A 72,089-nucleotide genomic window follows, 5' to 3' on the forward strand; every position below is an offset into this window, starting at 1 on the left:
TGTGACGGTACCGAGTGTAGGCTCATATAATATCAGACTTGACCAACACTGCTTCAGATACAGATACTGTACATTCTGGAGCCAGTACTTACCAACAGTGTACAAGAGACGTGACCGACCGCTCAAACAGTGGCTAACAGGTTAACCAATCAGTGATCGTCCATCCAGGCGGTGACTATAGAACACATTTGTTTGCTGCTCTGTAAAAGATGATAAAAACGTGGTATGATAATGTGCGTGTGTAGTGTAAGTATTAATGTGTACTATAGATACGTCAGGTTATGATAAAAAGACAATAACAAAATTACATGTGTGTAATTTCGGTCACCTTCAAAAGTCCTGTAGCCTGTTTTGCTGTCCCACGAACCCAGAGATTCAGACTCGTGAACCCAAGGCAGTAGACAAAGATGAATTATTCTGTCCGTAATTGCTACGGCTTTATGAGTCTCAATTTCGGGGTTTATTTGTTCAGGAGGAGAGGCGACTGGATTTTCACTCTCGACTGTACATTCGATTTTATAATACTTAATAATATAACAATAAAAATTTAATAGCAGGGGCCTCTACCTGTTGTTTGCCCAGGGTCCCCACAACTCTAAATCCGTCCCTGTTTACTGTGTCGCTATCTTTCGCATAAACAAAACAAACACCTGGCCTTCCACACAAACCACACAACAGAGTTAACCCAAACACCTTCTGGGAGATCCTGTGAAGTTGTTATACAGTATCCAGAAGCAAAACAGATTCATTGATCCTCCACAGTAAAAATAAACCACATTAGTTTTTTCACAAGTTGCTGCAGCGGCATCTTGTAATAAGTCCCACGTAGCTCACATCTTGTCCAGTGAAATAAATGATTGGCGCGGAATTTAAACACAAAAAACGAGAGGTTGATGGGTGATGAAGGCTGTTTATACTGAGTTAAGTAGCCCAAGTAAAGATGTTGTGGAAGGTTATTACCTGAATCTACCTGACGCCTTCACCCATTATCACGAGGCACCTTTGTTATGTTTCGCTACAAAAAGGGACGCTAGTTATGTAAGGTTAGGTGAAGTAAGGGTGAGTTTGGTTAGGTTAAGTATTGTGAGGTTAGATGAGATAAAAGGTGGATTAGGTTAGGTTAGGTTTCTTTGGTTAGGTTAAGTGTATTATTGTGGCTAAGTAAACTATTTTCATTTCAGGTATTGAGGAGGCGAGTCTCGGGTCTGGTCTAGCGGTTTTTTTACTCACAAGTGAAGGCCGTCTGTTATTGCCAAGCCTTCGTGAACATACTAACATTCCTGACTCCAAAACAGACCATCTTGGGTAAGTGTTGAGCGAGAGATGACGCTTGGTTAGGTTGAGTGGATATTCGTTTATGTTTGCCTCAAGGAGTATGGGTATATGCACTTGCACTATATATATATATAATATGCCCGACACATAAGTTCTTTCACAAGGATACATGAATATTGTACACACACACACACACACACACACACAAACGCGCGCGCGCGCGCGAGCGACAGTACACGTCAGACCTGTGTTACAAGGAGCCATGGTAATATAACACGGATATGGGCGTTCGGAGCTGACTATACCGGTCCCTGAGTTGTTATGCCACACTCACTCACCACGCCCACCACACCACGCCCACCACACCATCACAGCCACACATCCACGCCCACCACAGGGTTCTGTACAGATCAGTTTACTTTTTTTAGAGAGAGAAAGAAAAAACGAGGAAGAAGATCAGTGGTTGAGGAAGTTAGGACAAGTCCATAAATTGAAGAACTTGTGAAGGAACAGTACTAGTTCGTGGGCTTGACCTTGCTAAACTAATATGGTTGGACGGGTGTACTGGGCAGGCTATTGTAGGACCTTAGATTTGGTTGTCAGACGAACTGCCCACAATGGCGGCTCTGGCAGTAGGCAACCAATCCTACCCCATATTCAGGGGTTTTAAGGACGCGTTTCGTATTCCGTCGACCCTACTGGCGGATGCTGGTCTAGGGAGGTTGTCTATTGCCTGGCCGTAAAGACCGGGGGTGGTAATGGACTTTTTGAGGTTTGGGAACTTTAGGAACCATCTATGGTTGTTGTCGTTGTCTGGTGAGAGTCTTTGTAGGAGTTCTTGCTCTGGCCAGGGTGTGTAGCTGCTGGTTGATGGGTCTCACTCCCAAGTCTCTGTATGACTCGACTGTGGTTAGATTATTATAGGCTTTGTTCTGGACCACCTGCAGTTTTAACATTTGAGTGGTGGTGGTGGTGGTGTTGAGGCATTACTAGACAAGTTAGGATTGGTATAATGAATGTATTACCGGGCGTAGTTCAACTCTTTTTTTTTTCTTCTTTTTTTGCCGTTTCCCTTCTGGTGTTGACAGGGAAGGAGTAGCCCGCAATATAAGGTTTACTGTTGTAGCACCGCCCTCACCAAGTCACTGTCCTTCGAAGACACGTAAGATGTTTTTTTTTTCCTTTGTCGTAAGTGAGGATCAAGAAGGTATCATTTAGTTTCAGTATAGCCTCGGTGTTGTTTTTGCCGCCGTTTTAGTGATCATCATTGTGCAGTGTCTAGTATCAGTGGCTTGGTAGGACGCTGAGGGGTGGAGGTGAGATGAGTTGGTTAGAGTAAGGTGATGACTCTCTCTCTACCTTCCTCCCTACCTCCATTCATCCCTTCCTCCCTCCCTACTGCCTTCCCCCTCCCTCCTTCCTTCCTTCCTTCCTTCCTCTTACCCTCACTCCCTCCTTCCTTCCCCCCCTCCCTCCTTCCTTCCTTCCATTCATCCCTCCATCCATCCATCCATCCATCTTCCTTCCCTTCCTCCTTCTCTTCCTCTTCCTCCTATCCTTTAATATAATGAAGGGGGGGATGAGGCAATACTGGTGATGCACCATAGGGAAGGTGATGACCCCCCCCCCCTCCCTCACTCCCTCCCTCCCCTCCTCCTGCTACCTTGACGAGTGAATGGGGGAGGAAGGGAGGAAGGGAGGGAGGGAAGGTAGTGTTCCTCCTCTAGGTCTCACGCCATCTAGTGAGGAGTTAAAAAGTTGTTTACCTTCTGTTGAAAAGTGAATCCTCGACTTCCCGATACTCACATATATACCTGTAGAGCCTTGTACTGTAGAGCTGTAGATCTGTGTAGAGCTGTAGATCAATGTAAAGCTGTAGATCCGCGAAGAGCTGTGGATCCTTGTAGACCTGTAGATCATTGTAGAGCTGTAGATCCTTGTAGACCTGAAGAGCCTTGTAGAGCTGTGGAGCCTTGTAGGCCTGTAGAGCATTGTAGACCTGTAGATCCTTGTAGCGCTGTAGATCCTTGTAGACCTGAAGAGCCTTGTAGAGCTGTAGATCCTTGTAGAGCTGTGGAGCCTTGTAGAGCTGTAGATCCTTGTAGAGCTGTGGAGCCTTGTAGGCCTGTAGAGCATTGTAGACCTGTAGATCCTTGTAGCGCTGTAGATCCTTGTAGACCTGAAGAGCCTTGTCACATATATAGCCTTGTAGAGAGCCTTGTAGAGCTGTAGAGCTGTAGATCTGTGTAGAGCTGTAGATCAATGTAAAGCTGTAGATCCGCGAAGAGCTGTGGATCCTTGTAGAGCTATAGATCCTTTTAGAGCTGTAGATCCTTGTAGAACTGGAGAGCCTTGTAGAGCTGTGGATCCTTGTAGAGCTATAGATCCTTTTAGAGCTGTAGATCCTTGTAGAACTGGAGAGCCTTGTAGAGCTGTAGATCCTTGTAGAGCTGTGGAGCCTTATAGATCTGCAGAGTCTTTTAGACCTGTAGATCATTGTAGAGCTGTAGATCCTTGTAGAACTGGAGAGCCTTGTAGAGCTGTAGATCCTTGTAGAACTGGAGAGCCTTGTAGAGCTGTAGATCCGTGTAGAGCTGTGGAGCCTTGTAGGCCTGTAGAGCATTGTAGACCTGTAGATCATTGTAGACCTGAAGAGCCTTGTAGAACTGGAGAGCCTTGTAGAGCTGTAGAACCTTGTAGAACTGTAGAGCCTTGTATACCTGTAGAGACTTGTAGAGCTGTAGATTCTTGTAGAGCTGTAGATCCTTGGAGAGCTGTAGAGTCTTGTAGACCTGTAGAGCCTTGTAGAACTGTAGAGTCTTGTAGACCTGTAGAGCCTCGTATATCTGTGGAGCCTTGTAGAGCTCTGGGTGATTAAACATTGATATTACTGTGTTTCCCTTTCATAAATTCTAGTATAATTCTCACACGTACAGGAACCAAGAGTTTAAATTCCCGTATTCAATGGGTCCAATCGTTCACATTTCGGTCCATGTGACTAAATTCTAGAGTTAACAAAAAGTTAAAGAAATACGTTGAGAAGTGTAAGTGGTCGAGGTGCAGTCTTAGGTAAACACACCTCTCTTTCTCACCGTCCGTTATAACTCCTCCTCACCTCCCTCCCTCTCCCTCCCAACACACGATCATGACCTCTAACACCTCAGACATCTCCAAATACTTGATAACACACGACTCATGAATTTTAATACACACATCACCTCGGGATTAAGTTTTACGTAAGAGGATTAGAGGATTTTGGTTAAAATGTTTTGTCCCCCTTCACGATGGACGGCGCTACAAGTATCCCAGCAACAGTGAGTCGTAATGTATTTAACCTTGTTGCGTCACCACCAGACCTTAGTTGGACCCATCATCTGCCTCCTTCCCTCCCTGCATCCCTCCCTGCATCCCTCCCTCTCTCCCTCCCTCCCACATCAGGAGAAAAAACAGGTTCGCTTCCTCCCTCCTTCCTTCCTCTAATTTTTAATTCAAAACACCCTTTATAAGATCAGATAAGTTCGTAAAGCTCAGCTTTGTAGAGACTGGCAGGAAAGAAGCTCTTCAGGGATAGCCAGACAATGCCCCCCCCCCAAAAAAAAATGGAACCGCGAACATCAAGTATCAAAAGTGAACCTTGTGAAAGGGTGTGTCCAGGACATATAGGGTGTCCAGGACATGTAGGGCGTGTCTAGGTGAGGGTGTGTCCAGGAAGGTGGGAAGGAGGGAAGGAGGAACGAAGGGACCATTTGTTGGTATATGGGGGAGAGGGGGTGAGGGAAGGTCATAAGAAGCCATCATTCTGGAGTGTGTAGGGGGGGGGGGGCAGGTGGAGGTACCATACAAGGAGGTTGACTCAGGTCAGCACAACAACAACAAAAAACGAAAGTCGAGGAAGAGTGGAGGCTGCCCACCTGTCCTCGCCTCACCAGGGGTCGACTACTCAAAGACTTACAGGTTCTCATCTTAACTGTAAGATGCCAAACAACGTATATAATTACCTTATTAACTTATCCACTTCCCCACCTGACAGTTTACATGCCATTCGGTCAACCAGTCAGTTATCTGTTGCACACTACTGGGTGTGTACTGTACGGGCTCTTGAGTGAACTATACCTGAACATGTACCACTGTTGGTCTAGCCAGGACTTACTTTTGATCATTAATTAGCGATATTTATTTACAATCATTCAAAAGAAAATAGATATAAAAGGTTAATAGTTAAAGTATATATTATATAGGGATAATGAGTAGTGTTGTGAGGTGTGTTTGGGGTGATGCCTAAACTAATTGAGAACCCATGGGACCTAACCTAACCTAAGCTGGCATAACATAATATAACTTGACCTAACCTAACCTAACCTAACCTAACCTAACCTAAGCTGGCATAACATAATATAACTTGACCTAACAAAATGTCACCTAACCTAACCTACCCAAAACTTAATTTAACCCCCAAGGTAGCATTAGGGTGGTTAATCTTCAAGTGAAATAAACTGGGGTGTCTAATCATCAGGTGATCCAAAGAGCTTATTGTAGGGTGAAATGGGGAATTATCTTAACCCGATTTGGAAAGCAATTGTGATCGTCTCTTGCTTTGGGTGTCAAGTACAGATTTTAAGGAATATTTTGTCACGAAGCAGAAGTAGAATTTTTATCACTTTACAGACTATCATTGTACACTACTCTTAGCTAAAGGATATGGCGAAAAACTATGAAGATTTTTATCTCAGGAAACAAAATTAAGATTTCCAACACCAATGCAGAAGACAAGACTAAATTTTTCTTTGTCTCAACTCACAATGTCCAGGAAAAAACACTTGGGGGAGTCATAATCCACACAGTAAAACAGAAGAAGAATCCTCCCCTCAACACATCGAGCTATCAAGGACACTTCTACCCTTGAGTGACCACATAGACAAAAGGCATCGTAGAGCTCAATCACCTATGAGTAACACTTAAGATTTTCCACTGTGTGTTAGAACCAGAAGCTGAGGCCTTGTTTGACACACATGACCAGGTAAAGGGAAGTCCCCGTGTTTGGTTCTTACATCACGCTGGGTGGTTGAGTGTGTTGACTGTTTCCTGGACGTGTCTTTGTCGGTTGACTCTAGTTTGCTTTAGTTTACCCTATAATACTCTCTATTTTTTCCTTTGTGACTATAACGTGTGTGTGTGTGTGTGTGTGTGTGTGTGTGTGTGCACCTGTTCATAGCCTCCTCCTCCTCCTCCTGTCTTCCTCCTCCTATTGCCACCATTCATTTTCCTCCTCCCACTACCACCACCACCTAACCTAACCCACCCATTAGAATCAGGACATAGTTGTAATTGACCCCAGTACCAATTTATTAGGTTAGGTTACGTTGGGACTGGTTAAGTTAGGCTTGGTTAAGTTAGGTTTGGTTAAGTTAGGTTTGGTTTGGTTTGGTTTGGTTAAGTTATAGGTTAGGTTAGGTTAGGTTAGGTTAGCGTTGGGATGGTTGGCCATAAGGTGAAATAAGATGGGGTACCTAATCCTCAGATGATACTAAACATCTATGTACAGAAACTTACTGAGCCTCACCAGAAGTAAAATAAATTCCGAATCTTCACTTACAGTTTTTGTTTCTCATATTTTTGTGTGTGATCACTACACAATAACGTCGCCATCTCCTTCACGGACACACCCACACACCGTACAGCTTCGCCAGACGTAAATCTCAATTACCTTATCATAGAGGTAAGGTTAACGGAAAGCCAGGCGTAGATGATCACTCGTTGATGCTTTCTCCACAGCTTTCGGTGAGGAACTAGTGATCCTCACCAACACCCAGAGACCCGTTGAGGGAGAAGGGAGGGAGGGGGAGAGAAGGAGGGAGGGAGGTAAGGAGGGAGAGTTCAAACTAGCTATAGGACAAGTGTTGGGTTTTTCCTAGAAACATCCACAGCTCGCCATCCAGGGCAGTGTCTCACTCACAACACGACTAGAGTTAGCTTGAGTTGTGTTCGTCCTCCACCAGTACTGAGGTCCTCCTTCAAGTGTGATGTACCTTAGTGTGTGTTTTATCTCACGTGTGTCAACCTCTCTCTCTCTCTCTCTCTCTCTCTCTCTCTCTCTCCATTCTCCCTTATTCCCTCCATTCATCTCTCCTACACTCTTTCTCACTCCATCATTCTCTCCCTCGGTCCCTTTCTCCTTCCTCCCCTCCGACCTTTCCTCTCTCCATCCTTCCCTCCTTTCCTCCCTTTATTAAATTAGTCTAGGATTTAATATAGCATAAGGTTAAGGTTACTGAATAAATTAGAGGAGTTATTACATTGCAATCTCTCTGTCTCTCTCCCTCTCTCTTTCTCTCTTTTCTTACCTATAAGTTGAGTAAATTTCACCAACGGACTCCTGACTATTGTGAAAGATATATTTTTTTGCCTCCGTTACAAGGACTCCGGCGGCAGTCATCTGTTTCCCGTTGCGTTTGTTCTTGGTCAATATTCCTGTTATATCGTCCTCTAATCTTCTCTTTTCGACTGAGAACACAAGCGAACGTTGTCATTTTTCCAGATTTTGTTACTGTTTTGGAAGATTTTATTTTCGGTGTTGTGTGTTCCTTTAGCTTTTGTTTCGTTTAAGACGGATTGTGTTTCACGAGTGTAAACATTACTGGTGACGTCGATCTTTTATTGTTGGAGGGGGGGGGGATTTTCCCGTGTTTTTTTCATTATCCTCTGTTGATATAATGCCCCTAAAGCCTTATTATTATCCTGAAAAGTTTATTTCTTTATCTATTTTCAATATGCAACAAGAGATAGCATAATTTTCTTTAGTATTTAATTTCTTTCTTTAGATTGTTGTTGTTGACGTCGTCGTGTTTCTTCCTCTACTCTCAAGATGGATTTCGCTCACAAACGTCAACACTAAGCGCCGCTCGTTCCTTCCTCCACTTTCAAGATGTTATTTTCTGAATGTGACATATAATAATAGGTGGATACTGATCAAGCTGATATGTTTATACCTTATCAGTCATTTAATGCTCAAAGGTTCGAGTCCTTTAATGCTCAAAGATTCACATTAATATATATATATATATATATATATATATATATATATATATATATATATATATATATATATATATATATATATATATATATATATATATATATATATAAACACGGACAAACTAGATCGACTTTACCGAATTTAATTGACGGGGAATAAGAAAACACATTACGTCTCGGTCATCTTGTGCTTGGGGGGATACCGTCTTCACCACGACATTGTTAAGCAACAGATATTATCCCACTGCGGAACGATAGCGTCATGAGGGATCACTGAAAGTCACGGGGCCCCACAGGGGTCATCGAAGGTCACGGTGGGCCACAGGGGTCACTGTAGGTCACGGAAAGCCACGGGGGTCATTAAAAGCCACGAGAGGTCACGGCAACGCAAATCACTCATTCCTGAGGGTTTTTTATTAATGTTTATTTCTAATTCCACGAGAGAGAGAGAGAGAGAGAGAGAGAGAGAGAGAGAGGCGTGTTTTTCGGCTACAAGATCACAAGAGCCGCACAACTGGACCCAAATTCACAGACTAGAACCTAGGTAGTTCTCGAGACGCTGGTTAAGGATCTGTGGTGATTAAATTTTTTTAATTACTTCTTCTAATGACCATTGCAGTAATATAATTAGCCACCTTTTAGACCCATAGACTCTGGTAAGAAAATTATCGTAAGACAGCCATAGGGGAGGGATCGAACCGAGGTCATCTGGCGCATGTTTGAGATCACTTTGTACATTGTCTTCAACACCCTGGTATGTCGACCTTGGCTCATGAGGCGCCCGTGGGACAGATAGACAGACAGACAGATAGACAAAGAAAAGACAGACAAACAGAAAGACACAGATAGACAGACAGACGGACAGACAGACAGATAAATAAACAGACACTGACAGATAGACAAACACAGAAAGACAGAGACAGACAGACAGACGGACAGACAGACAGATAAATAAACAGACACTGACAGATAGACAAACACAGAAAGACAGAGACAGACAGACAGACAGACAAAAAAGACAAACAAAACAGAAAAAAAGGCAGATAGCCACTTAGACAGAGACATATTTTTCCTCATAAAACTAAAGGCATTGACTTAGTGCGTGGGCGTCATAAATGGGCGTAGGCGTTGTAGTAAGACCGGGGGGACCTTGTTGTTTTTTGTGTGTAAACTCCCCGAGGGTGACCAGTACGTGCCGCCTTCCTGTACTCCTCTCTCTCTCTCTCTCTCTCTCTCTCTCTCTCTCTCTCTCTCTCTCTCTCTCTCGTATCTTGTCACTATCTGTCTCTTCGTTTTTGTTCATGGTCTGATCGTAAGGTCCATTAGAAGTGGGAGCTATTAGGACTGGGCCCATTAATTCACAATCACTCGTGTACAACAACATAGGTGCGCTGATCTAAACAGGTGTGTATGTACAGGTAGAGTCAAAGAGGGGGAGAGCAGATGGAGGGAGAGTAGGGGAGAGGGAGGGAGGGAGGGAGATGGGAAAGGAGGAGTAGAGAAAGAGGGAGGACGTGGGAGCAGTGAAAGATGAGGGAGAAAGAGTGGGAAAGGGAGTAGGGAGGGAAGGAGGGAGGGTGAGTGGGGAAGAAGGGAGAGAGGGAGTAGGAATGGAGGGATGGTGAAAAGGGGAAGGGGAGAGGGGGATAAGGGAAGTAGGGAGAGTGCGAGGAAGGGGGAGTGGGGAAGGAGAGAAGGAATATGGAGGAAGGGAAGGGGGAAAGAGAGAAGGGAAGGGGGAGTGGGGAAAGAGTGAGGGAGAGGGAAGGAGAGAAGAAAGAGGAGGGGGATGGAGGCGTGGGAAAGAGTAGGGGAGAAGTAGAGAATGAGGGGGAGGAGAGAATGAGGAGGGGAGGTGGAAAGGGGGAGAGGGGGGAGGGGGGAGGTGGAAAGGGGGAGAGGGGGGAGGGGGTAGTAAATAATCTCAGGTACAACCAAGAACAATGAACTAAGTCACGTCAACAAACACGAGTTAAATTAATGACTCACCAACTGCATATGGAGGAGGAGGTGGGGGAGGCGGGGGGCCTCCCCCACCTCCTCCTCCTTCTTTGAAAAGATAATATAAGGGGTTAGAAAGTGCTATTTGGATGTCAACGCTTATGGTCGATATTCTCCCTTTGATCTATAGAGTATTAGTCTTTTAGGTAATGATCATGAATAAAATGTTCTAAATAATAGGTCTTCTCGCTAGGGTATTGCTTATCGTGCTTTAGAAAAATTATATAAAAAGGAGAAAGATAAATAACGAGAACAAGAAAATGGTGGAGAGAGACAGAAACTGAAATAAAGAACACAGGAGTGTACAAGTGTAGACGAAAGTGTCTTTTTTTTAGATATAGGATCATCTTTCCTTACTCAATCGTATATCCTGGAAGACAAACGGTTTCCTCTTAGATCATAGAATTATCTACTTCTATCTAACTGTACATCCTGGATGAGAAACTATAGTAAGAAGATTACAGCAGGCAAAGGCAGGTAAATACAGTACTCACTCGCCTTCGACGCAGGAACTACTGTATATTTCTACCCGCGAATGTGACACCGAGCAGCAGCGACCTCCATGTAAACAAACATGGCATTCACAGTTGAGTGAAATTTGAATTTACAACTTTATCTGTTTATGGAAAGGCAATATTTTTATCCTTTAGTAAACAATATTTCGATTTTATCCTTTTAGGTGAGTATTAAATAACTAAGCACATTATATTGTCTGTGAGCAATATGATCTTACTAAGCTTGTTTAAGTTTGGTGTGAGAAGCATGCAGTGTATAACTATGCCACCTTACCTCTGCAGTGTATAACTATGGCAACTTACCTTTACAGGGTATAACTATGCCAACTTACCTCTGCAGTGTATAACTATGCCACCTTACCTCTGCAGTGTATAACTATGGCAACTTACCTCTGCAGTGTATTACTATGCCACCTTACCTCTGCAGTGTATAACTATGGCAACTTACCTCTGCAGTGTATAACTATGCCAACTTACCTCTGCAGTGTATAACTATGGCAACTTACCTCTGCAGTGTATAACTATGCTTACCTCTGCTAACTACAACTTACCTCTGCAGTGTATAACTATGGCAACTTACCTCTGCAGTGTATAACTATGGCAACTTACCTCTGCAGTGTATAACTATGGCAACTTACCTCTGCAGTGTATAACTATGGCAACTTACCTCTGCAGTGTATTACTATGCCACCTTACATCTGCAGTGTATAACTATGGCAACTTACCTTTACAGGGTATAACTATGCCACCTTACCTCTGCAGTGTATAACTATGGCAACTTGCCTCTGCAGTGTATAACTATGCCAACTTACCTCTGCAGTGTATAACTATGCCACCTTACCTCTGCAGTGTATAACTATGGCAACTTACCTTTACAGGGTATAACTATGCCACCTTACCTCTGCAGTGTATAACTATGGCAACTTACCTTTACAGGGTATAACTATGCCAACTTACCTCTGCAGTGTATAACTATGCCACCTTACCTCTGCAGTGTATAACTATGGCAACTTACCTCTGCAGTGTATAGCAACTTACCTCTGCAGTGTATAACTATGCCTTACCTCTGCAGTGTATAACTATGTGTACTTACCTCTGCATGGCAACTTACCTCTGCAGTGTATAACTATAGCAACTTACCTCTGCAGTGTATTACTATACCACCTTACCTCTGCAGTGTATATATGGCAACTTACCTCTGCAGTGTATAACTATGGCAGCTTACCTCTGCAGTGTATAACTATGCCAACTTACCTCTGCAGTGTATAACTATGGCATACTTACCTCTGCAGTGTATAACTATGCCAACTTACCTCTGCAGTGTATAACTATGTAACCCCACCTCTGCAGTGTATACTTATACTTAACTTACCTCTGCAGTGTATAACTATGCCAACTTACCTCTGCAGTGTATAACTATGACCCTCTGCAGTGTATAACTATGCCAACTTACCTCTGCAGTGTATAACTATGCCACCTTACCTCTGCAGTGTATAACTATGGCAACTTACCTCTGCAGTGTATAACTATGGCAACTTACCTTTACAGGGTATAACTATGCCAACTTACCTCTGCAGTGTATAACTATGCCACCTTACCTCTGCAGTGTATAACTATGGCAACTTACCTCTGCAGTGTATAACTATGGCAACTTACCTCTGCAGTGTATAACTATGCCACCTTACCTCTGCAGTATATAACTATGGCAACTTACCTCTGCAGTGTATAACTATGCCACCTTACCTCTGCAGTGTATAACTATGGCAACTTACCTCTGCAGTGTATAACTATGGCAACTTACCTCTGCAGTGTATAACTATGCAACTTACCTCTGCAGTGTATAACTATGGCAACTTACCTCTGCAGTGTATATAACTATGGCAACTTACCTCTGCAGTGTATAACTATGCCACCTTACCTCTGCAGTGTATAACTATGGCAACTTACCTCTGCAGTGTATAACTATGGCAACTTACCTCTGCAGTGTATAACTATGCCAACTTACCTCTGCAGTGTATAACTATGGCAACTTACCTCTGCAGTGTATAACTATGCCACCTTACCTCTGCAGTGTATAACTATGGCAACTTACCTCTGCTTTACTTAGCAGTGTATAACTATGCCAGTGTATAACTATACCTCTGCAGTGTATAACTATGCCAACTTACCTCTGCAGTGTATAACTATGCCAACTTACCTCTGCAGTGTATAACTATGGCAACTTATCTCTGCAGTGTATATCTATGGCAACTTACCTCTGCAGTGTATAACTATGGCAACTTACCTCTGCAGTGTATATCTATGCCAACTTACCTCTGCAGTGTATAACTATGGCAACTTACCTCTGCAGTGTATATCTATGGCAACTTACCTCTGCAGTGTATAACTATGGTAACTTACCTCTGCAGTGTATATCTATGGCAACTTACCTCTGCAGTGTATAACTATGGCAACTTACCTCTGCAGTGTATATCTATGGCAACTTACCTCTGCAGTGTATAACTATGCCAACTTACCTTTACAGGGTATAACTATGGCAACTTACCTCTGCAGTGTATAACTATGGCAACTTACCTCTGCAGTGTATATCTATGGCAACTTACCTCTGCAGTGTATATCTATGGCAACTTACCTCTGCAGTGTATATCTATGGCAACTTACCTCTGCAGTGTATAACTATGGCAAATCACCTATGCAGTCTGCACAACTATGGCAACTTAACCTCTGCAGTGTATAGCATGTTGTTAGCGTTAATTGAAGGTCTTAGATTTATTTTGGTACTTTGCTGCCAGTCAGCATTCAATAAATTAATTTTGCTCGTATGTATGCATGTAGGTGTGTGTGTGTGTGTGTGTGTGTGTGTGTGTGTGTGTGTGTATCAAGGTCAAGGTGGTGGTGGGTGTGCCGGGGAATCCCTGTCATGTTTGTAGAGCCAGCCAGACCCTGGGCCGGTCTTGGTGGCTCATCATCGTCTTCTTTTTCCTGCTCCTCCTCCTCCTTGTTCTTGTTCTTGTTCTTCCTTACACACACACACACACACATACACACAATCACATATTTATCCGTGTATACATAGGTGCCGTATGCATTTGTGTGTGGATATATATATATATATATATATATATATATATATATATATATATATATATATATATATATATATATATATATATATATATATATATATATATATATATTTCATGTAAATCCACAATGAAAACGTGGATAAGATAATTCTTGATAAAATCACACTGGAAAATGGAAACAACGGAGTACCTTAGCTTTCGTCTTTATTCAAGACATCTTCAGAGGCAACTGGATTACATGGACAGAGAGAGGCTTAAATATACAGGGTGACCTAAAAACATGAGGTCAGGTCAAAATGATGACATCCACTAATCCCCACACCAACACACACGTAGAGGAGCTTAAGAGAAGGGTGGTGACGTGACTAGCCAAGTCAGGTCAGAAAAAAGGGACCCACAAAATAACTATCATACATCTAGATCAAAGGTTTTCAAAGCATTTTTAAACTTGGGCCACTGACAAATAAATTTATGTAACATATTATCAGTTTTGAACTGACCATCACTAAGGCTTGGAGCTGAACACAAATTTGTTTATAGGTAAAAAACTAAACACTAGAGTTGTTTACAAGTGAAAAAACAAACAAGGTATCGGCTAATAAAGGTAGATAAAGTAGAATGAAGTAGATAAAGTTGTGAGGAGATAAATAAGGTGGATGAAGAGGTAAATAAGATAGACAAGAAGGTAGATAAATGGTAGACAAGAAGGTAGATAAGAGTAAACAAGAGGGTAGATAAGAGTAAAAAAGAAGGTAGATAAGAGTAAACAAGAAGGTAGATAAGAGTAAACAATAAGGTAGAGAAAGTAGACAAGAAGGTAGATAAAGGGTAGACAAGAAGGTAGATAAGAGTAAACAAGATGGTAGATAAGAGTAAACAAGAGGGTAGATAAGAGTAAACAAGAGGGTAGATAAGAGTAAACAAGAAGGTAGATAAGAGTAAACAAGAAGGTAGATAAGAGTAAACAAGAAGGTAGATAAGTATAGATAAACATTTAGATTAAACTTACCAACGTCGGGATTCAATATAGTAGAAATATGTGATACCATTTGAGGTGACAATACCAAGATCACTTTGGTTCCTTCTTCTTCGTGTATCATCTCCTGCAGCCATTCATTGCCGTCTTCCAGGCGCTTCGGGTCCATGAAGTTATACAGATCATATACCTTGGGAAGATGACGTATGATACACATGTGGGGAAGATTATGTCTCTCTCTCTCTCTCTCTCTCTCTCTCTCTCTCTCTCTCTCTCTCTCTCTCTCTCATTCATCCATTCATTCTACCTATCACTCACCTGCCACGCCTGTTCTAGAGTGTGCATGAGGTGTGATAGCTGGTGGTGGTTGACGACATCAGCAGTGTGTAGAAGCATGATTCGGAAGTGATTCAGGCCGGTGGACGGTCCATCTGTTGTGAACAAGACAGTGGTACAGTGATGCATTGTGTTCACAGAAGAGGGTATTAGAAATAAACTGTCCAGGCTAAAGGTCCATAAGAGTCCCGGCCTTGACATGGTGCATCCTAGAGTGCTAAGAGAGTTGTGCAATGAGCTTGCCGAGCCCCTGAAGATCCTGTTTTGTAAATGCCTGGATGAACAAAAGGTCCCCAGTGAATGTAAAGTGGCTTATGTGAGTCCTATCTTCAAGAAGAGCTATCGTCACTCCACGAACAACTATAGACCGGTGAGACTGACCATCATAATATGTATAGTACTTGAGTATTATCAGAGATGCCGCAATGGAACATCTACTACGAAACAAGCTTGTAAAATTGCCAACACGGTTTTATGCCGGGGCGCTCCTGCTTAACACAATTATTGCTCAAGGTATTGGATATTTGGACCCATATTCTGGAGCGGGGTGGCAATATCGACAATATTTACCTAGATTTTGCCAAGGCTTTCGACAGTGTACCTCACGAAAGGCTGAAAATCAAACTGGAAGGGTACGGAATTCGGGGAAATGTCTACATGACTGCAAGCAGTGTGTGGTGATTAATGGTACGAAATCATCATCCGTACCTGTAACAAGTGGGGTTCCACAGGGCAGTGCATTGGGCCGCTGTTGTTTGTTTGTTTCATAAATGACATGCCTGACGTTGCAGACTCCTCTATACAAATGTTTGCCGATGACGCCAAGTTATTTCGGGAAATCAGGAACCAAGCGGAATGTGAAGAGCTGCAGAAGGACCTCTGTGGGCTCCAAGAATCGTCGAAGAAATGGCTGCTGAGATTCAATGTCACGAAGTGTAAGAGGATGCACCTGGGACGTACCAACGGTAAGGAGGCGTATCATATGTCCCAACGGGATGAAGAAACTGCACTAGTTGAGACTGAATGTGAGAAGGACCTAGGTGTGTATGTTGACAATGAGCTGAAGTTCTCGGGCCATTGAGAGAAGAAGGTAAATCAGGCAAATAAATTATTGGGTCTTATAAGAAGGTCGTTCAGATATCTAGATGGTCCTTCCCTTGTAACGATCTTCAAGAGTGAAGTGCTTCCCCATCTGGAGTACTGTCACCCCATCTGGTCCCCGAGATATGCTAGGGACTGTCAGTTGGTTGAAAATATTCAAAGGAGGGCCACCAAACTGGTGCCTGCACTTCGGCACCTCAGCTACCCTGAGAGATTGGAGCTCCTGAAATTGCCTAGCTTATACTACAGACGGGCAAGGGGTGATCTAATTGAGGTGTATAAGCATCTCAAGGGACACTACTCAGTCGAGTGTCCTTGTAATGACCACGGTCATACGCGTCAGTTAACGCAAAATCAGACGATTCATATTGCGCTCAATAGCCCACAAAACATGTAGCTCTGCCTTCTTTTGAGTCCCCCATCTGAGAAGTCCGTTTTCTCATCGTTCAAGACGCCTCTGTCCTCCGAATCTCATTTTCTCTGACTTACTGAAACCAACCTCTCTATAAAATGAATTTGAATGTGAGAGAAAACACCATTGTTTTGAGTCAACTTAGATACGTTTGATTACAGTTAAAGCATACAAGATCCTTTGTGAGTGATGTTGAAAGCTTACCAACGGTAAGGAGGCGTATCATATGTCCCAACGGGATGAAGAAACTGCGCTAGTTGAGACTGTATGTGAAAAGGACCTAGGTGTGTATGTTGACAATGAGCTGAAGTTCTCGGGCCATTGCGAGAAGAAGGTAAATCAGGCAAATAAATTATTGGGTCTTATAAGAAGGTCATTCAGATATCTAGACGGTCCGTCCCTCGTAACGATCTTCAAGAGTGAAGTGCTTCCCCATCTGGTCCCCGAGATATGCTAGGGACTGTCAGTTGGTTGAAAATGTTCAAAGAAGGGCCAACAGACTGGTGCCTGCACTTCGGCACCTCAGCTACCCTGAGAGACTGGAGCGCCTAAACTTGCCTAGCTTATACTATAGACGGGCAAGGGGGGACCTAGTTGAGGTGTATAAGCATCTCAGGGGGCACTACTCAGTTGAGTGTCCTTACTTGGAGCTGGCGGACGCTCGCCCCACAAGGGGTCACAGCTCAAGATTGAAGAAGCCGCAAGTCCAGAAAACTGTGAGGGCAAACTTTTTCGGAGTGAGAGTTGTAAACTCTTGGAACAATCTACCAGAGAGTGTTGTGACGGCACCGAGTGTGAGCTCTTTCAAGACCAGACTTGACCAACACTGGAGCGGGTTCAGGTACATTCAGGAGCCGGTGCAAGCCCAGTATTTGCCAACAGTGCGTGACAGAGACGTGACCGATCGCTCGGGCGGCTAACGAGCCGATCAGTGGCGAAGAGGATAAAAGTAAAAGCAAGCCTTATGCTGTCTTAGTGTAAATCATTTCTTTTATACAAGAATCTGAAACAAATTTTCCATCCTCCAAAAAGAGGTCTCAATCGCCAAAGGGTTTGACTAATTACCCAAATGTAGCCGCAATGAAGTCAAATAATGGTCCTACATGAATAAATCGGGTTACCAATCACTTCTCGACTAGTATTTAATGTCACAAAGTAAAAAAAAAATGGAAACGTAATTTAATTTGAGTTAATAGATCGAGTGCATGTACCTAACCTAACCTAATACAACACAACTCAGATTAAATTAAGTTTACCAATTTTTATGTGACTTTATGACACCAAATAATAATCGAGAAGTAATTAGCAGTCCGATTTATTCATGTAGGACCATTATTTAACTTCATTGCGGCTACATTTGGGTAATTAGTCAGACCGTCGCCAAAAAAGTTATTGTGTATGTATCGATCTATCTATATTTATCTTATATATGTCTATCTTATATATGTCTGTCTATATATACGGGTTAATGCTATATATTAACCACTTATATATCCTCAGATTAGGGCGGCAGACAATCGGTCCTTCTCGCTGTCTCTGTTTGGTATAGAGTTGTTTACGTTAAGTACTTTAATGGTGTAGTTTACTGTTAATCACCTTGTTCTAACTACGTCTGTTGAGTGGCCGTACTATAAATTCCCTTGTAAATTTAGAAAGGACAATCACCAGTGGTCAAGGAGGTATGTGAAGGTGAAGGAAAGAAAGAGTTGTCTATACGTTATGTCAGGTTATATTACCAGACTATTGAGCTTCATTTATTACTAGTTGGAGATAAATAAGATAGGTTAGGTTAGTTTAAGCTAGGCCTACCGGTGGTGAGGTTATGTTAGGTTAGGTTACGTTAAGTTGTAAGGTTAGGTGTGTTAGGTTAGATGACTCGTTCTCCCCCACCCAAAACCCCAGTTTCCCCCGGCCCTCCCCCATTATTGTTGGGGGGTCGGGGTGGGGCTAAAACGAGCAGTTTCCGCCATAAATGAAGGTAAGACTCGTTTAAAACACACCAAAATACACTGGAAAAACATGTTGGTCAACCTCTAGGGACTTATGTCCAAAAGTACAAATTTACCAAGATTTGAAAATATATAGAATATAGATACAGGTATTCATTTTTGTGTTAAAAGAGATGATAGATTATTTGGTAAAATTATCGTTTGCCATCCACCTTCAATATTTTTATTATTATTGTATTTTATTTTTTATTATAATCTTTATTAATTATTATTATTATTATTTTAACATTTTTGCCCCCTAGGCCCTGATGTGAGTCAATGACCTGTGCCCGGGTGGGCCACTCCCCGTAAAAAAAAAATAAACTTCAGCGAACATTAGATCTCTCTTCTTTATCCTGACAACACACATATTTACAAGTCTGTGGATGGACCACTACCTTTACACTGACATAAATGTATTAATGTACAGGATGTTCTCTCCTGGGTATTAATTCCATTTTTGACATGGTGATATTCTCCACAGATGCTCAGAAATCATCATGGCATCAGACACAGTTGCTTGGTTTGAGTTTCTGTTAAATCCTACATTGCTGGAATCCCATCTGAACCAAGCCAATCCCGGTGAGTTAATCCTGTAATGTTAATAGTGATACCTCCGTTAGCCGGAACAATTGGTGCAGAGCACTTCCGGGAATGAGAGATTTCCGGGTAACGAGATGACCCTCAAAGCCGGAAAAAATCCCTTATCCCCAGAATTTTCTGGGTAATGGAAAAGGGTTCTTGTAAGTTCCAGAAATTGTCCATTACATCATCGCTCGAGCTCGGGAAAATTTTCTCTGAATTTCTGGAAATGTGCTTGATTTTCGTCTCTGAAACCCGGAAAAACTCCCCCATCCCCGGAATATTCCGGGCATCGGGAAAATTTTCTCTGAATTTTCCGGAAAATGTACTCCTTTGAAAATCGTTCCCAAAGCCAGAATTGTCCTAAAAATTCCGGCTTTGGGAACGATTATCCGAGAAAATTTTGATTCTGGCTGTCGGAGAGTGCCAGGTTTGAGGGATTCTGGATAACGGAGATATTACTGTATACTGTAGTTGTACAGTAGGGAGTTAGTCATATTAAGAAGGTGCAGTACTGTAGTTATATAGTATTGTCCCTTAAACTGTGGCCAAAGTCAGTAGACATTAGCAGTAGGGACAGCAGCCATCGCCATTGCACATTTTGTGTTTCCTGGGTTCCATGTTTGTGTATGTGGGGTAAGATTGGGGAAGCCCTCGCTACTGGTTAACCCCTTTTGTATGGGGTTTCCTCTGAGCCGAATAAAATTGTTAGCCAAATAAAATATTAAAAATTACATCTTTGTAATGGAGGGGTTAAAGATTCATGATGTAAAAAAGTGAAATTTTTTTTATTAAATGTACTGCTTAGAAATAAGGGCGGTAATATCGACAATATTTACCTAGATTTTGCCAAGGCTTTCGACTATGTACCCCATGAAAGGCTGAAAAGTATATCATATCACCATTTGGCATGCCTGCATCACAAGCTCAAGACAGCAGCATCTGCTGGTCAGTACTGTACAGTGTATACTGTACAGTACAGTAGTTCTGTAGTATACTTTATTTATTTACAATATATTGTACAGTAGCTGAAACAACTATCTGTGCATACTTTGTGGGAAACATTATGAGACCATGGACGACAAATTTTGGTACATGAAGGCATATCGACCCCCACCTGCACAGGTAGTTGTTTTAGCTAATGTACATATACAGTGGTGTTTACATAAATTCAGATTTCCGTCTGTCCGACTGGGGTTAAATCGCTTCATGCGAGATGCTTAGTTTAGACATTCGGAAAACTTTCACTAGTACAGGTACCTGGAAAATTCTGGAGATGTGCAATTTTGGGGGGGAAGAGAAATTCATCTCCATAACCAGAAATCTCTCAAACTTGGAACTGCTCTGCACCTCTTATTCCTGCTGATGGGTAGATTTATTATCCAATATTTTGAATGATTCATAATATTTAGTCACTCGGAAGTTACTGAAATATGATAATGACAATAAATTTGACTGATTTTTTAATCTTTTCTTTTCTTGTACAAGTTTAAATCTCCCATACTATTATAGTCCCTTACTTAGAGGTTTATGTTCTGCATGACCCACTGACCTACACCAACAGGACTGTAGGAAACAGATACTGTAAGTAAGTTAAATCTCACTGTCTGTCCTTTTCAGAGCCATCACCAATTGGCCTCATCATCCAGTTCATTTACAACAGCATCAAGAGAACTGATGGAGGAAATAGTGAGGTTTGTATTTGTCGTGTTGTGTTGCCTGCACTTATACCTGGAACAGATATTTTCATAACAAAAATATTTACCGGTAATTGTAGAAACAGATACGGAAAATGTATTACTGTACGTTACTGAGGAGTGTAAAAGTAAACACTGTCAGAAGTAGGTTACAACTCATGTTTGATGTGTGACATATTTATATCACCATTTATTGTACTGTGCCTGAATACATAATTATATTGTGAAGCAGCATAATAACACACAATTTCTTCATTACAATTCTGTCATATTTCTTTTTTGAGGTGCAGCAATATTTAACTAAATTTTAATACAAATCACATCAGCCATAATTCATATTTGACATGTGTGCATTCTCATTTAATATAAAGTATATTTTTTTGTATTTACTGGGAGTTTATATATGTGATTAAACAAAATAACATACTTTTTCAAGTTACAATTCTGTGATAAGTTGTATGCAATATGTCATATTTTACATCTGACATGTACAGTGTACACATCATCATATGATTAATTTTCTATACCTGGGGGTATAGGAAGTTAAGCAACATAGCAACCAATTTTCTAAGTTGGAGTTTGAAATACGGTTATGGTAATAATTTTTTATAAACACCGTTGACGAGAAAGCTGCCTTACAGACATAGGTCGTTCCAAATTGTACCAGAACCTTGATAGCTCGACTTTTACTGTTGAATGTTTCTTTGATAAAGTAATTCAAAATTTTGCTGTCATCATAGACGTCAAAATTCACCCTTGCCTCATTGCTAGCGAATAATTTTGTCATTTTGAAAGCATAAAAGCCACACTGTTTTATGTCAGTCTTAAACGTAAGCTGAACAAAATCAAAAGACTGTAAGCAACTCTGGGAATCTGTCATTGAAGTTTGCTGTCAGGTTCTGTAAATATTCCAGCAAATCGTGTTTCTCCTCCGTGAGATTTAGTGTTTCATCAAAATCAACATCTATCTTAGCTGTGAATTCCAAGTAGTGAAAGCAAAGACAAAAATTGTCAGCTTCAGCTTGTTCTTGAAGTATCTGCAGTTTGCTGACAAAAGCCCTTATTGCACACTGAAGATCAGACACCCATTTACAATTTCCTTGAAGTTCAGTATGTATTGAGTTTATTGGCATGATCAAACGCGTCTATCAGAAGTGCAAGGCGAGCAAGGAAGTGGGGGTCACGAAAATAATGAGCAATCTTGTGGCCCTGATCCTGTAGGAATGTTGCTAGTTCACTTCGAAGAAGGAAAACCCTTTCCAGGGTCTTTCCCCGTGAGAGCCATCTGACAGCAGTGTGCATAAGCAGTGTCTGGTGTTCACTATTTTCAGCTACCGGTGACTTATAGCAGGATGCGTGCACCTGTCAGCCACTCCTTTAGAGGATCAAGTCCTTGACACGTCTGACCGCCGCAAAGCACATGCGACTCCATGAGCTCTATGCAATCCCAGCGACCCCATGACCACTATGTAACCCTTTATGATGCGTCCTGCACGCTACCCCGTGTTTGGGAACCATTGCTTTAGGCCATTCCGGGAGTTTAAATACAATGTAAACAAACACAGATTTGCCACATCCCGCAAAACACGACAGCCACTTACCAGGCATAAGTGCAGGGATTGTATGTATGATAGATCATCTCTGCCTTCATTATGTATTTAAACCGCTTTAAGTAATTAGTGTTTTATTAATTTGTGATTAATTATTTTAGTAATGGTTTATTTTTGTAAGTGAATATTATCTTCACAAATACTGATACTGATATACAATACAGTATACAGTACCTGTATACAGTATACTGGTATATATTCTCATTTTATTCAAATTCTTATACTGTACTGTACAGTATTGTAATTGCAGTGTAGAATTTTTATAAGTAAATATCATTCCATGAATACTGAGATATGATAACTGAGATTATATTGTTAATATTTTTAGTAACAGTGGAATTTTGTAAGTAAATCCTAAGCACTTGTGTATGGGATTCCCTCCATGCTGAGTAAAATCTTCACGTATTAGCAAAATAAAATATTAAAAGTAGCATCCCAGTAGTGAAGGGTTAATCATCTAAACCAAAATACTTTCACAGGTGGAGACGATGGACGTGTCGACACAGGAGAGTAACAAGAAGAAGAACGCTCTCTCTGTGCTGGCTCTCAAGACTGCCGCTCACCTCAACTGGAACCTGGAAATATTTGAACAGAAGTACGCTTTTTAGAGTTAAATGTGCGTTGATAGATGGATGGATAGCTGAATGAAAGGATTGCTAAATAGAGACAGGTAGATATATTGATAGATAGATAGATTGATATTCAATAAAGTCATCATGTACTCCTGGTTCTTGGGGTTAGTTCATATCCATTGTTTATGTACAGCGTTACCTATTATTTTCTTGTGCTACTTGCCAAGAACTTTAAAAAAAAATCTGGGTGTGAAGCCCAGATCCAGTCAGGTAACCCTACAGCTCCTCTCAAACATTTCCCATTACCTATATCAACACATCCCTGTTATTATAATAAGAGATAAGTTTGCACTGATACGGTCTGTATATAGACAATACAGGTGTACAGGTAAAATGTACAACAGTACTGTGTAACATACAGTATTTGGATAATTTGATCTTCCTGTTGCTTGTCTGGGTCCTCCAGTTATGTCTTGAAGATCAATGTGTTTAAGCTTTATTCATGGATAACAGTTTATATGACAGAGACATAAAGTGATGAGAGGACTCCACTTAGAAGGAGAAATGGTATCTTAGATATTTATTATAATGGTATTCTATTGTATAAGTAATTATTTCTTCATTTCTTCAGATTACCTCTACATATGCAAGATGCTCTCCTTGTTGCACTGTTGCACGAAACACTTGAGGATATGAGCAGTCCAACGACTCACGGGACACTGGACACTGGCCCCTTGTTGCCGTACCAGCTGTTCAGTGTGGCCCTCTACCATCGCTATGCTCTCAGGGCCCTTGTTCAGACTAAGTTACCAGCCAAGCCCATCAAGGTCTCTAATGTTCCCATGTAAGAGTTGTGTTTTTTGGTGAATGATATGTTCAAGGTAATAGGCTAGTACAAGCCTCAGATGCCATGCCTTCAGGTAACCCATGAAGTGTGGAAAATGGGAGTAGAACAGTGATGGGAAATGGGAGTAAAACGGTGATGATTTTGATGGTGTTCTTCGCCCTCTGGTGGTTCTTCTTTTTGGCCAGTACTCACTATGATCGCCCAGAAAGGAAATTCAACCTTCCATGTCAATTACAAATAATCATCTTGTAAGAGGGAACTAAAGATTCAGTGACATATCAGATATGAATACATTTACCTAATACTAGCACACAATTGAGTAAAGCACATTATCTTAATAGTAACACCAGATAAGCTGCACTTCATTACGAGTTGCTTAATTAATGTTGTTCAGATCCACAGTGAAACACAGAATACAGTAGTTTTACACTTGAGGGTTGCTGATCTGGCTCAGTATAGAAAGTCTCGGTGTGTTTAGCGGCGACCAATTGAGAGGTGCTGTACTGGCTATGTTAGCATCTCGGGGGAGGGGGAGGGGGCAAGTACATTAAGCCAACTCACATAGCCTACTTGCCTTGTTCCTTTTTAAGTTGGATTGACTTGGCATCGCCTGTGTGCTTGATACACGCTACACTCCTCTAACCACTCTTCCTTCCTTACCTCTGTCTTGTGGTAAAACTGAAAATTGGGTTCTTCCATCTTCTTAAAGTATGTGTTATATATTGTTTTATATATATATATATACTTATTTCAGTCCTGGGCAGCAAGACCCCACACAGGAGTCTCGTGAAGTCCAAGAAGGCATCTTGAGTGTGCTGGAGAGAGGAGGTGAAGTGTCGGTCAGGATCCTCGAGCAGTTACTTGGAGCAGGAGAGGTAAGATAATGTCATAATTCCCAAGCAGTGTCAGTAGAACCTTACTTACTTACTGTGTTTTAAAGATAAGTTACCCGATAGTTTAACAAGCCGTGGGGTTCTTGCTCCTTGACCTCATCAAAACCTGCTTGGACCTTTAGACTTTTCCTATTGGTCCTGCAGAATGTTATTTACAGGCATCAACCATCACGTCTCATTGTATAATCAGACCCAACCTTCCTTGTTTCCTCATCCTGCAGGTTCGTGCCCCAGTGTTGGCCACCTTCACCGTGCACACTCACCAGAGCTCCGTCATTAGTCACAACTGGGACCGCTGCAAGTCTGTTGCTGATGAGCAGTTCAAGTGTCAGGTGTGTGGTGTGTTGTGTGTAAGATGTGTAGTGTATCAGGTGTGTGGTGTGTTGTGTGTTAAGTGTGTGGTGTCAGGTGTGTAGTGTATTGGGTGTGTTGTGTGTCAGGTGTGTAGTGTATCAGGAGTGTGGTGTGTTGTGTGCCAGGTGTGTGGTGTGTAGTGTATCAGGTGTGTGGAGAAATATTTGGTGTTATCTGACCACTGTATTGTTATATGATCAAAGTTTAATGGCAGTGTTACTTTTGTTTCTTCTATTTTACCTCGGTTACTATGATTTACTCCTATTTTACCTCAGTTACTATGATTTATGGCTATTTTACCTCAGTTACTATGATTTATGGCTATTTTACCTCACTCGCCATAATTTGTCCCATTTGTTGGCTAAACATTTAATGAATCTCATGAAGATAAGTCACCCACTCTTATTTCAACTGATGGTTCGACGCCCTAACCTAATCAAACATAATCTAACCAACTCAACCAAATTAAACCTAACCGAACCTAACCAAATCTAATCAAACCTAACCTAACCAAATGAAGTCTAACCTAATCTTATCTTGCCTAAATATAATCACACTTAACCTAACCTAACCAGGCCTAACCAACTCTAACTTAACTTGCACTAAGCCCCAATTTAGTATTAGTGTGTTTAAAATAATCCGGGGTGTCTACATTCCCCTAACCTGGGGTGCCTGCAATCCCCTAAACTGGGGTGACTACAATATTCTAAGCTAGGGTGCATTTAATCCTCTAGGCTGGGGTGCCTATAATCCTCTAAGCTGGGGTGCCTATAATCCTCTAAGCTAGGGTCCCTATAATCCTCTAAGCTAGGGTGCCTATAATCCTCATGTGATCCCATATAATGAAAACCCTATGATTCTCCCACCAGATCCACTGTGACCTGGGAGCCTACCACTTCCTGCAGGAGAGATACGAAGACGCGTTTTCTCACTTTTCCGAAGCCTGTAAACTCCTGCCGGAAATAGGGTCACATCCAGAATATTGCCAAGTGAACGAGAGCAAGCTGAGGGGGTACTACAAGAGCTGTGCATCCCTGTGTGGTCGCTCGACACCCCCTGAGCAACGATCACTCTACGATAGGTTTCTGTACTCGGCTAGTAATGGGTATCAGGTTAGTGTTTTTTCCTTATACAGTATATACTGTATATTATGTTCTTAAGCTCGAGTATTTTTGACCTTATGATAATTATTTTTGTAAATTTTTTGGGGGCACATTATGTATGAACAAAAGTGTATGCATGTAACAGTGTACAAGAAAATGAAGAAAAGTACGTACTGTATATCTACCCAAAATTAGGAGTTGAAGAATAACAAATCTCACTAGCTCTGAGTGCTACTGGGTGCCATCTCCAGAGATATTATTCCTCGTTATCCCTTGTTTAAGATATTATTTCTCATTTCTGTTTGCTCAGCGATCAAATCACTTAACGATCAGTTTTTCAGGAACCCATCCCGATCGCAAAGCAGCCCATTCCTGAACTTTAGAAATACTGTACGTAACTGTATTGTCTCTTCCAGGATTTAGTGAAGGTTCTCTCTGATGATAACGTGGCCTTTGAGATACCTTCATACTTGAGGAAGAATCTTGAGCTTGAACTGGAAGCTAAACCTGAGAAGGCTCCACAAGGACTCCTTTTACAGGTACATTGTGTTTTAACTTTACCTGGTTTTGTATGGTATTAGGAGCCTCCGATATACATTGTTTCCACTATGGTAACAAGTTGGCTTTTTAGGAACCGGACTTGTTGTTGATGTATGGTGTGGGGATGTTGTGTGCTGAGATGAAGGTGAAGCTGATGAATAGATATGACAACATCACTTATCTGACTTGGCTTTATTATTATTAAGAAAAAGCATCATGTTGAGAGAGGATTTGTGAGCATGAAAAAAGAAATTTCTCAATGTTTTCATTCAATTTACAGTTTTTTCTCACCTGTACATTTCCTTACGGTTATTCTACTTGTATGTGTCCTAAATCTAACCTAACCTATAGCCTCGCCTCACTTCACTTAACCAAACCTCACCTAACTTAGCCTCACCTAACCTAACCCCCTGTATTGAGTGTTCCTCTAATCATACATTCATATATTTCGAGTATATAGAGTAAGCATATTTTCTTAAGTCATTCTTCCCTGATATATTATAGGTTCTGTCTATGTAATTTATAACATCCCAGTGATATTTTTTTTAATTTATCACAACACCCTTCATTAACTCATTCCTTTCTTTCTTTCATTCTTCCTTCTCTTTTCTTGTCTCTATATCATACAGTACTAGGAAAATTTTAGCTGAAGTGCAGATACTAAATAAAGTGTTTGATCTTGATACTGTCACTGCTGAAGATTATATATGCTGTATGTACCTATATACAGGATTGGCAAGAGCTAGCCAGGGCCTTTGAACAGTTTTGAACCATAATATGTAACAATTGTTCTATGTACCTATTTTTAGTTTTCCATTTTATTCGTTAAACTACTTTACAGATATATTTAATATTTATAGCCTTGTTTTCCCAGTTACTTAATTAGTGCTAGTTTTTATCCATTTAATATTACTGTATTTGTACTGTTAATCCTACAGGTGCAGACGCTCAACACCATCAGAAACGTACTAGAGGGAGAGTTGTGGAATAGCAGTTATCCCATTTCTTTATCCCAAGCTGGCAAGCCTGGGGTACAGTTTCTGATTCAGGTTAGTGATTTAGGTTAGAGTTAAGTGCAGAAGCATGAAATTCAATGCCACAAATGTTAACACTGCAAGACCGTTGCTGAACGTACCTCTTATACACCGCTTCTTCAAGATTTTTATATTGTGCCACTTTCACATGTTTCCTTGCACCACTTGATGAATTTTTGTTTCTGTAGCATCAATGCTATACTGTAATGCAAATGATGTAAGCTTTTCCATGCTCTTGTGAATATCTGACACTGTTTGTTTCTTGACACCATGCTCCTCCCACACACAGGAAACTGAAACACCAGACTCCAGCTTCTTTATCAATTCAAGTGTTTTAGTAAATGTCAGATTCACTCTCTTTCTTTTCACACCGCCACTTTCTTTAGGGGCCATTGTTAGTAATTTGTATTAACTTTATACATTACTGTACAGTACAGAATTATCTTATGAAGTCAACATCAAGTTCAACTCTGCGAGAACAACACCACATTTATGCTGAGTGCACGTAAACATAGAGTGTGAGGAGGCGGGAAAGGGATGCTGATCAGCAGCTGTGTGCTGACTCGCCACTGCTACCTGATGGCTACTCCTCGAAACAACAGTCTCATTCCAATATTCCCAATACGGACGGACGCCTCAGGATCAGCAGATTGCGTCCATTGTTTTTTAAATTCATGGAATCGAGGTTCTACTCAGCTCCATAGCTACATTATTATTATTACAGTATTATTATTTTTTTTTTTTTTTCTTTATTGGAGTGATGTATATCTACTGTATTTTTCCAGGCATTGGTTGCTAAGTTCTCCAAGCTCAACAGTACACACAAGGAGCGGATACGCATGTTTCTGCTCACCGTCAACTTGGCATCAAACATCAGAGAAGTTTTGGTACCTGCCATTAAAGTGTGTCCTCCACTCAAGGCTCTCATCTCACAACAGGAGCTGCTGACAATGTGGCCACAGTACGAAGAATCAAGAGTTAGCTTAATTAAGAAATCCCCTGAGGCTTCAATGACGGGTACTGTGCTGTTTACCTTTGTTTGTATACGCTCACTGTTTAGATACAGTACAATATTTGTATCTGTATACACTACCCGCACTGTCTAGGTGCATTGTTTCTTCTCCTGCACTGTCTTCATTATACACTGGGGATTTGTTCCACAGGGGATATGAAATAATGCATCATTTTGGAACTTCCTAGAACATTTTTCCGTTACCCGAAAATTACGGGGATGAGGGATTTTTTCTGGCTTTGAGAATGTCGTCTCGTCACCCTGAAATCTCTCATTCCCGGAAGTGCTCTGTACCAATTGTTCCAGCTAACATAGATATCACTGTATTAAGTACTATTATACTGGTAAACACTAATAATAACAGTAAATCCGGTGAAATATGGCTGACCACCACCTTAACCCTACTCTGCCCCCATATGTTTGTGTGTGGAGAAATGGAACAAAAGGAACATGACACACTGATGATGGTCACTGTCCCTACAGCTAACTTCCACTGATGATGGTCACTTCCGCTGATGATGGTCACTTCCGCTGATGACGGCCACCATCCCTACAGCTAACTTTCACTGACGATGGCCATCATTTAATGGTTAAGGCTGAAACTGTATGACCAGATATTAAGTATATATACAGGGGTACTTGTTTTTCTTTGGTCCACAGATCCCAACAACCTCAATGACATAATATGGGACCTGATCCACTCCTATAACCCAGAGGTACTCAAGAGTGCTGTGATGCACTACAAGAGCACAGTGCCACCCAGACCTGACATACCCAAGAAAGAGATCCCAGAACTTAATGTGAAGGTGAGGATTTTATTGTCTTCATCTACAGTAGTTCATAATATCTGTGCTACTATAGCATGTCTGTCTACAAGATATCTTTAGTCTATCCAAACCTAACCTAACCTAACTTAAAAATATTAAAATACTAAAAATACTATCGTAAATTACTAAGAAAATTTTGATAGTACACATTCTGAAGCATTGGACAAATTGCAGACCACACGCTATGCTGTAGTGTAAATGCGCTGTAGTCTAAATACCTCTATAGACTGCATGCTATAGTAGCACTGCAATATCTGGATAGAGTTTCGACTTTATGAAATGAGTCTATATTACATGTGATTATTGAGTCAAGTAGTCAATGAGTTAAAACAGACATGGTTCAGTTTTGTCTCTAATCACGTAGTGGGAGGTCATGACCCAAACGAATGACGTACACTTGTAGTTATCTTAGAAAATTAAAGATTTATTCACTAGATCTTGCTAGTATGTGTCTAAAATATGAAATGTTGGTATGGATGTACACTCACGCGCCATAGTTTCGATGCACCCTCTATCCCTACTCCTGGCTCGAGGGAAGTCATAGTCGGGGCTGCAAACCGAACGGTCCCTCTTGTATAGTGATGTTAACTGTATAGTGATGGCAAATAAAGTGTCGTGAAGTCACTAAAAAACCTGTATCGTGCATATATTCTCTCAAATATTACATCATGAACTGTTATTCGTACAACCTAGCGAAACTTCGAGCTACCACATTGCAACACTGAACGATGGGTGGGGGGGGGACGTTCGGTATGAAGCCAAGGCTACGACTTCCATCGAGTCAGGAGTAGGGGTAGAGGATGCATCGAGACTATGGTGCGTGAGTGTACATATTTATTTCAATGTATTAATTATGACTTCTGTTTGTTAATCTATTTTCAACTCTTTACCTTTACCTCTCTCTCTCTCGTGATTGATCTCTCTCTCTCTCTCTCATGATCTCTCTCTCTCTCTCTCTCTCTCTCTCTCTCTCGTGATTGATTGAGTTATTGATTATTTGAGTGATTGATTGATCGAGTGATTAATTGATGTAGTGATTGATTGATTGAATAATTAATTGATTGATTGTATACTGTATAGTACATCTGGCTTCATAACAGTTTAATATCATGTGGTGCTGTATTCTCTTACCTGTGATCGAGTTGGTTAGATTCGTTAAGGTTGGGTTCAGTTAGGGTGGGTTAGGTTAAGTTAGGTTACATTTGGTCTTATGCTTGTAGTGTAATCTTTACTATTGCTTCCATTTACAGCTCTTAATGTAAATTTTTGGTGATCATTTAATCTGAATTTATTATTATTATTTATCTTTGTTTAGTGGGAGATGCCAATACCCATCTACAACACCCTTATGAAGCTGCCTCAGACCCCCCAGAGAGAGCTCGTCTTCCTGTATATTGCCAAAGCTGTAGAACTTACTCAGGCCAAGGTTTGTAAGACAACTTGATGACCTTCTTTTTATGACTGGAAAATACACTCTTTACAGCAGAGAAGGGACCCCATTCACAAGTGGTTAATGGATGTGAAAAATTACATAGAAACATTTGAATAAGGAAATATGATAATGGTATTAACAGTAAATAATAAAGATATAAAGAAGTGATTACTCATCGAGATAAAAGTTTAAGGTCATGTGCAAGAGAACTCCATAACAGAACACATGTGGTAAGGCTGCTGAAATAATAAATGAATGAGAGCGAATATTTATTGTTATTGGTGTTGTTGACATCTGCCAGCCAACACACTGAACCAAGAACAGGTTTACAGAAGTGAACAAAAATAAAGTCAAACATATGGTCGTAATTTTTTAATAAATAATAATAATATCCTCCATTAATCTAAATACTGTATTGAAATATGTTATTTATCTGTCTATCAGTAGGATCTCATGAACATTTGGCCCCCAGCTTATTTCACCTAATGATTAAGTACCCTAGCACTACCTGATGGGTTAGGTTAGGTTAGCAAGTAGAGTGGTTAATCTTAGAGTAAAACAAACTGGGGTGCATGATCTTTCACTGTCTCCTATTATTTATTTCAGAGTTTTCAGAGTGCATTAGACTTGCTTGAAGAAACTATGATCCACGCAGCCAAGCTCCCCGGTAGAGAGACTGGTCGCCTGTGTAAGCTGCTCACCTGGATGTTGCTCATGTCTAAGATACAACACTGCCTGTATGATTTACCTTGTGTGGACAGTAAGTTAATTTTTTAAGGTTATTAGTCTTGGTGTTCCTGTGTGTGCGTGCATAAAATTAGTCTACAATGATGGCAGATTCAGCACTGTCCCTCCATGCCCAGAGTAGATTGTTTGTGTGTGTTTTTTTTTTTTGCCATACTGTAAACTCCCTTTACAGTGATTTCAAGCATAACAATGGCTTAATAAGTAAACATACAAAGATCTAGTTATTATTATTGGCTGTTAATTCCTACTCTGGGTCCCCATTAGGGTCTGTTGGGCAATGGAAATTTTGTGTGCAGGTGTCTGTCATTATTTGCTGTCCATGTTAAGATCCATGTAACTCATCTTCCTGGAGTAAGAGTCCATTGATTGTATTGTAACTTTGTATAGTAGGATAGTAAAGGCTTCAAGTACAATACCGTACTTGTCTTCTTCAACTGTTTTCTTTCTAAGTAGTAAAATAAGGAATTTGTGATTGATTTTTGTTCACAGATTCTGTTATGAGTGAACTAACGAATGAAGCTCGGCAGTGTTTGAGCGCCCACAGCGGGAGAGATGGGATAGCTCCTTGGACCGGTGTCAATAATTGGTAAAGTCAATGTTAATTCTCTTTCTTCATTTAACTTTACATAAGCTTTGTTACTCATACAGTGCAGTATAGTTAAAAACACCTTTATGCCATTTAACACAATTTTTGGGGTGGCAGTGACCAGGCAAAAGAGGTTAGTTTTCCTTAGGGCATTGACCACCCTTGATTAAGTCACATGATTGTGAAACATTCCTTCTATTTTCACTTCTCAGATTTTAATTTAACCTGTTAAAGTGAAGAATATTTTCACATTAAATATCTTGCCAGTACAGTAACACAATTTACTGTTAATCTGTCATTTATATCAAGGCCCAGACTCAGAAGTTTTGCTTTAAATTATCCACATAACTAGAGATGTCACAACACATTTGAGATGAACTACTAAAGTAACATCCAAACAAGAATTACAATTGCACTCATACTACCTTAAGTAGATACATTTTCATCACGTTATTTAAAGAAGAGAATTACAGTGTAGAGTCTTTTTGAGTCTTGACCTGACTTCAGTTATAAGTGTAGTTCCTGTTCACGGGAACAGTTGCCTGCATTTATACCTGGTACAATAGCTGGCTCATTTGGGAAGGCAAGTCTATGGTTGTTTATATCATGTTAACACTCCCTGAATGGCCCTAAGGAACCTCACAATAGTTAGTTAGAGTAAGGATGCTAGAGAAGCATTCTACAGAGTTGCCACATCTCACAAAACATGCTTGCATAATAATAATAATAATTCAAAGTAAATAAAAAATTTAATAAAAATAACTGTACGCAAGAATAAAATAATAATGATAATAATAATAATAACAAAAATGATAATAGCAATATTAATAATAATAGTTATAATAATAAAATAATAATATGAAAATGGAAAAATTAAAAACAGATCAAAAGTAAGAAACACGACCTAGACCAATGAATTATTATTATTATTATTATTATTATTATTATTATTATTATTATTATTATTATTATTATTACCCCCCGGGCCCTGATGTGGATCAGTGACCTGTGCCCGGGTGGGCTATTCCTTGTAAAAAAAAAAAATAATAAAAATATAAAGATATATAAACCCTAACTTAAACATTCTGAAATCTGAATAATTCCGAAATTAGAAACACATCTGGCCCCAAGGATTTCGGATAAGGGATTGTCAACTTGTAGTCACAATAACACATGATGTAATATATGTAAATTTAATATTGTAATAACATAATTATTTTTTATATATGCAATGATGAAAGTAATTTGCTTCATGTCTTGTCTATCTGTATTCATAGTTACAGAACTTCTATTTACTAAAATTAATTTATACCTCATAGTAGCACCTTGTGGAATTCCCAGCCATGGATTGTTTTTCCTCCATGTATCATAAAATCTAGAATGATTCAAAATATACCATCCTCATCTCTTAGGGTTAGCAACCACAGTCCTCCACTCTAATCTTTCTCAGGCTATTCAAAATATCTTGCTTTAAATACGGTCAGTGTTTGGCCAGGACAACTTAATGAATAGATTTAACTGTGTCTGTTCTCACCCTGTGGTGCTTGTTATGGAGAAAAGATTGCATGAATCTACACTTATACTGTACTGTGATCATGATGATTTTGCTCACCATCAGGTGTATCCTCCTCCTGCTTAATGCTGGTGAGTGGAACAGTCTACTGGGTGGAGTGTCTCTACCCTCTCACCTCTACCTGCTGGCCTTGGTGAAGCCTCTGGCAGCAACAGCTCACGCCTTGAGGGAGAAACACACCAACAAGGGTGTTTGGTACGACCTGTGGGATGTTGGTAAGTTACTGTACTAACTGTATCTTGTATTGTATGATCTCTGAGATATTGGTTACTGTGACATTGAACTTCACCTGAATTATGGTATTCTCTTTGACCAGATTTTTTTAGCTCGGTCAGAAAATTACGGACATACCCAAGGTGTGTTGTTACATTAGCATCCACATTAGTGTGTTGTGCTAATACCTGTTTCTTTGTGTATGGTGAGCCCTGGATGTGTGAGGTCCCTATCAGGTGACCATTGACCGCAGAGCACTGATTGTTACTGTCTGATAATTATTTCCTGTCTTTTGAGTTGAAATTGTCACTTTTGTATATTAGTTGTTGGTTGATAGTCAATCTTTGCACTGTACGTTGGTGGGAGGTTGTTGATAATCCTGCTGGGGAGGAAATGAGGGAAGAGGACCAACAGTCTGGCCCTGGCAGCCTGGAGGTGCCAAATATATATATGCCTTCACTCCATAGAGTGTGTGTGTGTACATGCGGACGAGTGGAGTGCAGAAGTACTCCACTCGCCACTCATTGTTTCAGCTCTTGTGATGTTCTATTCTAATCATCATGCAGGCAGTTTTAAGGTGTTTGTTTTCCTTGATCCATCCCACACTAAAGTGAAACAGGAATACAAAAATTATAGATTAGTATTAAAGCATCTTAATACTGTGTCCTCATTATATTTGTCATTAATATTTAGAATTAAGACTTCATCTTCTCCACCTGTCTTGAGGAGGGAGGAGAAATAAAGCCACCTTAGTGATACATAATGAGTTTCTCTCCTCAGTGGTTGGAATATTGGTGAACAGTATGCAACACAAACGGTCCAGCTCTGGCCAGTCTACGCCCATTGAGCGACACCATGACTCAGGTAGATGGGAGCCTTTATTTCTACGCACCAACTTAAATCTCCTTTGGCAATATCTTCATAAACTTAATATTATTTTAACTACCAAATGGAGACAGTACAGTATTTTATTTCTGGAGTGGTGACATGTACAGCTATATGGGTGTGCCCCTTGTATCACTGTGCTGTATGATCAGAATGTTACAGTGTTTGTTGATATTAGTATAATTATATAGATAGCATATACAAATTAAACAGTTGGTTTATTATTTACATGATGAAATAAAATAGTTCTAACTTTTGTATTGGTAAAAGCCATATGTAGTTATTTTGCCTGCCATACAGTTAGGCACTTTTATGTATCTTAAATTTTGATTACCTCAAGATTACAGACACCCTACCTCATTTCACTTGAAGAATAACCACCCTAATACTACCTGGGGGGGCAGGGGTAAATTAGGATAGGTAAGGATTAGGATGGTTAAACTGAGGTGTTTAATATACAGGTGATCCTTAAACTTTATTTATTGAGAGTCGTGTGTCACATGTCATCCCTATACAGTGTTTTCAGCTTGTACAGTCACTGAGTAATTCAACTGATTTGGGGGATATGTGGGTCAGGTAAAATATTTCCTGGAATAAAAATGTTAATATGGAATTATAAGATCACAGGAGAGTTATTAATGCAACTTTAATTAGTCTCTAAACATATTTTCATTCATATCATCACCCATAGTTGGTGTTGTTCATACTCTGCAGTTTGGTATTTGTTCCTTAATTTACCTTAAATAAACTACAGCTTCCCTCATCCCTAACTATTTCAAGTTCTCTTTGGGATCTTCTGCCTAAATATTTATTGAAAACTTGGACTCCACATACACTAATATCTTTTTCCTGTCAACAGTTGTTATGAGCCGATCTGCATTCCTAGATTTTCTGGAGAACATAAGAGAACCAAGTTGTCTTTCCATCATCATCTCACTCCTGGGACACGTGTTAAACATCCTGACCCAGGAACCTAATAGCGAAGTCCACATCGACCATCTTGCCATGTGGCCGCTGTTAGTTAGTGAGTGAGTGGTCGTGTTGTCGCTTTTTTCATTGGTGTAATTCTTTTGTGTAGCTGAACTTGTTGGAAATCAGATAATTTATGGAGTAACAATGTAGAGAATCTTTCATTAGGACATTTTGCTCTGAAGTGTAAGCATTATGAAAAAAATGTCAAGTCATCTTACATATTTGAATACAGCATGCCATTAAAATTTGCAGGGGTTTAGGTCTCAAAATGGTCGTGAATTGCCAAAACAGCGAATATCATTTACTGACGGGGTGTATATGAGGCAGTGAGCTGTAACTGCAATCAGCCTCACTCTCCTCTCCTTCTGTGACATTATGGTATATACAGACAACAGTCACACACATCTCTTGAGTCAGCTGGGCGACTACCCGGCTGAACTGTGTTGTGTCACGTGTATACTGTACCTCCCGAGATCTATGTGCAAACTCCTGTACACATAAGAAATGTTTATTCCCTTTACGTTTTTCACCTTATAATAATTATTTTCTTTTATTTTTTTTAGTTTGTTTGAATGATTGTGTGTGCATGTAACAGAGTAAAACAATTAAATATTTAATTATGTGTATCTTTCCAAAATTATGAGTTGAACAATAACCATAACATAGTTCACAGGTCAGCCTAACCCACTCTTAGTGCTACTGAGTGCAATTACAGTCCACTGCCTCCACAAGCCCATGCATACAATCACTTGTCACACACACACTCATCTATGCTCTTGAGTTTTCTTATTTTCTAATTTTATATACAGTATTATTTTCTTTATTTCTAAGCCTCGTTAGAGTTTTGTAATGATTATTTCACAACTTTTATAGTTCATTACATGTAACAATGACAACATGCCATCTTCATGGGCATTATTCCTCACTCTCCCTCATTTTGCGATAATTTCACTTAACATTAGGTTTCAGTAACATATCCCCATCGTTAAACAAGTGATACCTGTATAGTGGATTTCGGCATAGAGAATTAATTCTGTATCGACGTAAAACAAGTACTCTAGTTACTGCTTCTTGATTTACAGCACCGTACACATAGAGACAGTCAAAGACACACTAACCTGGGTGGTGAATCATGCAACCAGATTATACCCTACAGCAACACATGTAAGTTACAGTATATTTTGTTTTCATTTTATGCAATATACAATATGTGGATACAGTACAGTACAAGGCCATTTTTTCCAAAGAAGCTTAAATGATTACTGTATTTCAGGATGTGCAATAAACAGGAACCTAAAGATCAGTAGGAAAAAGTCAGATTTTTAGGTTCATGTTTATTGCACATCCTAAAATACATTAATCATTTAAGGTTCTTGAATAAAAAAATTATTGTCTATTTTTACAGTACCTCATAAGTTGTGCACCATAGGAAAAGATTATTATTTTATTTTTTGAGGGAATCGTAACAAATCAAGGAAGATGGCAAAGAAATTAACACTAGAGGAAGAAGTTAGTTTAGAATCCATGTATGGAAAGTGAGATGCTGCACACCAAACAGTTGCAAAAGAATCTTATCAACAAGACCCTATATATGCCTGGGTGTCCTTATTTCTATAGGAATATTATATCTGCCACTTTTGTTGATTTGTAATGATTCCTTCATCTGAAATAGAAGAAAAAATTTCCTACATTGCTTGAACCAATGAGATATCCTGTATACCTGTATTACAATTTCTTAATCAAAATACAGTAATTTCATCAGATTTAAAAAATTTTAAAGAGATATGCAACTAAATAATGAAAGAGGAAAGTGACACTGGAGAAGTCTGAAGCATGTTGAGTATAAGATCAGACCAACTTAATGTTTGTGAATTGAACTGAGGGAGTGTGTCCTATAAACTCTATTCAGTAGGAGTTACTGACGTTATAGTTTCATGTTTATGCCAACTCGGCTATAAAGTGCAAAAAGGATCAATGTATATGATGGTCTCATTAAACAGATGATGAAATAGAGTACAGTTCAGTTAAGAGTCCCTGACTTGCTGTACAGTACAATATAGTATGATTTTATTATTACACACAAAAATCTGTTACTTTTTCTTCAACAGACAAGTACAGCACTGTGTACCTCTTGGCACTTGTCGAAGGCTGACCTTGCCTACATGAGCGACCAGTACTACAGTGCCCTGGCCGGCTACCTGACTGCTGTGTTTGTTGCGACAGACTTCCTCAGAAATGATACCGGAGTAGATCAGTCTGTGTTAAATGACAGTATTATCAGAAGAATGGTTCGATGTTGCATGAATCTCAACTGTTATACTCAGGTATGTCATTACATGGATTATACCACCACCACTTATGACCCATTCTTATGTACAGTACAGACATTTCTATGTACCAACCAATTCTACATTGAATTACAGTACTATAGTTCTACATAGAGTGTATAATTCTACACACAGCTACTTCTACAGACAACAAGCTTCAGTCACCTTTTATTCACAGGATGAGGTTGTAACAAGGATTATTTTAGTCATCTTTTTAATTGAAATTTTGATTACATTTTCTGAGAGGGACCATTTCTTCCTGCAGGCAGCCATCTTGTGCCAGTTCTTAGAGTCCATTGACTACAGCACAGCACTACGATGCCTTCAGGAAAGAAACTCGGTGGATGCCATGGATGCTTACTACAGCTGCCTGTGGGATGTTTCCCTCATTGAGTTCATCATCAACATGCACCAAAAGCGTGGAGAGATACAACGCAGGGATAAGGCTGTTAGTTACATCTTGTGCTTGTCTTTCTGTCTGTAACCTTAATTATTCATACTTCTCAGCCATATCTTCCTCTGACTTCACCAAACTCATACAGTGCTCTCTCATATCTTCCTGTAACCTCAACAGACTTAACATTTAAAGTCTTTCCTTAAGTTATCTTAAGTTCTTCAGTGAGGGTTGCTCATATGTGTGTCTCATCATTACCTGCATCTGTTTTCATCATACGTGACTCTTGAAGCAGGGTTCTCCATCAAGATAAGAGTAATTTGAGCAGAATTCTGGCCAAGCATTTTTATTGCCACACTTACAAATCTAAACTGATTTCCTTGTTTTCTTTGGATCTCTCTTTCATGTTTCTGTATCTGATTGCCATGTCGAGTGAGAATTTATTTACATATGAGTACTGTATATACTTAATGATGGTAATGATGATGGTAAGAATGATGATGTATAGGATAAACTGCCATATGTTGTTTTATCTCCAAGTGCAGCATATAACTTTTATTTCCTTGTGATTTATTCCACTAGTTGACAATGATGGGTCTCCTTGAGGTGAACTCTAACAACAACGATGAGATCCAGAGGGAAGCAGCCAAAGTCCGCAAGCACAGGTTCTTACGTGCTATGGCCAAGCAGTACCTGTGTTAGGAGGACAATGAGTAAGAGTACCTGATGTAAATACAATTATTGTCTTTTATGCATCATATTAAAACCTCTTTCTCAGACATCATGATATTTAGTAAAAAAGAAGATTAGACAGTGGAATTATACCATTGTACGAGAAAGACTGCAAAAAAATATACAGTTAATTAAAAACAAATTATAAATCTGTATAATGTTTTCTTACTTACCCAAACTGTAGACATGAAGTAATGATCCAATCTGTGTCTATGAGGTAAAAGGTCTTGGTATATTTTACAAAACTAATTGCCCAAACTGTTTTTTCTTTTCTTTCTCTCTTTTTTTTCTTCATTCTAGTGAACCTTTTAACTCTATGATGCAGAATGGGTGGCAGTAAGAGCACTGTTGTCTGTCCTTCTCCCACCATAGTGTACTTACTTACCTACACCTTTTCTGGGTGGCCATAAGGTAAATAGGTATTCCCATTGCTTCATACAACTCCCTCCACTCACCATTTTCTGAAAGCCATATACAGTACAGGGTGCCCTAATCATTCATACACTGAATCCTCAAAGCCTAATTCAATATCATTGGAACTCTGGATTCATTGGATTAACCCAAAATATCAAATTATCCCACAAAAAAAGAAAACAACATTCAGTGTAAATCTATCAATTTTTAAATAAGTTTAATGGTATAATAAAGATATACAGTGGTCCCTCGGTTAACGAGCACAATCCGTTCTAGAAGGTTGCTCGTTAACCGAAAAACTCGTTAACCAAAACCATTGTTTCAATGGGTTTTTGGGTAATTGGTTCCAGCTCACCGAAAATTGACGAAAGTCAACAAAAAAGGTAGAAAAGTACACTTACTTTGAGATGTGTATGTAGAAGACTCCTGGAAGGCTCCTGGATGATGATGATGATGATGGGAATTAGAATGGGGGTGGAGGAGAAGGGAGAAGAGAAGGCATTGGGGTGGAAGAGAAGTCACCCCATGGTGCCATTTCACCCATAAAATTTTAGTTCTCTTGGTGTAATTCAAGATTATTTTCTTTAAATCAACACTGCACTGTATTATATATTGTCAATATGTAAAATAAATTTCAAAATGACCAATAATTTGCTTGTAAACACAGAAAAAAGCATTTAGTTGAAGAGAGTCTCAAGCAAGATGTTACCTCCACTGAAAAGACACAAAGACTGACGCCTGTATGGTGTGTTGAGAGGCTGGATGGCGCGCATAAAACTGGTTTCATTACCTTCAATTATGTTCAATAATTGTTAAAATGACTAAAAAATTTAATATTAAAATTTTAAAATTATTGAATAGTATAAACTTCTTGATATTTGCTAAAATGGTAAGGAATTTAAGCCCTAGAACCGATTACTGTATTGGCGGACTAATACTACAGCTGGTGGACCGCCAAATGCAAGCGAAAACATGTTCAGGTCGGCTCATAAGAAACTCGTTAATCGAGGGATTGCTCGTTAATCGAAGTTAAGAATCTTATGGAAGGTAACTCGTTAACCGAAATCTCGTTAACCGAGGGACCACTGTATAAAGTCACATCATATGGTAGAGTATGGTATAATGTATATACAGGTGTTGTGTGTTTTTCACATGGTATAGTTTCAAGAAATGCCATCAATATAATTTGCCAATACTAACTGTACAAAAATACACAATGTATGATTTACTCTCACTAAAAGCCAAACTAAGTATTGTAATACTGCACTGTGCATAATAGTCATCACAAGAATGCAAAAGAATAAAAATTTATACATCAAAATTATAATATTATACAGTAGTGATAATAAAAATACTGTATAGTATACAATAAGGGATCCAGTTGTTGACATAGTATAGTAATATTTGTGCATTATTTTATTTCTTTAAATGGCCAAAAATATTAATGCTTAATTTAAGGAATATTTGGTAAATTTTCACCAGTTGCCACAACAGTATAGTACAGGTATACGAAATTGGAGTTGAAACTATGTTTTCCGTTGGTTTTTGATGTGTTATGAACGAATTTGACCTTAATTTTTTAATCTAATAATGTGCTGTCTAATGGTAGTCCCTGCTTCCATATGGCATCACAAAAATTGTGACCAAGTCCCAGGTTGCTCATCTGTCTTTCTGCCACATTTACACACAATTGTAGGGTCTCAATTGTCTCTCTTACTATTGACAACACAGCATATATAACCGTACTCACTCTTAATCTGTTATATACTTTCTATTTTTTTCTCATATGATTTCAGTTGACAATAATATTAAAGTGGGGCCTTCTCGGATGGATCCCACTAGTCGGGAAGGTTGTGAACCCCAGGGCCGACCTGATCATCATCAAACTACTGGGGCCTCAACTAACGCCACAACAGTTGCTGGAGGATTGGCTTTTTTCACACTTCATTTTTCAAACATTCGCGGCCTGAGATCCAATTTTCCTTCTGTGGAGCACCATCTATTAACCTCTTCCTCCGACCTCTTACTACTTTCCGAACTTCAACTGACCAAAGCAGCTTCACCCAAACCTTTTCAAGTCTCCAACCACAACTTTTATACCTCTTTCCGTTGTAAGGGAGGTGTATGAGCCTATTACAACACACGTAAACCTATAGCTCGACTCACTGATCTTGAATCTTCCTTTTATGATGTCATCTGGCTCAAAATATGTCTACCAACTACTGTCTATTTTCCTTTGTTTCCTATACTCTTCTCCCAACTCTACCAACTATTTAGAACTCTTTGAGTATCTCACCTCTTGCCATGAGTTGTTGCCCTCCACACACCTCAACACAGATCCTTTACCTAGGGGATTTCAATGTACATCACAGAGAAAAGCTTGGCTCTGCAAGAGATAACCCAGGTAGAGCATGAGGCACTCTCCTTTTCCTTACATAATGATCTGGAACAAATAATTAGAAACCCTACACGCGTTCCTGATCAACACGATCACCTTGCTAACATTCTTGATCTTTGTTTTACCTCTAACCCCTCACATCTATTCATACTCAATTTCTGCCCCCTTAAGGTCTTCTGATCACAATCGTATTTCTATTAAATCAAACTGGGCACGACCACCTCCCCCCCCCCCTCTAAACGTCAACTATGGCACTATCAGTGGGCAAACTGGCAATCCTTGCAAGAATTTTTCACCGACTTTCCTTCGGTTGAATGTTGCTTTTCCACTCAGGACGCCTCGGTATGTGCTGACAGCATTACTTGCATTATACTGGGTGGTGTGAGTACATTTATCCCATCTCCTACCAAAACCTTCCCCTTACAATCATGGTTTGATCGCTCCTGTTCTCTTGCCTGTAGGGAGAGAGATAGGGCGTATCAAGTTATGAAACTATCTCCTCCTATTACCCACACCTCTTTCATTACTTCTAGGAATCGGTGTTCGGTTATTCTTCGTAGGGCCAAGCGGAATTTTATAAAAAGAAAGACCGCTGTCCTGACTAATTCTTCATCTAGTAAATCCTTCTGGTCCTTAACCAAAAACATCTGTAATAACTTCTGTACTCCCTCTTTTTCTCCTCACTTCTGACCTGATAACTCTATAGCCAACTCTCCCCCTGATAAAGCTAATCTCTTTGACACCTTATTGTCCTCTAACTCCATCTTAGACGATTCCAACTCTATCCCTCCTCCTGCTCCTCCTACTGAACCTATGCACTTTCCTATAATCTCCACTCGCAGGGTTGCCGGTGTGTTATCCAGGTTGGATGTGAGTAAGGCGCATGGACCGGACGGAATACCCACTCCGTGTTCTGAGGGAGTGTGCTGAAGCTCTGGTCCCTGTGCTTGCTCACCTCTTTGGCCTCTGCCTCAAAACCCAAACTTTTCCTTCTTCTTGGAAGCATGCCCTGGTTCAGCCCATCCCGAAGAAGGGTGACCATTCTAATCCCTCTAATTGTCGCCCCATTGCCCTAACTTCATCCCTCTCTAAGATTTTCGAAACTATCTTGAACTCTCATTTTCTCCGTCACCTTGAACGCCATTTTCTTTTGTCGGATCACCAGTATGGCTTTCACCAGGCGAGATCTATTGGTGATCTACTCTCCTACTACACCCATCTTTGGGTCATCCTCTCTTAGGGATTATGGGGAAACTTTTGTCGTGGCCCTCGGCATCTCCAAAGCATTTGACAGGGTCTGGCACAAGTCTTTGCTTTCTAAACTTCCCTCTTATGGTTTCTCTCCCCCACTTTGTTCTCTAATTTCTAGCTTCCTTGAGAACCGATCCATGGCAGTTGTTATCGAGGAATCGAACTCTCACTCTTTCTCTACCAATAGTGGTGTCCCACAGGGTTCTGTTCCTTCACATACTCATGCAATCTGTCTCACTTTAAAAGGCTGGTTTTCTGGCATCATCATGGTGTAGATTAACATAACCTTTTTCTTTTCTATTTTTTCGTCCCCAAGGCCCCATTGTGGGTCGATGATGTGTGCCCGGGTGGGTTATTCCCCGTAAAAAACAAAACAAAACAAAACGCCTAACTTAGCCTAACCAGGGGAGCTCCACAGTCGTTCTATCTTCTGGGTGTGTACCGCCACTTATGAACATACACAATAAAATGATAAATATTTTACTTATACGTAATCAACGTCAGAAATTATATTGAAGTGTCCTAGAATTGTCAAAATTACCGATTTCAGCAATAAAAATTCCGAGAATCGTTTAATGGCAATAAGTGAAAGATAAATATTAATTCATTATTAAATAATAAATATTTCACTTACAGTATACATAATCAGTGAGAGAAATGCCATTGAAGAAGTGTTTTTGAATTGTCTAAATTCCTCGTTGAAACTATATAATTCCAGAGATTCATTTAGTTGCAACAAGTGAAATAAGGTTAATATCCGTCCATTGGCTGTCCACAGGTTCCCACCATGTTTACCTGAGGTTATACTTCTCACTTAAGTCCGTTGTCTCCACCTAGTTGATTAGGTTAGGTTAGGTTAGGTTAGGTTAGGTAAGTTGGTTGGTTCCTTGTTTTTTGGTGGTTTTACTCAAACTTGACATCCATTTTTGTGCAAATTATCTGAGTTAAAATATAAATCTAATATTTTGCTAAAACCGCTGATTTGCAAAAGAAATGAATGTCAAATGTGAGTAAAACAAACCGAAAAACATATAAAACCTATTCTCGTGCCAAAACCTGAGAACAGCCACTGGACAAATATTCACCTGAAATAATACCAAATATTTAAGAGACCAAACAAGAAAGGCAGAATTATTATACATTATAAAGCAGCATCTTTATTAATAAAACAAGACGGGGATTGTCTAGGTATACGGCCGTTCAGTGACTCAATCCGGATTTTATTATACGATCGATCTACTAACAAATGAATTAATGTTATTTATATACTACGAACAAAATCTTTTAAATACAAAATAATCAAATAATATAAAAAAAGATCAAATACTTTCTAAACCACAATATTATATAAAAATTAATACATTATATTTTTTTCATATATATTCTATTATAGTATAAAATTAATAATTAGTTTAGGAATCATATCTGTGGTTCTTCCTTAACATGAACCGGTTAGTTACTTCCCAAGTGTAAACAAAACATTAGGACATTAGTAAACAAACTTCTACTTACATCTGATTGCTGGAATGGAGTCGTTTAAGTATATATAGTAAGTCTAAATTAGTGGATACGTTGTAATATAAGTCAACTTTTTTATTATAAGATGTATAATGGCTTGTCCTATATGTTTACAACGACATGTAGTAAGTTGTCATAGTTAGTGGTGAGGCGGACTGAGTGACCCACCCTGTACCAGCCTACTACCAGGACCAGTATCATTATCAGGGCCAGTACCAGCCTACTACCAGGTCCAGTACCACTACCAGGATCAGTATCATTATCAGGGCCAGTACCAGCCTACTACCAGGTCCAGTACCACTACCAGGATCAGTATCATTATCAGGGCCAGTACCAGCCTACTACCAGGTCCAGTACCAACAACCAGGACTAGTATTATCAGGGCCAGTACCACTACCAGGACCAGTATTAATACCAGGGTCAGGACCAGTATTAATACCAGGGTCAGGACCAGTACCAGCCTACTACCAGATCCAATACCAACTACCAGGATCATTATTATTATCAGGGCCAGTACCACTACCAGAACTAATAGTATTACCAGGGCCAGTACCTGGACCAATACCACTATCAGTACCCCCACCAAAGCCACTATTAATAACCCTACCAGAACCATTATTAGGTCCAGAACTATTAGAAGGACTAGCAGCAAAATCGGTTCCACTACCAAGTCCAATACCAGTGCAGAGACCAGTACCATTACAAAGACCACTTACCAGTACCAAGACCACTACCAAGACTATTACCAATACCACTATCAAAACCACAACCAGAACCATTACCAGGACCACTACCACTATCAAGACCACTACCAGGACCACTACTACTATCAAGACCACTACCAGTACCAAGACCACTACTACTACCAAGACCACTACTACTATCAGGACCACTACCAGTACCAAGACCACTACTACTACCAAGACCACTACTACTATCAAGACCACTACCAGTACCAAGACCACTATCAAGACCACTACCAAGACCACTACCACTATCAAGACCACTACCAGTACCACTACCACTACCAGTACCAAGACCACTACCAGGAACACTACCAAGACCACTACTGCTACCAAGACCACTACTACTACCAAGACCACTACTACCAAGACCACTACCAACTACCAGACCACTACACTACCACTACCTGACCACTACCAAGACCACTACCTACCAGGAACACTACCAAGACACTACTACTACCAAGACACTACCAAGACCACTACTACTACCAAGACCACTACAACTACCAAGACCACTACAACTACCGAACTACTACAACTACCAAGACCACTACCACTATCAAGACACTACCAGTACCAAGACCACTACCAGGAGCACTACCAGACCACTACCAGGAGCACTACCAAGACCACTACAACTACCAAGACTACAACTACCAAGACCACTACCACTATCAAGACCACTACCAGTACCAAGACCACTACCAGGAGCACTACCAAGACCACTACAACTACCAAGACCACTACCACTACCAAGACCACTACCAGGAACACTACCAAGACCACTACTACTACCAAGACCACTACTAAGACAACTGCTAAGACCACTACTACTACTAAGACCACTACCAAGACCACTACCACTACAAAAACCACTACTACTACCAAGACCACTACCAATACCACTACTACTACCAAGACCACTACTAAGACAACTGCTAAGACCACTACCAAGACCAGTACCACTACCAAGACCACTACCAAGACTACCACCACTACCAAGACCACTACTACTACCAGGACCAGCACCACTACCAAGACTACCATCACTACCAAGATCACTACCAGCACCACTACCAAGACCAGTACCACTACCAAGACCAATACCACTACCAAAACCACTACTAATACCAAGACCACTACTAATACCAAGACCACTAAAACTACTAGGACGACTACCAGGCTGGACCACCACATAGCACACTGCCTGGAAGAGCTGGAGGCTGAACCCTAGAGGTGTACCTTGATGTATCTCCACCTCAGCTATCAGTCTCTCGTTGATCTCCCTCATTAAAAAGTTTCAATAAATGTGTAAGTTGTTTTTTGGGTAATTGGATTAACTTTTGATTATTATGGCATTAGTTTTTACAGAAATTGGAGAAAATGTTATCAAAGGCTCTTATGTAGTAGAGTATGCAGGTAACTGTTTTGAGTTTTTTCTTTTTTTAATGGGAATTACTGCATTATACTTAACTTTTAATGGTAAATCTAAATTGTTTTTGTTTTTTTAATAATTTCTAAAGAAAACTTTTTTTTAACCATTGTGCAAGTATGGTAGCGAGTTTATAATAATACTTTATAATTAATAATTAACAGTTTATTGAGAGAGCATGGCAGCCAGAAGGCTGAAAATATGCAGTTACATAATTGGGGAATGGGTCACTTGACTGACAAATAATATACAAGTAACATAAGTGATACAAATATAAGTGGTTAATAGGGATCAGAAAAAAGCCACTTATAATGAAACCACTTATAAAGGGGAATTAATTCCCAAAAGAATTAATAGGAATAGGGTCTCATAGGGACCATCACATTGTAAGTGACTCTCATAAAGCTTAATTTGGTATCTTTTAACATTTATATAAATACCTTAGAATTATTGTTAAACATTTGATTACACATTATTTTATGAAATGATTAAATATTACAGCTTATTTAAGGTATTTAAAGTCGTTTGGGGTCAGTGTGATGATGCGGTGCAAGAAACTTAACCACACACTCATTTCAGTGAAAGTAGTTCATTGAGACATGTTCACCACTTTTCTTACAACATGTAAGTTCTAATTTCACGTCCAACCCCTAGTCACTACACCACCTTGCTTTAGTTTAGAACTGATGGCTACAAAAATAATCCACCAAAGACACAAAGTTGATAATTATAGTTCTTGGAGCACTTCAAAATAATGCCTGTGGACACAGGTGACTGGTACTGAGCATGCATAGTGCGAGTGAGAAGGATGACCCTTAAGAGATGGGAGGCGGGCGAGAATTTCAATTGCTCAAAAACTTGTGCTCCCAAAGATTGACAGATTTCAGCCTTAGAATCCTCTTAACTGCGAGGACTTTTTACGTGTAGGTCCACAATTATTTGGCCATCGAAGTGCGAAACCACTTATAATGAGGACCCCCTGTATATAATAACAAGGTGGGGAGAAGGTCATACTGTAGGGCATTTCAAGATAGTAACAGTGAAACAAGGTAAGATTGACTGGGAGTGAACACACTGGTTGACTACGAGTTGTTGATATTTTTTACAATGGTTGGGACTGGGCTGTTTTTATAGTGATCAGTATGTGCTCATATGGGCGGGATGTGGTTGTGGTGTTGAATGGTATACAGTATGCATGTTGCTTTGATATGACTCGAGGAATGAAAACTAACCATCACTGTACAAATACTTGACTTTAGCCAGAACAAACTAGTTTATTCTGACAAAAACCAGATATTGGTTATTGGTGGTTGTTATTCTTCAAACCGCTAAAGGCATGGAGGTCGCGTAACTTAACACTTTCTAAATAAATTCCTTCTTTTTTCATCGTTTTGGTACTCAATCCATTAATTTTAAGTTCATTTAAATAATAAATGCTCTTCTCTAGTAATGTAATTGTACCAGTAGCAGCCTAGGTCTTAAAACTGAATCAAATTTTATACAAGGAACCCGAAAAGATGCTGTACAGTCGTGAACAAAAGTCCTGTTGCCTCTTGTGTCGCTCCATGAACCTCAAGATTCAGACTTGTAAACCCGAAGCAGTAGACACTGATGCATTATTGTGTCCATAAATGCTTTGGATTCACGAGTCTGAATTTCGGGGTTCATGGAATAACAGAAAGGTGACAGGACTTCGTTCACAATTGTACATGAAAAGCGAGAGATGTGTTCCATATTCCACACATCAGCGGTTTGGGCCAGAAGATGACCATCGTTCATGTTAATTTTTTTATCATAAATAGGGGAGTGGTGTTAATACATCACCATTGTTCAAGAAAAATATTGTAAACATGGATATCATAAATCGGGGGATACTAGTACAGTATACGTGTCCAAAATTACGAGTTAAAAATACTTTATCCCAATGATAATTATACAGGGTACTGGTATCTTTTTTATTCTGGTATATTTTTTATTATAGTACAGCACTATTTTTTTTTGTTATTTGCTGTATATAAGATGGAATGTGCATGTAACTAAATAAAAAAATTAAGAAAATTTCTTGTATCTACCCAAAATTCCGGGGATGGGGGATATTTTTCCGTCTTTGAGAGATGAAATAATGCCTCATTCTGGAAACTTCTGAGAAAATTCCAGTATCTGGAAAAATTCCGGGGTGGGGTATTTCTTTCCTGGTTCGAAAGATGAAGTAATGCATAATTTTTGGAACTTTCAAGAACATTTTTTCGTTACCGGGAAAATTCCAGGGATGGGGGATTTTTTCCGGGTTTGAGAGAGTCGTCACCGTTACCCAGAAATATTTAATTCCTGGAAGTGCTCTGCACCAATAGTTCTAGCTAACGGAGATATCACTATAGTGTGTAATTGGAAATATCCCCGCTCAGCCCGGGAATTACTTGGCGCTCATTTAAATAGGATTAATGGGAGAGTATCAATAAAGTCAGAAATCCATAATCCGGGGAGTAACTGTATTCATGTAAGGAAAGACAAATGCAAATGACTCTTGTTGATTAAATTCTTTTACAACGGATCGGTATGTAGCATCTGACTTTCCATGCATGAATACTGAACTGTCTTTCCTCTAGTGTTAATTTCTCTGTCATTTCTGTTGGTTTATTATGATTCCCTCACCTGAAAAGGAAAAAAGAGACATATTAATTTTACTATCATGTGTCACCTATGAAACACTGTACAATACCAGGATATACAGTAGTTCACAAAATACACTTAACATTGAAAGTTGTGTAAGATATCCCTTACTATACAAATGTTCACTTTACGAATATTCACTTATACAAATACCGTACTGTATTCTATTCTTACACCTCTTTCTCACACTACAAAAGCTATTCTCACTTCTATAAATGATGGTCCCATAAGGTAATGTACATACCTGGTTTGTACAGTACTTTATTAATATTTTAATGTGTTAGGTACTACTGTAATTTACAGTACCTGTACAGTACTTAGGTAAATTTTTTCTTTTGTGGAGTGATTCATATTTTCTATGTATAATATTGGGATTTTCTTGTCATTTGGGAACTGAACTCTATTTCTCCCATATGTTGTGTTATTTGCTATACAGTACAAATATTCACATAACAAATGATTTTCAAGGAACTTAACCTAGGTGTATAGCAGAGTTGTAAAGTAACTAAGTAAATTTACTTGAGTTCTGTACTCAACTAACATTTTTGGGTACAGTATTTACTTTTTAAAAAGTACTAAAATTTTTCAGTACTTTTACTTAAGTATGGTTTTTGAATACTGTACTTTTACTCCAATATAATTGACAAATAAAAATAAATCATAACTCGCTACATGCCCCAAACAATAGTTTTAAATATCCAATCACAAGACATAGGACAAACTTAGAAACTAACCGATCACAAGCATTAATTCACATATGGACCAATCACATGCATTCTTTCATATCATTTCATCTCTGTACCCAAGCAACAAACACAGAGTTTAGGCGCTCAAGCCATTTCTTTGTTGGGTGCTACGGAATCAACATTCATCCACAAATTCCTCAACTGAAGGAGTTTGATCGCTACTTGGCATGGAGCTACTTATGTCTTTCCCAACATTGTGACTTATCTCTCTAGGTTAACACCTCAGTACCTGCATCTGCTACTTGTGAGTGTCTGTTTGGTCATGCTGGGCCTATATTTTGGCCTAAAGGAACCTGTTTGAACAGCCATAATTTTGAGAATCGGTTAATAATTCTCAATAGAAAAATTTGCCGATAAACATGTGTAATGCTATGTCTTATTTTTATCTTTAGTTAATTATTTTTTTATTTTTTTTAATATACTGTGGATTTATTTTAATATTTGGGACAATAATTTTGTTGTTACTTTTTACTTTCAGTACTTGAGTACTTTATGAATGAGGTACTTTTTTACTTATAGTACTTGAGTTTTTTTTAACTTTGGTTACTTTTACTTCTACTTTAGTAACATTTTGCCAATGTAACAATACGGTAATCTCTCCGTTAGCCAGACTCCTTCCTAACCGGAACTCTATGATAGCCGGAATTTAAATATTCTCGGAAAATCGTTCCCAAAGCCATAATTTTCCGGAAAATTTTGACTTTAGGAATAACTTTCTGGGCAGCACATTTTCTAGAAAATTTTGAGAAAATTTTCCCAGTACTTGGAAAATTCTGGGGACGGGGAAGCTTTTTTCCGGGTTTGACATATGCACAGTACTGTATGAAAATTAGGTGCATTTTCTGGAAATTCTGAGAAAAATTTTCTGGTCCCCAAAAAATTCCGGGGATGGAAGATTATTTTCCCGGTTTAAGAGATGATGTAATGTGCAATTTCTGGAACTTCTGAGAAAATTTTTCTGTTACCTGGAAAATTTCCGGGAATGAAGGATTTTTTCCGGCTTTGAGAGAGTCGTCTGGTCACCTGGAAATCTCATTCCCGGAAGTTCTCTGCACCAATTGTTCAGGCTAAACTTTTACTTAAGTACTTTTTACAACACTGGTGTATAGCGAGTAGAGCCGTCCTGGGAGGGCGGTGGCGAGTCGGGGCCCCGGTCCTCGCATTTCCAGGGGCCTCACGCTCTCCTGGTATTTAATTATACAGTTCAAATGCCACACGTAAACTTGTAAAAAAAGGCTGTGCTGATTGGAAGCATTTTAGTGAAAAACTTAAATCTCATGAGTCATCAAATAAACATTGGTTCTACCTTAACCAAATGGATGGAAGTGAAAAGAAGGTTGTGTTCAATGAATACCATATATACACACACGTTACAAGACTTGAATAAAGAAAAGGAACTTTGGCGATCGTTTCTAACACGTATTATAGCGGCTGTGCAGTAACTAGCTGAGCACAACTCTACTTTGGACAAGTCATTGATTGTTGGAAATTCAAACAATATTGACAAAGCCGAGTTGTTTTTAGAGCTTGGAGTACTCTGAGAACTCATTCTCAAAGAAACAAAAAATGCACTTTAAGTCCTCCAGTTTCTAAATTTTCTCAATGGTTCCTGCCCTCATACAGAAATTGCTTATACAGTATCTGTATAGGATTTTGTTGACAGTCACAGTGGTATCAGGGTAGCAAAGTTTCTCTAAACTCAAACTTATATAAAGCTATCCAAGGATATGTGCTATCATGAACTGATGGAAAAGTTTGCTGGAAAGAAAGTAAGCAACATTAATTTTGAAGTAGAGTGTTTCTGCTACTTCACAAAAGCTTTATAAGTTGATAGTAGATTAGATTAGTTTTTTATTTATTAATTATGTTACCAGGAAATTTTTCATTACTTTGAGACTGTCTTTTGACATTTGTCTTCTTTATGCTACAAATCAATTTAAGATAATGTTTTATTTTCCGTGTACAGAGTATATGCATGCATTAATATAGCCAGTTCTTAAATTTGATCTTTTTCTTGTGTATTTCCAAATCTTATTTTAAGTATTTTCATAGCTTCTAGAACAGTTATCACTTACGGTATAGGAGTCACAGCTCTCTTTCATTTTTTTCCAAATGTTGTTTTGCAATACTGTACTTAAAAATTACTACCTGTATCCATTATGTTAATTTTGTAATTAGTACTGTATTAAAATAAACCAGGATTTTTTTTTCACGACTGCATGCTCTTGTTTTGTATGCATGCATGTTATATATACAGTGTATATATATATATATATATATATATATATATATATATATATATATATATATATATATATATATATATATATATATATATATATATATATATATATATATATATATACACAGAGAGAGAGAGAGAGAGCTGATAACTGATAGCGAGGGATACTTGTAATGGATAAACAAACCCACATGGCCACTAAATGTCTCATTCTAGTTTGGTAAGTTTTCCTTTGTTTACTGTTTTGTAATGTGCTGAGAAAATATTGGCTCTAATACTGTATATTATAAATGTATATTCCCATAAATGTAACTTTAATAAACTGACGATTAAACATCATAATGATATCTGGGGGTTAGGTTACAGTAGGTTCATTTTTGTTAGGTTAGAGTAGGTTCAGTTTTGTTAGGTTAAAGTAGGTTCAGTTTTGTTAGGTTAGATTAAGTTATGTTGGGTTAGGTTATATTATGTTTGCATTAGGGTAGTTAATTTATGTTCAGGTTAGGTTAGGTTATGTTATATTAGTATCGGTGGTTAATCTTAAGGTGAAATATGCTGTGGGGCTAATCTTTCACACAATTGAATGTTTTTAATACTTTTTGAAGTACAATTGGCTCCACTCCTGCATTTACCACTTAATGTTGCCAGTTCTCTCTCTCTCTCTCTCTCTCTGAGGAAACCCCGTCAGTATTGTCAAAGCTTTATCCCACATTGGAATCTCTCCCATTTGATATACACGTCCTCGCCCCCAGTATCCCATCTCCCTCCGCCTCCTAGAAAGACACCACCCTCCTGTTCACTAGCGAATGCTTCGAATTAACACTTAAGAGTTCGGGGTTCACACCTCAGGGAGAGAGAGCATTGGCCAAGGTAAGTGGTAAATGCAGGAGTGGAACCAACTGTACTGTATATGTTACAGTCAGTGTGTCAAACCAAGCAATCTGTAAAATACCTGTGAAAATGTTCCATTTTATGTACTGTATATTGTGTATGGGTTAGATTAGGTTCAGTTCAGTGTGAAGCTTAATTAAATTTTTGCAGTTCTCAGCCGAGTAACCTAACCTAACCTACAAACAACATGACCAGAACATTATCATGGGCATTTTACAGTTTGCTTGATGTGCCACATATAGCTACCATATTTCATTTACTTTTGGTCATTTGTTAGAATATTGACCCCTGACTATAATTTTGATATTGACTATAATTTTGATACACTATGGAATACACCAAGTCATCAGTAGGTGTGTAACTTGCTAGTGGCAAATATTTTACAAGATACGACCTGGTAAACAGTTCTTTGAAGTGCCAGTTGAATATTATAATGACCATCTTTGAGGTTAGTGGGGAACAGTGAAGAGAATATAGATAAATAAATTTTAGTTGGCCTGTTTAATTAATTTTAATAAGCTTTTGATAGGTATTATTTGCTGAGATAGTACAGTACTGTACAGTATCTTCATTCAACTTTCTCTGGGTTTAAATTATTTTTAGATTATTCTTACAGGAAACATCTTGAAGCATCATCGAGACACTTATCAGAGAGTAAACACATCATGGAGTCATCAGAACTACAAGAGCAGCTTCAGACAAGTGAGAAACCATATGAATGTATTGACTGTGGAAAGACTTTTGCCAAGAATAGTGATCTGAAGAGACATACAATGATTCATACCGGTGAACGACCCTTTGTGTGTGAAGTTTGTGGATTAGGATTTATAGAAAGAGTAAAACTAACTGTGCACATGAGACATCATACAGGAGAAAGACCATTTAAATGCAAAGAATGTAATAAAGCCTTTATTAAGAAGAGTGATTTGAAGTATCATACTAAAACTCATTTTGGGGAAAAGAACTTCATCTGTAATGAATGTGGTAAAGGATTCCTTAAGAACAGTGACCTTAAGAGGCACATGAGGCTCCACACAGGTGATAAGCCATTTGTGTGTTCATTATGTAGTGCATGCTTCACAGAGAGTGCAAAACTAAAAAACCACTTCATGGTTCACACCGGTGAAAAGCCACTTGAATGTAAAGAGTGTGGGAAGAGGTTTGCCCAGAATTCAGCTCTGCGGAGACACATGAGGGTTCACACTGGAGAGAGACCATACGTGTGTGAAGTGTGTAGTCGTAACTTTAGCCAGCGACACATATACAAAAGTCATATGAAACGTCACGTTGTGGCAGTTGGAACTCCAGATAAAACCAGCCAAGAAGAAAGTGACTCACAAAATATAATTTCTTCCCCAACAATCAGTGTGATTTTTAACCCAACAGGTGATGCTCTTGCTGATAAGAGTGTGTTTATCACAGGAGAGAACCTCAGGTCAGAGAGCAGTAAAGGTCAGGAAGAAGTTACAGATTCTTCAAAGTTTTTACAAGTGGATGTTAGTGTTAAAGATGAGGTGATTCACTTTTATGATGACTGTGTTGTGTGTCAGAATGATCTCGGTGTTTGAATTTTTGGTCTTGCATACCATCAATGCATCTTGTGTCTCACTCAATATGTAGCATATGCTAGTTACATCCTGTACTGTGGGCTGGCACCTCTTGTATAACAGATGGTGGGAGAACAAGGAGAAGTAGCAACCAGTACGACTCCATGGCTTAATTAATAGTACTGTGTACTCCCAGTCAGACCATAGCCAAGTAAGTTGAAGTGTTATTTGGCTGCAGCAGACACTTGAGTTGACTGCCAGGTACTGAACCACCCTGGGCTATGGTAACCCTTCTCACATAGGAGCTGCTACCCTATAAACTGTGGCAAACAGACAGTGTGAAGGATGTTAACTATAATTCTGTAGAATGAGTAAAACTTTTATCTTACAGCTACAGGATATTTGTAATTTTTATGAATAAAAGAATTGCATTTATTTCATGAATATAATACACACGTTTATGTATACAGTATTTAATTAATGCAATCCAAGCTTTTTTCGCTGTAATGTTGGGTGGCTGGACACTGGACAGGTGGTGATTTTCTGATTCTTAGCAGGCAGCAGCTAGTGGGTTGCTTCACCTGTGATAGTACGTCAGTCCACTCGAGTTTTTTTTTTTTTACTATTAGCACATGCACTAAAAAATGTAGACACTTATTTTGAAATGCACAAGTAGGGAACCTGACTCAACAGTTGAACCCACGACCATTCACTGTCAGGGCAGATGGTCTACAGAGTCACTTGTATATATACATAGCATATCTCATATACACTGTATTGTATGGGTAAATAATGGTGATGTAGACTTTCACAACTGTGTTAGTTCTTGCTTGTTTTTGTCACAGCTCATTGTTAAAGACATTATTGGTACAGTACTGTATTCTATGACTGAAAGCCATTATGTCATTCTTTAATATATACACGCATAGTATATACTATTGTACTTCACTAGCTGCTGCGGTGTGAGCTAACTTGCTCAACATATTAGTGCAGCTTTAAGGTGGTGGCACACTGGGCACTTTCCTCTGAACATGTTGCCCATTTTGCTGGGTGCTGGCCGACGGCCCAGCAAGCAGCAGGATTTTGGCTGTTGCGAGAAATGGACAACGGTTTGGCGGCGACATTTGCTGGACAGAAAGCTCAAATGAGCTTCATATTAGTTGTTGAATATTCAAGTAAAATTTAAATAAATCATAAAACAATAATAATTTAAAATATAACACTTAAAACGGTGACATGTTTCTATATATTCGTCTTCTTTGACCAGCCAACCGCTGCCACTTGGAAACAAACTTCACAACACACCTATTGTCTTTTCTTTAGCTTTTGCAGATGCCTCACTTGCTTCAGCAATTGAAGAATTATAGCACAATCCTGCAAGGCCTCAGCTGTAGTAACGGGATCCATGGCAAATCTCGTTTAGTTGCTAAGCTGTTGTTTTTGTTGCGTTGGGCAGACGTGCCAGCAAAACATCCCAGTGTGACGCAAATGTGTCTTTGTTTTGCTGGCCGGACCATATTTGCCCAACATGTTGGGAGGAAAAGTGTCCAATGTGTCCACTGCCTTTACATGATTATGTACTGTACATTAAACAAATCTGAGATGTAGAATGGAATTATGCCTGTAACTGAATATTGTATTAATATCCTTTTATCATCCCTTATGGACACTTTTTTAATCATTAATTTAAAGAAAGGCTAGAAATATGTTTCACGTGATGATGATATATATATATATATATATATATATATATATATATATATATATATATATATATATATATATATATATATATATATATATATATATATATATATATATATATATATATATATATATATACAGTTGGTCCTCACATTAAGCGGTCCCGCAATCCGCGTTTCACCGTTACCGCGGTGCCTTGCCAGAACCTAACATTTTCACATTTCGCGGTCGCGAACGCCATTACGCGGAGAGTGTCCGGCGCGACGCTATTTTTAGATTTGCGCCACGCGCCACCCGCCTGCCTGCCTCTCCCTCCTCCTCCCTCCTCCTCCTCCCTCCGCTTGGGCAAGCGGCGCGGTAAGGTTGCGCAGTGTGTCTTTGTTGCGTTATCACTGACGTCATATGACGTATCAGACCTGTGATTGGCCATGCATCCCTACCCTCCTCTGCTGCTAGCTGTAATTGGCTTAAAGTATTATGACGTGTCCACCCGGGGCAGGGAGGGAGGGAGGAGAGACGACGCTTGACCTAGCCGCGACAGTTTCATCCCTCAAGGCCACTCCGTGTTATCGCGCATCCATTGTTCCGTAAAATGGCTTCCGCCGGACCACCACCCCCAGAGAAAAACCTTTCCTTACCTGGACCCAGCGGCACTAAGCCAAAGAGGACACGACGTTCCTTAAGCTACGAGGTGAAGTACCAAATTATTCAAGATTTGGAGAAAGGAACACGGCAAGTTGATCTCGCGCGCCAGCATGGCGTCAACGAATCTACGATCCGGACTATAAAGAAGGATTCAGCCAAGATAAAGGAGCACATGAAGATCACAAAGTCTACAGGTGCTTCTATGATCAAGTATTTTCACAACCGGGTGCTTCTCAAGACAGAAAAATTACTTGTGAGGTACTTGGTGCGTCAGGCGCGACGCAACATGGCGGTCGACACGCGCTCTGTGAAGGACTACGCACGTGAACTGTACATGGCAGTGGCACGAAAGATGGGAACTTCAGAGCCCAAACCCTTTACTGCTTCCTCTGGGTGGTTACAGAGGTTTAAGATCCGGAACAAGATCACCAATATAAACATTGGTGGTGAAGAAGCGAGTGCTGATCGTGCTGCGGCTCGGGAATTTCCTCCGTTTTTACGTGAGATTATGGAGGAAGGACAGTACACCGACGACCAGGTGTTTAACATGGACGAATCTGGTCTTTTCTGGAGAAAACTACCTTCCAAGTCCTACATTGTGAAGAATGCCAGCAGGATTCGGGGCCGGAAAATGCAGAAGGAACGCATCACCGTCCTGTTTGCCACCAATGCCTCCGGTACCTGTAAGCTCAAGTTATCGGTGATCCACACAGCCCGCAAGCCGCACGCCTACAAAACCATGGACATGACCAAGCTAAATGTCCACTGGCTGACAGCACGTAAGGCATGGATGTTCTCTACACTGTCCCTCTCCTGGTTTGATGACTGTTTTGTTCCCGATGTAAAGAAATTCTGTGAGCAACAGAATGTCCCATTTAATATTTTGTTGCTGCTGGACAACGCACCAGGACACTCGCCCCTACTGTTAGATCGTCACCCCAACGTAAAAGTGGTCTTCCTTCCTCCCAACACTACGTCTATATTACAGCCCATGGACCAGGAGTTGATTTGCAATGTGAAAGCTGCATTCTCAACAAAAAAATTCCAGCTCCTGAACGACTACACCAACACCAGGGAAGAGTTGCGTGACCTGAGTGACACCACCACCGATAGCAAGAGCGACGAAGATGAGGAACAACGGTTAGAACAGCAAAAAATACTCTTCAAACAATTCTGGAGAATATTTAACATCAAGAAAGCTGTGGACATCTTGGTGGAGTCATGGGATCAGCTGTCTATTGCTACAATTCGTCACGCATGGAGACATGTGTTGCATGGAATACCAGGTGAGAGGAGGAGTCAATCTGTGACTGGTGAGGTTCAGAATGTTGCAGTAGCAGTGGACCTTGCCAGAGAAGCTGCGCAGACTGTTACAGTTCCAGGCTTCTCCGAGACCACCAACGACGACATCCTGGAGGTGATCAGAAATCCTGAAGTGACTGCCGACGAGATGTTGGAAGAAGAACACGTCAGTGAAGAGGAGGAAGAAGGTGCGTCAGTCTCCGAAGAACACAGTTTAAGTCATAGTGATATTAAGTGTGCCATGGAGTTTGCAGAGAAAATTAAGTCCGTCCTTTCCCGCGACAATGACGATGACCGCTATGAAGTCTTCCATAACCGGCTGGTGCAGGCTATGGAGCCGTACATCACGGTGTATCACGACAACATCAACGCCAGCCGTCAGCAAAGCATAACAGATTTCTTCACCCGCAACCCACCACAGCCAGCCCAAGCCAGTGATAGTGGCAGTGAAGTTGACTTTGAGGGATTTGTCAGGGAAGCCCTGACAACTGTAAGTGACAGTGATGATGATTCACCTAGTAATGGTGATTCACCTGAGGGCCAGTAATCTGCCCTCTGCCTCGGAACCAGCCTCCATCCCCGTATGCCGACCCATCTCTTCTACTACCGTAAGTGTTCCACAAAATTTTTAGTTTTTTAACCTATTCTTTATTTTTCCTATGTTAACCTTTATCTTTCCTAACCTAACCTCTTCTATATTACTTGTTTTTTCATACCATCATAAAGTTAAGATAAAATTTTTACTACAACATAGTTGTGTGTCGTCAAAAAGTGGAGTTTGGGGATCGGCCTGGACTCCATTTCAATTAATCCCATATGTTATGTTATTCACTTTCCGCGTTCCTCACTTTCCGCGGGACCCTCTGGGTTACATTAACCGCGTAATGTGAGGACCAACTGTATATATATATATATATATATATATATATATATATATATATATATATATATATATATATATATATATATATATATATATATATATATATATATATATATATATATATATGTATTTTAGAATACGGACATATTTTTATACATACCTGTATTTAGCAAAAAAAAAAGAACAAGAAAAAGGTAATGAAGTCTAATAGTATACACTGGCAGAAATAGGTTACAACTCTTTCACGTCGAAATGTTCGAAAGGCGAAAATATATATAGAAATTCTAAAATGGGTGTCTTTTTCTTCTCAGCACCACAAAACTCTCACTGTTAAGCTTGCTAGTCATTCTAAAGTGAATTACAAACGAAAATTTTGTCAGTACACAGCACAATCACTGACGTTGGGACTCGAAAATACGTAATTTGACAAAATTTTGGTTTGAGTGAGGCGGTCGTATGTCCGGGTGGTCTTAAGTCGGGGAGTAGCTGTATATATATATATATATATATATATATATATATATATATATATATATATATATATATATATATATATATATATATATATATATATATATATATATATATATATATACATACATACATACATACATACATACATACATACACACACACATACACACACACACACATACACACATACATACACACACACACACACACACATACACACACACACACACACATACATACATACATACAGTCTCTCCTCGACTTACGACAACCCGGACTTACGTCGGCCATGGTCGTATAAAATATTTTTTACATTATGTATTTTCGAGTCCCGATGTTAGTGATGGCGCTGTGTACTGACAACAGTTTTTTTTGTAATTCCCTTTAAAAGGGCTGGCAAGCGTAAAAGTGAGAGTTCTCGTGGTGCTGAGAAGAAAAAGAGACACCCATTTTAGAATTTCTATGTATTATTTTTGCCTTTTCGACTTACGACCTAGTCGTCAGGACGGAACCCCGTCGTAAGTCGAGGAGAGAATATATATATATATATATATATATATATATATATATATATATATATATATATATATATATATATATATATATATATATATATATATATATATATATATATATATATATATACACCTTGTTTTGTACTTCTCCTTAGTCTGTACTCACCCCTGAAGATGTGAATTACACGAAAGCGCTTGGGAACTTCGTGTTTTCTTTTTCTTTGTGGTTATCAGCATATACCTGGATCACGTGCACCGACAGTGATTTACTCGATTAACCGACCACATATGGGAGGAAGGGGCCGACGGATAATCCGAAAGGTTGGTTAATAGTACATAAAGTCTACGGAAATAAAACATACATTTTCAAAGTACCTTTCCCTAGCCTACCTCTTTTAATTCCCTCTATTAATTTTTGTCCATTTGCCATTCATATTTCAATAGAATTTGCTTTAAAACATTAACCACTTTAGTAAAAAAATATGAACCAGCACAGAAACCGTGAATAAAAAATGGAAAAGTCAAAGAACATGTCATCACAAAAATTGTGACCAAGTGCCAGGTTGCTGAACTGACTTTCTGCCTCATTTACACACAATTGCAGGGTCTCAATTGCTTCTCTTACTATTGACAACACAACATACATATATTGTTTCTCATTCTTGATTTTTTTTTGCATTTATCTATGGTTCTTTATTACTATTATTATTATTATTATTATTATCATTATTAATATTATTACATTATCGCCCCCCAGGCCTCGATGTGGGTCAGTGACCTGTGCCCGGGTGGGCTAATCCCTGTTAAAAAAAAAATAAAAAATTTAGGAGTTCGGGATTGACGGTTAATCCGAAAGTCGGTTAATCGAAGTTTTACTGCCTATAGCTTATACTACAGGTGGGCAAGGGGTGACCTAATTGAAGTGTATAAAGATCTCAGAGGGCACTTTAAGGTCAAGTGTACATACTCGGAGCTGGCGGGCGCCCGCCCGACAAGGGTCACAGCTCAAGGTTGAAGAAGCCTTAAGTCCAGAAAACTGTGAGGGCAAACTTTTTGGAGTGAGAATTGTGAACTCTTGGAACAAGTCAGGGTGTTGTGATGGTACCGAGTGTGAGCTCTTTCAGGACCAGACTTGACCAACACTGGAGCGGGTTCAGATATATTCAGGAGTAAGTTTTACTGTTCATACCCAGTACTTACCAACAGTGCGTAATAGAGACGAGACCGACTGCCCAAGCGGCTAAGGAGACGATCAGTGGAGAAGAGGATAAAAGTAAAAGTAAATTACGGGATAAAAACACGGCGAAAAACTTCACATGACTTAAATCAAGTCTCTAGGTGTTTTATAAGCAAATAAAATATTTATTTAATGTATAATTGCTGTCCCCCAAAACTGCGGCGTATGCGCGTGATCTTAAAATAATAAATTGTGAATCCGGTCTTGCTTAACTAACTGTATATATAAACGACGGAGCTTCATATCGGGGTTTTATTACTGTATATATACTGAAGGCTGATTGTCTTAGTCTTGTTTTTTTCTTTCGGCTCAAAAGGTTCTTAAACCTATTCTATGTATGAATCATGAGATTCATATTATTGGAATCGAATCCCAGTTTGTGATTTTTTTATTCATTATCAATTTCTCTCGAGTAAATGAACTGTACGTTCCTTAGTGTTCTTCCACTAGGAGACAGTAGTGTTGCCAAACCCGCGGTTTACCCTCCCAATTGAGCTATTTTTAAACTGCTTGCCGCGGTCAGTAAAATGGTGCTGCTACTTGCCTAAAATTGGGTTACTTTTGGAAAAAGAAATAGCGGCACCAGTAAATCACCTGGTTTTCCAGCAGTCTCTTCATTTATTGGCTTACAATCATCGGATAATTTTAAATTTCGAATGAAATAAGATCTATAGTAATTTCTTTACCCCGCTCTCACTGGTGGGCTTAGCGGCTGAGCAGACAGGCAGTAACCAGGCAGAGCCGCAGAAGTTGATGGACAGTCAATCTGTCAGACTTCATGTCTGATTAGCAGAAGTTGATGGACAGTCAATCTGTCCGACTTCATGTCTGAATAAGAGGGGATGTTTCCATTCTTATTTTTGACATTTAGTGACTATTTAGTGCATAAGTGTCTGATATATTATAATTTTTTTTTATTATTTTCGACAAACTGTAAAAAAAAAAAGTACTTTGATATATCTAATGCGGTGTTTTTATCCGGCAAACTGGTTAAAAGTAATTTCAATTCCCTCAAGAATTTTATTAGAAAAAATAGTGTTCACTTTAACATATGGGAAGAGAATTCAGTGCTTATTCTTTGTATTACATCTTTTTTTTCTTAATAAACCATGTTACTAATCCCCAAAATTAATTTTAAATTCCTTATAGTGACGATAATGTTTTGTATTAATTGTTATAGGTGTGTGAAACGACAGGCTACACGAGTCATAATATATGGGCTACATTTAAGGTCTTTACCGCGGTTTGGTAACAATGTTTTGGGCCACAAGAGAACTATCTTGATTTTGTTTCCTTTGTTATGGTGAGTCGGTGAACTAGTGCGGGCTGCTGTTTATCGCATTGCAAGTTATCTTTCCTTGTGGAGGATGAAGACCATCTCCAAGAGTTAAAAAATAAAACCACGCCACTTCAAGAAAGTGGCTTTGATTGGTAACAGATATCTAAGTAAGTTCTTTCTGCTTAAAGCGAACACTTATTTATTAAGTGACAGATAGCTTTTCTTCGGGGGGGGGGGGATGTTCCTCCATTGACGCTCATTCTATAGTAATTACAAAAAATTATTTGGGTAGGCCCGTAAATCTTCATACAATTTGTAAAATTGTCCTTTAATCAGCCGTTGGCTTGTAATTGTATGAACCCAGTACTGTTTTTTACGTTTCTTTTTCCTTTGGCTAATTGCCAACGCAAAAACACAAGCTGTTACGACGAAGTTCGTAATACAGGGTGAATCAAAAGTCTCCATACATAGGCAAAATGATCACTTTATTATGCAATCACTTGTAATCTCCAGTTAAAATCCTCGGCAACCTTGCTACAGCTTCCTTATCCTGCCAGGAGAATGATCTCTATACGCTCGTCTTGGGACAAAGGCATCTCTGCACGCCACCTGCAAAAAAAGAAAAAAATCCAAAATACCAATGTATGGAGACTTTGACTCACCCGGTACAACTGAAATAAATTGACCAACTGTGAATTGCAAGTGCACGGAAATTCCTATCGGCCAACAGTTTCCTCGGCTGGTACGTGCGAAAAAACCAAATTGGTCAATACACAGTCAACCAACTAAAAATTGCACGTGAGCCGACAGCCTGAGCTCAGACTTTAAACAAACAGACGACACGCGGTGACTGCAGATTTAAGTTGATATCTCACGTGAATTTACTTCCTCGGTTAATATTCATTTGCGACGGAAGTGGTATAAGAAAAAGTTGTTCCTTTTGACAAGATATAACTAAATGTGAACACAAAATTGCTCTAACCGAGTTGTGACTGGAACTGCAATAATACAGGTACATTACTATTAACGTAGTATTAAGTCAGGTAAAGGTGGAGGAGATAGTTAGCAGTATAAATTAAATATCAAATTGCACCAAAATTTCTGGAGATTTTTTTACATGGTATTAAACACGGTAATGGAAGCTACAGTGCACAGAACCAAACAGAACTTGACCTAACCAAACTAGCCTACCTAACCCTCCCTGACTTCCGAAACTCCGATCCCCCAAACGCAAGGTACTAGCGCGCTCGCGCACGTTAAAACCTACATGCACAAGCCAGTTGGCCAACTATTCTATTGCGCACAAGTTGTAGTATGTCACAAACTTTTCAGTCGCCCGACTGTTGAATTGCATGTATGTGCGCTCCCATTTGGTTCAATGGTTCTCACTTATGCAATTAAACTGTTGGTCGACTAAAAATTGCATGTGCAAGAAAACTTAAAATTACACCATGATGCTTCAACAAAGTTGCTTTCATTGGTACGGTTAGGAAGTTAGGTAGGTTTCGTTGGTTGGTTAGGTCAGGTCAGGTTGTATGGGGAGGGGGGGGGGTGATCAGTCCAAAACGACCTATTTCCGACGGAAAGGAAGGTCAAATTCGAGTGAATCACATCTAATACCATGGGAAAACAAAAATTGTGGTCGAACAATAGTTGTGGCTGAAACTAAATTTACCGGGTTAGGTAGGCTAGTTTGGTTAGGTCAGGTTCTGTTTCCTTCTGTGCATTTTTGCTTCCATTTTCATATTTACTATCGTGTAAATAACATCTCCAGAAATATTGGTGCAATTTGATACATAATTTCTACTGCCGTCTCCTCTACTTTTACCTGAATTAATACTATGTTGGACGACATTTGACTGCCAACCAACTAACTAATCTGTTAACATTTCTTTTCATCAGTTTTCGAATCGGTGGACGAGAGGCACAATTATGATGTAGTATGTCTCGACTTTAGCAAAGCCTTCGACAGAGTCCCCCACGAAAGACTAATTAGAAAGGTAGAAGCACATGGCACATGGATTAGGACTAGATTCTATAATGTTCCTACTGTCAATTGAATTACAAGGTAATATTGAGGTAATACTCAATTGACAGTAGGAACATTATAGAATCTAGTCTCATTAAACATACCGAAGCAGTCAACATGAATTTGAGTAATGGCATGTACAAACTGGACAATTTTGTAATAAAGAAGATTTGTAACCAGGTGAGAAGGTTGGGTCACCTTACCCTCTGACCTGACTACCGACCGTTGCGGTGCTTTTTAAAGATTAGTAGGGTCATTACCTAACCATTGTGGACCTGATCTCACCCTCCTCTGTATATATATACCTTGTTTTGTACTTCTCCTTAGTCTGTACTCACCCCTGAAGATGGGAATTGCACGAAAGCGCTTGGGAACTTCGTGTTTTCTTCTTTCCTTGTGGTTATCAGCATATACCTGGATCATGCGCAACTACAGTGATTTACTTGCATTTATATATATATATATATATATATATTAAATCATGGGATCACCTGAAGAATCGTCACCTCAGAATGTCCACCTGAAGAATTGTCACCCCAGCCAGCTCCACCTGAAGAATCGTCACCCCAGCCCACAGTGAATATAATTTGTATCATTAGGATAACATAAATATATTCCTTTGTGTTATGCATCCAGAGGATTATCAGAAAAATCTGACGGCCTGCTGCTTTTTCTCCAGTACGCTCACTCCAAAGATACATAACATGAACCCACTTCTGAGGTGAAATATTAGAGCGGGCAAAAAAAATCCTATTCTTATAGACTTAGAGGATTTATATTTCAGGCAGTCTTTTGTTTGGCATTTCCACAGAAAACCATCCTTCGATCTGGAGTATTTTGTCCAATTCATCCAGTTATCACAAGTATCACACTTCACTTCACGCTTTAAAAGTCTGTTTTGTTGAAGCCACCGAATAAGTTTAGAGGAATCATCACACAACAGTGGTAGGACGACAGTTTGGAAGGTATTGCCTGCCATGGTCGACTGATGATTAGGACTAAACATTTTTGAGCCCACTTACTATTACATAGTCCTCCTACCTGACTGGAGGGTCCTGACTCTACTCACCTGAAGATTAACAACCACGGAGGGTCCTGACCCCACCTGAAGAATTGTCCCCCTGCCAAACTCTGGGGTGACAATTCTTCAGGTGATCCAAATCATGTATCCCAACGGGACGAAGAAACTGCATTAATTGAGACCTAGGTGTGTATGTTGACAATAAGCTGAAGTTCTCGGGCCATTGTAAGAAGAAGGTAAATCAGGTAACCAAATTATTAAATCTTACAAGAAGATCGTTCAGATACCTAGAAGGACCGTCTGGAGTACAGTCATTCCGTCTGGTCCCCGAGATATGCTAGGAACTGTCAGTTGATTGAAAATGTCCAAAGGGGGACCTAATTGAGGTGTATAAACATCTCAAAGGGCACTACTCAGTCGAGTGTCCTTACCTGGAGCTGGCGGACGCTCGCCCCACAACGGGTCACAGCCCGTAGTTGAAGAAGCCGGATGTTCAGAAAACAGTGAGGGGTAACTTCGGAGTGAGAGTTGTGAACACTTGGAACAATCTGCCAGAGAATGTTGTGACGGCACCGAGTGTGAGTTCTTTCAAGACCAGACTTGAAAAGCATTGGTGCAGGTTCAGATACATTCAGGAGCCGGTGCATGACCAGTACTTGCCAACAGTGCGTAACAAAGATCGCCCAAGCGGCTAACGAGCCGATCAGTGGTGAAGAGGATAAAAGTAAAAGAAGACGATGTGACCCAGTTTGTGCCTCATGTAAAATAAGGTCGTTGTATTAGGTTTGTGGGTTAATATTTAGAAGTTGTCAACACCTACTTAAACTCGTATACTGAGTCTTATATAGGGAGAAAAAACTAGAAATAAGTTATTCCATAAGGTTTCCGTCGGAAATTTATATTTTTCGAGTATTTTATTAATATAAAATTATCCACAATATTAGTTGTTCAAATTGGGCAGAGCTTTGAAGTGGAGAGAAAATGCGGGGTTAAATAAATAAAAAGAACACCAATCAAGCCTTTGAAAACCTTACCTAACCTTTCATAACCTATAAAAAATTCAAGAATCACTTTCGAGTTTATGGACCCCCCCCCTCCCTCTCTGAACACCGAAAACACCATCACCTATTAAAAACCGAAAACAAAACCATCACATACTAAACACCGAAAATGTGAATAACGTCAACTTTTTATAGTTTTAGGATTTTTAAAGGTTAGGAAATGTTAGGTCAGGTTTCAAAAGTTTGTTTAGTGATTTTTTTTTAGTGTATCACCCCACATTTCCCTCTACTTCAAAGCCCTGCCCACTTTGAACAAGTAATATTGATGGTCATTTTATCGGTTAAAATACTCGAAAAATATAAATTTCTGACGGAAACGCTATAGAATAAATTTAGTTTTTCTCTTATTTCCTATATAAAACTCAATATATAAGTAGATGTTGACAACTTCTAAATATTAACCGGTCTGTGTTATATGGAGTTATAAATAATAAGACCATAGATCCCAGTCATTAGTTTTTTCGTTGATTTGGTTAAGATTAGGAAACGATCGACCACGGAACTTCATATTTATATACGGATATAGATAAAAAACAACAACAATACTTTATTCTATTATGCTTCCGTCGCAAATTTATACTTTTCGAGTATTTTGGACCTACCGATTTCACACAGGAACTTACATTATATTCTGTGCATTCTCCAAGTTTTAAATTTTAGTTGGCTTCTCTCTGCACGTGTGTTTTCAGTTTGGCAAATTATTCATCGTGTATTGAAAACGAAGCCGCTGCCATTGACATTTTTAAGGCTCATGGTATTCTGTCAACCTCTGTAAAGTGCTACAGTCGTTCATACGCAAAATATGGAACGATTGTAGAAGGATATCAAGAGTTGGGTGTTTCGTGCCGGCAACAATTTCCCTCTACTTCAAAGCCTTGCCCACTTTGTGCAGCCAATATTGTTGGTAATTGAGGGGGGGGGGGGTTGTCATATCTCCATCACTTTGCTTTATCCTCTTCGCCACTGATCGGCCTGTTATCCTCTTGGGTGGTCGGTCACGTCATCGTTGCACTGTTAGTAAGTACTGGGCATATCATCGCTGCATATGCTGTGTAGTGCATTGGTGTTGTAAGAGCTGGGTAATTTGACACACATTTCAATGTTATTTTGAAGCCGAGGTTGTGGTGTGAGTATAGTAGTACAGAGAGAATGTAGATAAGAGAAGTCAGAGGTGTGTTTAGTGACCACGACAGACACAAACGCCACTACTGGTGGATACCTGTAACTTTACCAAGTACAGCAGCTTGGGGGTAACGATAGAGTTTCCCTGAAGCCCAAGAATACAGAAACACAATATGTATACTGGCTTCAGAATTTAATGTACCTAAACCCACGCCAGTGTTTAACCCTATTCCCCCAGTTGTTGCACTAGAGAATTTTATTTTGACTGCCGCCAGACGACTTTATTCAGGTTAAGGAACCTCAAAGAACCAAAAGTGCAAGTCTTGTCTTGAATGAGTTCACACCAGGTGCCGTCATAACGCTCTCTGGCAGAATGTTCCAAGACTTTACAACTTTCACACCCAAAAAAGCTTGCCTTGATAATTTTATGAACTTGTCTCTTCTGTAACTTAAGCTGTGACCTCTAGAGGGGCGGGTATCCGTTACTCTCTGGTACAGAGGTGGATGATGATGTAGTAAAGTTACTTCATTACTGAGTTCAAACGACTTTTTAAATAATTAAGTTACTTGTGAGCAACTTTCTTTTGGATACTTATACTTTCATTTGAGAAACAGGTATTGCTACTTCGTTAGCTACCTCATGATTTAAACACCCTAATGCTACTTGGAGGGGATTAGTTTGAGTTAGATAAGGTAAATGTTGGGTTAGTTAGATTAGGTTGAGTTAGATTCGGTTATGTTGGGTTGGATTAGATTATAGATTAGGTTAGCGTAGGTTTAGAGTGGTTAATGTTTAGGTTAAATAAGCTGGGGTGCTCATCTTCACGTGATCCGTTTAATAATTCGTGTGAACATTGGTCTGATAATTTAGAATGAAAACAGTTTATTTATCTTTACTAAACTTGCGCGCGCACACACACACACACACACACACACACACACACTCACTCACTCACTCACTCACTCACTCTCACTCACTCACTCACTCACTCACACTCACTCACTCACACACACACACACACACGAGCGGGAGCTACAATCTCCACGTCACGAAGGTGGAAGAGAGATGCCCGGCGCGTTGTGTGAGAAATACCGGTCTCTCTCTCTCTCTCTCTCTCTCTCTCTCTCTCTCTCTCTCTCTCTCTCTCTCTCTATATATATATATATATATATATATATATATATATATATATATATATATATATATTTTCGTCTCCCTGACAGATGCTCTCTCTCCATCTTTGTTTCTCTCCAGGAGCCAGACACTGCAGCTGAAACAGACAGCTCCTACAGTGTGCGGCTGTCAGCCGGAGCTAACAGCTGTGCTTACGTCCTACACACACACACACACGGCCACATTCATTGTTAAATTTAAATTTTTTGAATATCTTGTGCAGTCATCCTGCGTCGAAAAACAAGAGGAGGGAAGGACAGGCGACAGATCCTGGTTAACTCCCTAATGGATCACCTGAAGATTAAGAACCTTAGATTATTAAACATGATTAAATGCCCTATTGCTAACTGGAGGTTAGGTCACGTTAGCTTGGTTAGGCATGGCTCGGTCAGATTTTTTTTTTTTACAGGATTAGCCAACCAGGGCACAGGTCAATGACCCATATCAGGGCCTGGGGGCGAAAATGTAACAATAATAATAATAAAAGACCGCAAAAAAATAAAAAAATAAGTAAAATCAATTGTGAGAAACGATACATGTATGTTGTGTTGTCAAAGTAAGAGAAACCATTGAGTATTGCGATCCTGCAATTGTGTGTAGTCAGATCAGCAACCTGGGACTTGGTCACAATATTTGTGATGCCAATATCTTCCCAGACGGTAGTAGCTCCCTGTGTGATAGCTGGCTACTACGTACTACCTGATTAAGTTAGGTCAAGTTGGTAAAGTTAGTGTGGTTAATCTTTAGTAGAAATAAACTGAAGGCCAACTGTAATTTGGGGTAGAAGCTCAGGATTACTTGGTGAGAAGATGTTGTTGATAGTTAGTGGGACCAAGGCAATTAATTATGACTAGAAGATGTTTTTGGAAGAGGAATTAGCGGTTTATTATATCGAGGGGTGCGGCGTCCGAGTGCACACAGTACTTAACACAGTCCTGAGGGTCGTTGGTTCGCACTCCTACAGGCATCCACAGTTCCCGCAGCTGTGAATGGGTATCTCATTTTACAGCTGGGGAAGTGAAGGCAGTCGAGTGCAATGCCGGTCTTGCTATCTTTCTTTTACACCTTTTTTCAAACCACATCACCTATCTTACCCCTTTCAGGATCTCCCTTTTCTTCAACCTAATCCTATTCAGAGTTCATTCTTCTTCCCAATCTCCTCCAATTCTACTCCACGTGTTTCCAATCATGGGTGAGTTCCGCCTCGTTACGTAAACCATCCTGTAAACAGTCTTCTCTTATCTGTATCTGTTCCATCTTCTTCCTGGTTCTGTTTCTCTACCTTGTTATCTCTCCTATATGGATCTACCACCACTACTAACACCACCCCCCCCTCCAACCATCACTACTACTACCTCCACCACCTACTACCATCAACCACTAACACCCCTCCCACCTACTACACTCCCAACACTTCCCACCACTACACCACCCTCCCTCCACACTACCACCCTCCGTACCACCCTCCCTACTACCACCCTCCCACCACTACTACCACCTCCCTCCAGTACTACCACCCCTCCCTCCACACTACCACCCCTCCCTCCCCCCACCCTCCCTCCACTACTACCCCTTCCCTCCACTACCACCCCTTCCACCTCCACCTCCCCACCCTCCCACCACCTTAATTTTCGTCACAGGTGAAAGACAGTGCAGCCGAAACACACACACACACACACACACACACACACACACACACACACTCAAAACTTCCACCACCACCATTTCCCACCACAACTACCATCCCCCCCACCACAACCATCCTTCTGACAAAACCACTAGCCTTTCCACCAACAACACCACCATCTCCTACCACAACCACCATTCCCTACCACAACCACCACCCCTCCTACCCACAACCATGTTCCAACCACAACCACCACACCACAACCACCACCCCCTCCTACCACCAACTCCTACCACAATCACACCCCTCCACTGCAACCACCACCCCTCCTACAATCACCACCCCCACCACCACAACCACCCCAACACCACAACCACTACCCCCTACCACTACCACCATCCCTCCTACCCACAACCACTACACCCCCAGCCCCACCCCCTCCAACCACGACCACCATCCACTCTTACCACTACCCTCCAACCACAACCACCCCCTCCAACTACACCA

The 72,089-nt window shown here is 39.7% G+C and overlaps 2 protein-coding genes across 6 annotated transcripts; both read left to right on the forward strand.

Moving 5' to 3' along the window:
* The first annotated feature begins 18,278 nt into the window (after positions 1-18,278).
* On the forward strand, positions 18,279-39,807 carry LOC121856565 (integrator complex subunit 8-like). 4 transcript variants are annotated; one of them, XM_042352179.1, is made up of 22 exons: positions 18,279-18,423; positions 19,207-19,304; positions 20,925-20,998; positions 23,091-23,206; positions 23,815-24,027; positions 24,785-24,905; positions 25,145-25,255; positions 26,147-26,389; positions 26,797-26,919; positions 27,859-27,969; positions 28,740-28,971; positions 29,627-29,772; positions 31,109-31,219; positions 31,832-31,985; positions 32,462-32,558; positions 34,177-34,346; positions 35,125-35,208; positions 36,089-36,257; positions 37,284-37,365; positions 38,310-38,525; positions 38,794-38,976; positions 39,505-39,807. In XM_042352179.1, the coding sequence occupies exons 2-22, from the start codon at positions 19,223-19,225 to the stop codon at positions 39,622-39,624; spliced, it is 2,958 nt and encodes a 985-aa protein (XP_042208113.1). In that variant the 5' UTR covers positions 18,279-18,423; positions 19,207-19,222; the 3' UTR covers positions 39,625-39,807. The 4 variants fall into 4 exon arrangements, 3 of the variants coding, with proteins under 3 accessions (XP_042208113.1, XP_042208112.1, XP_042208114.1); XM_042352178.1 differs by having other exon boundaries at positions 18,279-18,413; XM_042352180.1 differs by lacking the exon at positions 18,279-18,423 and adding an exon at positions 18,690-18,712.
* A 5,358-nt stretch (positions 39,808-45,165) lies between these two features.
* On the forward strand, positions 45,166-57,141 carry LOC121856568 (gastrula zinc finger protein XlCGF7.1-like). 2 transcript variants are annotated; one of them, XM_042352183.1, is made up of 2 exons: positions 45,166-45,266; positions 54,579-57,141. In XM_042352183.1, exon 2 carries the CDS (start codon positions 54,628-54,630, stop codon positions 55,528-55,530), a length of 903 nt encoding a protein of 300 aa, XP_042208117.1. In that variant the 5' UTR covers positions 45,166-45,266; positions 54,579-54,627; the 3' UTR covers positions 55,531-57,141. The 2 variants fall into 2 exon arrangements, with proteins under 2 accessions (XP_042208117.1, XP_042208118.1); XM_042352184.1 differs by lacking the exon at positions 45,166-45,266 and adding an exon at positions 47,169-47,292.
* The last annotated feature ends 14,948 nt before the right edge of the window (positions 57,142-72,089 follow it).

This window comes from Homarus americanus, unplaced genomic scaffold (assembly GCF_018991925.1).
Source record: "Homarus americanus isolate GMGI-L3 unplaced genomic scaffold, GMGI_Hamer_2.0 scaffold17532, whole genome shotgun sequence".
Taxonomy (NCBI): Eukaryota; Metazoa; Arthropoda; class Malacostraca; order Decapoda; family Nephropidae; genus Homarus; species Homarus americanus.

Bases quoted from the DNA above. Each gene is read 5' to 3' on its own strand.
- LOC121856568 (XM_042352183.1), top strand. From the start codon at position 54,628: ATGGAGTCATCAGAACTACAAGAGCAGCTTCAGACAAGTGAGAAACCA.
- LOC121856565 (XM_042352179.1), top strand. From the start codon at position 19,223: ATGGCATCAGACACAGTTGCTTGGTTTGAGTTTCTGTTAAATCCTACA. The intron at 25,256-26,146 runs GTGTGTGGTGTG...TTCTCCCACCAG, and splicing joins ATGAGCAGTTCAAGTGTCAG to ATCCACTGTGACCTGGGAGC. The intron at 38,977-39,504 runs GTTAGTTACATC...TTATTCCACTAG, and splicing joins TACAACGCAGGGATAAGGCT to TTGACAATGATGGGTCTCCT.